General features: G+C 42.5%; 1 protein-coding gene across 1 annotated transcript; it reads right to left on the bottom strand.

Moving 5' to 3' along the window:
* Window positions 1–16,012: 16,012 nt before the first annotated feature.
* Window positions 16,013–53,723, bottom strand: LOC126176114 (cuticle protein 38-like). The gene is made up of 4 exons (XM_049923251.1): window positions 53,684–53,723; window positions 53,147–53,551; window positions 16,559–16,624; window positions 16,013–16,443 (listed from the first exon to the last, which is right to left on the bottom strand). Exons 1-4 carry the CDS (start codon window positions 53,693–53,695, stop codon window positions 16,060–16,062), a joined length of 867 nt encoding a protein of 288 aa, XP_049779208.1. The 5' UTR covers window positions 53,696–53,723; the 3' UTR covers window positions 16,013–16,059.
* Window positions 53,724–72,089: the final 18,366 nt, after the last annotated feature.

Below are 72,089 nucleotides of genomic sequence, written 5' to 3'. Positions count from 1 at the left end.
TGAAAAAATCTGTTCCTTCCTTCAACTTATATCTCGTGTGTACGTTGATTTTGACGCCAGGGCCGAAGGTGTAAATGATATGCATTGAAACAGTACACAAAAAAGTGTGTATACGAACCGCAGAAGGTGTGGATAGTTCCGTACACAGGATTTACACAAAGTTATTTAAAAATACATCAAGCTTCGTAATAAGTCACGAGGTCGCCAGCAAGAACAAATCATGTCGTCTACCCTTTTAGCTGAACAAGGTAGATCTTGATTATTGATACTTCCCTCTCTTCTTCATGGAACTACAATTACTTACAAGGACTAATTTTGGCTGTTCTATTGTATTAATTCATGTGCATTTGATGTATAAAATAAATATATCTTTAAAAAACTCTGACATATGAATTAAGACGTATATAAAGTCTACCATGAAATTACTAAAGTTGAGTGTGAAAATGAGATAGATCCTAATATAAGTTTTATCATTGGTAATAGCTACTTTGTGGAATCTGCCTCTGATAGAATAAAGAAACAGTTTGTGATGTTTAAGGAACGATATTGATATAACAATTTCAGTAAAGTAAAAATATCGTTGCTCAACTACGTAAAAATAGTACTTGAAATGAATTTGTCCTACAACGGAACAACCGACAATGTTTTGGAATTGGAACATACGGTTGCTGCTGCATTGCAACGACTTAGTTTTCTACAAAACGTGAAACGCCTGTAAGACCTTTTGTGCGGTCATTGGATATGCTTACTTCTACACACCTGTGGCGTAAAATATATAAGCTGCAAGAAAAGTCGGTCGCTCGGTAATTTGCCTGAAGGCAAGCGGCAAATAAACTGGAATGAAAACCAGCGCTATACTACACTGCAGTAGCACTATCACGTCGCTTTGTAAGGCGTACTCGACGGAATCCAGCTACTATGTAAAAAGCAGACAGCTCAGCGCAGCACAAAACACAGGCGCGCTACAGGCCAATATGTAGGTTCTCACTCGCGAACATCCTGTTCATAATTTCAAAAGGCTGACTGCGAACATGTGTTTGCATGAAAAATTAGACCACGTTCATGGACTAGTGGTTACCATGACTAGCTAGTAATGCAGAAGTTTCGGGTTTGATAACCGTTGAGCAGTACAGAGTATTCTGTGGTGGGAAGCTCAGTGTCCACTAACCCTCGTTAGGTCCAATAAGACGCCGTTTCATGAAACAAGCAGCGAAATTCACTCGCAAGTCGCAGAAGCAACGTCAAAACAGAAAAGCTTGCAAAAAGCTGGTAGCCACAAGGAAGTTATTAATTTATTAATAATGACATTAAATAAAGGTTTGAAGACAACAGTACTGCTATTTTCGGTTGTTAAGGTTGGGGAATACGAACGCTACGTCCGAAGTGTGGTGTCACCGCCAGACACCACACTTGCTAGGTGGTAGCCTTTAAATCGGCCGCGGTCCGTTATTATACGTCGGACCCGCGTGTCGCCACTATCAGTGATTGCAGACCGAGCGCCGCCACGCGGCAGGTCTAGAGAGACTTCCTAGCACTCGCCCCAGTTGTACAGCCGACTTTGCTAGCGATGGTTCACTGACAAAATACGCTCTCATTTGCCGAGACGATAGTTAGCATAGCCTTCAGCCACGTCATTTGCTACGACCTAGCAAGGCGCCATTACCAGTTACTATTGATGCTGTAAAACATGTACCGTCAAGAGCGATGTTCACCATTCATGGATTAAAGTTAAGTATTCCACAGCTACGTCCTTTTTTGCTAGTCTAATTTTCTTGACCTGTTCCAGACCTCACGCCAGCCTGCGTGAGCTAAAACGCGTGCCTTTCGGCTTCCTCTAATAACGCGGGGTTGGCTCTCCTGCCAATCCACAACACGAAGTACAAAATTTCATAACTACCAGTGTTTTGGTAATAACTACTCTTTAAAATAGCATTTCCTAGAAATAGAAGTGCCAGTAAAGTGTTGTCTAAGTACACTACACTGCGCATTTTCATAAAGTAAATAACAGAGAATCCGTACATATGACAAAACTGATTTTATGCATTTTGGAATCATATACGTATGTGTGAGTCGAAAATATTGTATTTTACGTAATGAACAGCAAGGTAGAACACTAGATATCCTGGAAGACAATGAAATTTACACTAATAGCCGTTCAGCCCCAAATCTAATAATTAATGAACAGATCACTAGCAGTAGACAATGGTTTTTTAGCATTTTTTTGGGAGTTGTTGCTGAATAAATAGAGGATAAAACTGTGAGCAAAAATCTGCATTTCCTTACTTCATTCGGCTAGGTTGTGCTATCCTGTACATTTTATGGTCCATTTAGCAACTTTTACTTCTTGCCACAGGATTAGAGCTCTGTTCCTCTTTTTGTCATATGTTTTGTAAGAACATACATTTTAAACTTATCTTTACCTCATGTCAGCATTAATTTTTATTTGCAACATAAGAAAAAATCTGTATACATTTTATGTCAGACACTGTATTGAAATTGCTACTTGTAATTAACTTCATGCCATATACGGTAGCGTCAAAGCACTTGCGCCAGCAAGCCCTTATAAGCTCTCCTCTGTAGAAATAAAACTCGGTTTTTAAATTTGTATTCTGGCTTAACGACAAGCGCCGGCCCGAAATTTAAGAATACAAGACTAGAGTAGACTATGAGACGACGTCAGCCAATAGTACGCTGACTAGGACCGTACCACGACAAGAGTGGCCTCTAGCAGAAGAGAATATAAGCGCCGCTCCTGCCAGCCTCTGTAGGACAGTAGAAGACGGATGCTAGTATACCCGGTCTAGAAGAGAGCACTAGAAGAACCGTTACTTGTGGTCCATACCCATTACTTGCATGGACATTCTATACAGCGAAAGACATTGAATATTTGCATGTCACCAGTAGCTTGCGACACGACATTGTGAACTATAGTTCAGTATTCTCAAAATATTGTAATAGAAAACATTAATGTGACTTGCTTGAATTGTTGTATAGCTGTCCAAGAAAGCAGCATCCTTTGGGCACCATATAAGAGACGAGTGGGCAGGGCAGTACAATTTGCATTTAAATTTGTTTTCCTCAGGTTGGAATTAACTTTCATTTGTAGCGTAAGAAAAAATTGTATAAATTTTTTTATAGATAATTTTATTACCACTTGCACTTATGTATCGGCCATTTACGGCAGCGTCACCGCACTTCACGCCAATTGGCGTCTGCAAGCTCTCTCAGGTGGTACCATCTGCTAGCCACACCACTCGGCATGCTGGTGATAAAGTCATTTGCTGACTGAAATTGTCCTCGAAGTTATATATTCATTGTGTACTAAATGGTATCTATTTCTTTTTGATTGTCCTTGTTCCTCAATCATGCTTTAGTTGTTGTCCTCTTTTAAGGCACTTTAGTAAATCTGAAAAATTGTAAAAATATTTTTGTTACAACCTTTCCATCAGATCATCTGAAGATGGGCAGAGCCCGAAACGCGTAGTGAATAATAAATGAGCCGTAAAACATACTGTGACTATTAATTTGCGACCAACCAGCTATTGTAAAGCTTTCTCCGTCTTGGTAATTTAGTCATCCCGCGCTTCTGTTAAGACTTTCAGTCAGATCCACCAATACGTATATACGTTCAGCATATCCTCCTAAACCGATTTCAACCAAACTCAGTACACATCTCCCTTTGTGTCAGATGACAATCGCTGTCGGAGGACGATCCACCCATTTATAACAGGTCAGGAGATACATAGTAAACAATGAAATGCGTGAAAACTACCCTCACCACACATGACTATATTTATTACTTCGATGACACCACTTCCATTTTCAATAAATTTCTCGGACACTATCCTCATATGCTCCTGAATATGCCTACCAAATACGTCATTGTATGACATATAGTTCAAGAGATATGACGTCGTAAATACTGAGATGCGTGAAGAAATGCCGAATCCTGCATGGAGTTTTAATTCAGTTATTCTTTACTACTAAGACACTCCTACAGCCGAGTCATCTTAGAGCAATCCCTGACACCTGGCAGCGCTTTTGACAGCTTTTAGCTGCGATGCTCAAACGGCTGTAGGCTAAAACAATAGCCGTCTATACAGCTATGAAGCGGCGTTGGCGTAGAGGTGTTTACAAAATCGCGTTGTAGACACGCGAAGCAGCTGTATTTATACTTTTGCATGGTACGCATATTTCTTTGCTCGACTGTTTGGTAATTTGAAAGGATGCCATGAACTCAGTCCCCTTCGTTTGATTGATGATGATGATAATGGATCCGGGGCTCTGAGTGCCTCTACGACTATTGCTAGGTCCTTCCATTCTGTCGTCTCTCGAGGTTGACCGCTTCCTTCTTGACGCTGTGTTCGACCATGGTTCACCGAGTCCTGCCAACATCGTCGAATAGTGCCGTCGCTCATGATCAAATACCGAGCGATTCGCCGATTACTCCAACCCACCTCTTTGACTTAATTCTTCACGCGTCTGTCTGAGATGCATAGTGACTGTCCAGCTGAGTACACGGAATGAAATTCTCAAAGACTTTATGCCCTGGTATCGACATGTCCTCTGTTTTTCCACTTTCGTCAGCTGGGCAACGAAACTGTGCTGCAGCGTCACACATTCATCCCCCGTCCGCCAAAGTTTACTCTTTGCATTTTCCGTCGATACCTATATGGTTATCAATTTGCGAGCAGTTTGCGTAACTCCTACGTGGTACGTCTTCTCTCTTTCTTTGTGTTAGAGTGTAATTTTCTTTGCTGCAAAATCAGCAATATTAGGAGACACTATGATAGCGCTACAAAGCGTTCTTGTTGGATTTCATGTTTTTGGCCTGAATAAATCCTACTGTGACGAACCTCCATATGGTATCACAAAGAAGCTAGGGATTCTTAACTATTCGTACGAACCGAGATATCGTTGATAGCATAACAACTAGTGCAGAAAGTACTACTTAAAAATTCTAAGAAAGAAAGATGCGCTTTTCAGTCACAGCTCCAGCAATGCATTAACAGAAGGGACGAACGCAATGAATCTGCTCTTAGTGTATGACAGGCAACAGTATCCATCTTTCTTGATGTGTGAAAAGACTTGAACACTCTCGGTTGCGACAGACTGTGCACATTCTCTTTGTTACTGCTCAGGAATAGCCCCAATAGTTTTGTACTTGCCTTCAGCAGAGCGTACTGAATGTGAAACCTAAATACTGTTAGTCCCACTCTATATTTTTGAGATGGCTCTGAGCACTATGGGACTTAATTTCAGAGGTCACCAGTCCCCTAGAATTTGGAACTGCTTAAACCTACCTAGCCAAAGGACATCACACACATCCACGCCCGAGGCAGGATTCGAACCTGCGACCGTAGCGCTCGCGCGGTTCCAGACTGTAGCGCCTAGAACCTGTAGGCCACTCCGGCCGGCATATTTTTGAGATATTCTTCATAATCATGTACTGTAATTTTCATATCTACACAGGAATTTATTTGGCGAGACTTATAAATTTTTTGTCTCCTGCAAACTATTTACGACTGATCTTTTCTCAGCTAAGACATTTTAGAATATTTCAGGATAGGCCAACGACGTGCACTGACAATAAATTTAAAGATATTAAATGAAAATCGACCAAATAAAAGCAATGAAAGTTTTATTGAGAACCAAAGACTTTCTGGTACTGTTACTGAAAACTGTTGATGGCTTTAAGTCCCTCGGCCTACAGCTTAGCGTTTCATTACACTCTGACGATTCATTAAACTAGTCTGATAGCGATTTCGCTGATCGCCCACATCCAGTTCTTCTCCATATATGTTTGATGCACAGGCGATACATCTCTGCGAAATCGGAATATACTTTTCCACTTATAATGATAACTAGACAGAAGAAAAATCATAATATTAATAAGTGATCACGAACATTGAAGTACCGATGTTTAACATTAATTACACATGAATGCCAATGGCACTTACATAATTCGAAAGGCACTTTGACACAGATGTGCACGAATAAAAAAATCATGTGAATGCGTAGCCGCTAAAAGATGTTTTCATATTCATAACTATGATAATATCTTCTCTACCCGCACAAAAATTTTTAATAGCTGAACATCGGAAACTGCAGTATAACCGCCTTCTACCTTCCATACCAATCAGGTGCTATAGAAGAAATGATTCAACAACATAACGTTTCATGAAATCGCATTCCAAGGATGTTCGTTTTACATGGTTCATTTGCAGTAACGCACTTATACCGGGCAGCTACAATGCGGCCACTGCTAGGTCAGTAATGTTGTCAGCCCTGGAAATCAAAATATTTAGTAGCGAAGTTTGTAAATAACGTTGTCTATAAGCGTCGTTATTACACCTACTTTTCCGTAAGAACATTTCTGTGCTCGTTTGACGCCTCAACCAAAAACTCTGAGGTAAGTCCCTAATTATTAATTTCTTAATTTTGAGTAACTACAACTTCCTATTTTTCTTATTATACCGAAACTATAGCTGTTTTAGTCTACATCGAGAAGGAGAACGCTAACGGGTCGGAGGGAAAGATACAGAGCTAGAAAGGCAAAATTCTTGCGAGGAGAAATTAATAGACCGGAACATGGGCAGTGCTACGGAATGGTGTTAATATATTCGCTAGCACTGAGTGAAGCAAGCTGCAAATTAATGTACACCTACCTCAGTACAGCGTTCGCTCACCATCCGTTGCTCTGCATTCGTCGGTACTATGTAGACGATGTTAAAAGCAGCGTTGAAGAAAACAATCGTCCAAACTTAGGATTGCATAGTCCGCTAAACTCAGGTAACTAAATAAACCTGTAAATCTCTAGTAATAACGAGCAAAAGTGGATGCTTCCTTCCTTCATTGAAAATGTCCGCTTCCCGATACCAATGTTTTTGTTGTCTTTTAGTTATGGTGTCAACAAGCCCACATTTACGTCCACAGCACATCTACTACTAGTTCATGCAGCTTATATCACGCGCAAGACAGCCAGAAATGTACCAAGTCCAACCCGAAAATTACGAGATTAATACAGTCCATATTCTGCTACGAAATGAGTTACACGCTCAGTCCTTTTCAGTGGCTTCTTCAAAGGAAGATGCTCGCTAAAAAATGTTCTGTAAATGCATACTGAACACACCACGCAGAATTATTCACCAAGGCCGACAGTTTCACACGCGGTTTTCTCTACAACAAACACTCCAAAATCTCCCAAACTTCACAGAAGTGTCCATAAATGAATCTGCTTGCACGGCGATATAAACCGAACGCGAAACAACAGTCGCTTCTTCATTTTACAAATAACTTTTCCGGACACGTCTAACATGACCTTCTCGTCCGGCAGATAGTCGACGACTCAAAAATAGTTCAAATGGCTCTGAGCACTATGGGACTTAACTTCTGAGGTCATCAGTCCCTAGAATGTAGAACTACTTAAATCTAAGTAACCTACGGACATCACAAACATCCATGTCCGAGGCAGGGTTCTAACCTGCGACCGTAGCGGTCTCGCGGTTCCAGACTGTAGCGCCTAGAACCGCTCGGCCATCCCGGCCGGCTGTCCACGACTCCCTAATGCCGTTGCTTTCAGGGAACTCATTCCAATGCGCCTGAAAAACTTTATCTAATTGGTTGATCAAAACGAACAGCCAGTGAGACCAAGCTTTCAAGATCATATTTGCGCTTAAATTGTTTTACTCCAATCAACATTCGCATATGCATTTACGTCATTTCACGCTGCAAATATTAACAAAATGTTCCACCGAACCAAACCAAACCATAACTAAGAGAAAACTACACTTGAAATGTACTTTAGAACTGATTATCCTCATATTACCTTTCTTGCTGCCTTATTACAAAAGCAAACACTCGTAGACATACGTCATCCGCCAATTAGGTGGATTTACAGTTTGCATGACACCCGGGTGGCGTAACACTTGATAGTTACGTAAGGAATAATACGATATAGAATTGAAATTTGACGTATGTCCCACATACATACTCACACTCACTCTTATTTACTCTCAACCAAACACAAAATGTAGATGTTAACTTTTAAACTGTTATTTTCATTACGAAAGAAAAATTATCGAAAGTTTAAAATTGAAAATGTTTATAAAGTAAATCGGCACACTGACAGTGCTATTACTGTTTTCAGATAACAAAGTAAATACAAACTGTTATTGTTCCTATCTGAATTTACTTTCTTAAGTGTCAGTTAAGTACTTTTCTAAAGGTTTTTTTTTTATACCCGAACTTATTATAGGTAGCGGTATCATATTTCGATACAAAGTTCGTCTGAATAAGAAAAGATCATGTACCAAATTTCGAATAAAACAGCTAATATTTAACGTAGTTATTTAGTTTCTTAGGTGAGGTCATTAAATGATTTTAGTTCGCTCCGCAGTGAGCATTCTCTCGGTCCGCTAACGCATACGGCAGGCCACAAGTCGGCCGCCGCCGAATGCTATGATACTGCAGGCTTCCAAAACAGTTTGCGATAACGTAACAAAACTTACTGCAAAAGTCTGCAGTCGCGTAATAGCTGCAACGCTACAACATTCCTAATTATAGTGTTTTATCTAAGTTTGCATTTAAAATGGCACTGAAGGTACTTCCACAAAATTTTGACAGTTACAATTGCAGTTTGTTTCACATTACAGATTCTGTTACTGTACATGATACAACAGCATTCCCATTTTGGAGTCATAAAGCAAAAGTTAGTTTGTAGGTGTTAATGTAAAATTTATTTTTCAACGCACTTTATCAAAGACGCACTTCAAACAACCTAAGATTCCAAGAAAAATCAAAGTTTTATTTCAGTACCGTTTGTAGCTATAATCAGCATGACGGCCGGTGTGCCCGTGCGGTTCTAGGTGCTTCAGTCTGGAACTGCGTGACCGCTACGGTCGCAGGTTCGAATCCTGCCTCGGGCATGGATGTGTGTGATGTCCTTAGGTTAGTTAGGTTTAAGTAGTTCTAAGTTCTAGGGGACTGATTACCTCAGATGTTAAGTCCCATAGTGCTCAGAGCCATTTCTTATAATCAGCATGGCAAGATGTATGAAACAGGCGAAATACCCTCAGACTTCAAGAAGAATATAATCATTCCAATCCCAAAAAAAGCAGGTGTTGACAGATGTGAAAATTACCGAACAATCAGTTTAATAAGCCACAGCTGCAAAATACTAACACGAATTCCTTACAGACGAATGGAAAAACTAGTAGAAGCTGACCTCGGGGAAGATCAGTTTGGATTCCGTAGAAATACTGGAACACGTGAGGCAATACTGACCTTACGACTTATCTTAGAAGAAAGATTAAGGAAAGGCAAACCTACGTTTCTAGCATTTGTAGACTTAGAGAAAGCGTTTGACAACGTTGACTGGAATACTCTCTTTCAAATTCTAAAGCTGGCAGGGGTAAAATACAGGGAGCGAAAGGCTATTTACAATTTGTACAGAAACCAGATGGCAGTTATAAGAGTCGAGGGACATGAAAGGGAAGCAGTGGTTGGGAAGGGAGTAAGACAGGGTTGTAGCCTCTCCCCGATGTTATTCAATCTGTATATTGAGCAAGCAGTAAAGGAAACAAAAGAAAAAATTGGAGTAGGTATTAAAATCCATGGAGAAGAAATAAAAACTTTGAGGTTCGCCGATGACATTGTAATTCTGTCAGAGACAGCAAAGGACTTGGAAGAGCAGTTGAACGGAATGGATGGTGTCTTGAAGGGAGGATATAAGATGAACATCAACAAAAGCAAAACGAGGATAATGGAATGTAGTCGAATTAAGTCGGGTGATGCTGAGGGTATTAGATTAGGAAATGAGACACTTAAAGTAGTAAAGGAGTTTTGCTATTTGGGGAGCAAAATAACTGATGATGGTCGAAGTAGAGAGGATATAAAATGTAGACTGGCAATGGCAAAGAAAGCGTTTCTGAAGAAGAGAAATTTGTTAACATCGAGTATAGATTTAAGTGTCAGGAAGTCATTTCTGAAAGTATTTGTATGGAGTGTAGCCATGTATGGAAGTGAAACATGGACGGTAAATAGTTTGGACAAGAAGAGAATAGAAGCTTTTGAAATGTGGTGCTACAGAAGAATGCTGAAGATTAGATGGGTAGATCACATAACTAATGAGGAAGTATTGAATAGGATTGGCGAGAAGAGAAGTTTGTGGCACAACTTGACCAGAAGAAGGGATCGGTTGGTAGGACATGTTCTGAGGCATCAAGGGATCACCAATTTAGTATTGGAAGGCAGCGTGGAGGGTAAAAATCGTAGGGGGAGACCAATAGATGAATACACTAAGCAGATTCAGAAAGATGTAGGTTGCAGTAGGTACTGGGAGATGAAGAAGCTTGCACAGGATAGAGTAGCATGGAGAGCTGCATCAAACCAGTCTCAGGACTGAAGACAACAACAACAACATCAACAACATGTACTATGGTCAGTTCCGATGCCAAAGTTTCAGGCATGGTTTTATGTGAAGTGTACCATACACGACATTTTTATCATATGAAATTATAAAGAAATCCAGACATTTAGCTGCTTACAGGCGTTGATAAATATCAATTGCTTTTAGTTATAGATTGAATGAACAATCAAATCAGCGCTACAATAATAATAACAAAAATGTAATGCATGGATCTCCTACTGAATTATTATACGATGATCGTTTTGTTCGCTCTTTCACTGCGATGGAAGAGTCAAAAACAAAAATAGGAAGTTTGTACCGTATTTATACCTCTGGTGCTACAATGACGCAATTCTAACTGATCTAGCCTCTTTTTTTAACACAATTGACGGTGAGCCATGCTTCGAAAGAAACCCTGGTTGAGTCGAAAAAATCTCGGTTTTAGATTCGTCACTGGATCCATTAGCATATCCGTTATTACTTCATAATGGAGATCCTGGGTGGCACATTAATTTGTTCCGTAATGCACCAATTACGTCCACTGCAAGGCACCCTAGGAATGACGTTACTATGTCGCAGTATGCATGCTGTCGTCTTCCATTTAGACCACAGTGTTCAGTTTAAAACCAAGAATCTGCAGAAGAATAAATTACAGTTAATTTCCTAAAAAGTTGGGCTCGATTTACGTTATAATCACAATTCGTCGAATTTTAACCACAGGCTATACTAGTAAATATTATTCCGCTTCTTTCTGACAGAAACGGAAATGATTGTAAAATTAACTCGTTTGTCAAGCAACGTCATCTCAGAGTTCAAAAAAGTTTCAGATGGGTCTGAGCACTATTGGACTTAACTTCTGAGGTCATCAGTCGCCTAACTAACCTAAGGACATCACACACATCCATGCCCGAGGCAGGATCCGAACCTGCGACCGTAGCAGTCGCTCGGTTCCAGACCTTAGCGCCTAGAACCGCACGGCCACTCAGGCCGGCTCTCTCAGTTCAAACTCGAGCTGTCGCGGATATAGACCACCCTCTTAGTTATGAGTTGCCCAACTCCTGGAACAGATGTGCGTTTCTCTATAGTAATGGTATGACTTGCTGCTGAGATAGTGACGTCTACATCTACATCTACATCCATACTCCGCAAGCCATCTTACGGTGTGTGGCGGAGGGTACCCTGAGTACCTCTATCGGTTCTCCCTTCCATTCCAGTCTCGTATTGTTCGTGGAAAGAAGGATTGTCGGTAACCTTCTGTGTGGGCTCTAATCTCTCTGATTTTATCCTCATGGTCTCCTCGCGAGATATACGTAGGAGGGAGCAATCTACTGCTTGACTCCTCGGTAAAGGTATGTTCTCAAAACTTCTACAAAAGTCCATACCGAGCTATTGAGCGTCTCTCCTGCAGAGTCTTCCACTGGAGTTTATCTATCATCTCCGTAACGCTTTCGCGATTACTAAATGATCCTGTAACAAAGCGCGCTGCTCTCCGTTGGATCTTCTCTATCTCTTCTATCACCCCTATCTGGTACGGATCCCACACTGCTGAGCAGTATTCAAGCAGTGGGCGAATAAGCGTACTGTATCCTACTTCCCTTGTTTTCGGATTGCATTTCCTTATGATTCTTCAAATGAATCTCTGGCATCTGCTTTACTGACGATCAACTTTATATGATCATTCCATTTTAAATCACTCCTAATGCGTACTCCGAGATAATTTACGGAATTAACTGCTTCCAGTTGCTGACCTGCTATTTTGTAGCTAAATGATAAGGGATCTTTCTTTCTACGTTTTCGCAGCACATTACACTTGTCCACATTGAGATTCAATTGCCATTCCCTGCACCATCATACCTTGACGTCACAGAGGGCGATAGCTGCGCACGGAAATGCTGGAACTGGAGGGTGAAACGGTCACATGTCCTCGCACATCCAATTCATCGGGTCCAGAATTACGGCACGGAGGGGAGATCAGAGACCGCAGTATCACTACCTCCTTTTGAAATCAGGCGCATAGTCTGGATTCTTTGGAAATGGTACTTTCCTAGAGCTCAATGGAGAAACCTTCAGCACCATAAATAAAAATAAAACTTTAATAAATATTTAGTTATAGACTGAAGGTATTGAAAATCGAGCTTGATTAGTGACAAGCTGTAAAAAGTCAACAGTTTTAGCAAAATAACTCATTCACACCTGTAAAATAAGACGGACAGCTCTGTGACAGACTTGTAATATCATTCAGCGGTCTCCAACAAATTATTCATCTTACTTTACATCGTAAAAATCCGTATGCCAGGTATATCCTACATTTGCAAGGGCAGTAAAATGAACAGGAAACTGAAGGTGAAAGTATGTAAGCTGTTTTTACTTCAAAGGTAGCCGCTGTAACTGTTTACAAAATTATCCCACTTGAGAAGAGGCGGTCAATGTCTTCATGGCAAAATGTTTGTGATTTCCTACGGAACTATGGTCGTATACAGGCCTGCCCCTCTTCCTCGGAAGCAAATCGACAGCAACGAATGTCTTTCTTCAGCGTCCGAAAAAATGGAAATCGGTACTGTAGGTAGGATGCGTAACGTTCTCAGATAACCGTAACGACAGTACACTTTTCTGCCAGGTGTGAAGAGTTTCGCTAGACTCGTGAAGAGTGTTAAAACTCCTATAGTCGCAACAGTGTCGGCTCAAAGCTGAGTGCTTCTGAAACTAAACCCGGCGTCAAGCCCATTAGTTGGCAGCAGAGCCCTAAAGAAGTTAACCGAGTCTTTTAGCAGCCAGTCAGGCATTAAGTTTCTCATTGATGTCCTGTGGATTGCAGACACTGACTCGCCTTGACGTGTTCGTGAACACCCCATCTACTTTTCTTCCACATAAGCTGATCTTTTAACAAGGTAACGTTGAGGATGCTAACAGTTTTACAATGCGGACATTTGGTAGAATATTGGAATAATCGTATACAGTGTTGTGTAGTAGTAGTGGGTTACTGGGTGACGTGACATGAGTCGTTGTAACAAAGTTAGTGCACAAGTAACACAGCAGACAGAAGGTTCACTTCTATTCCTACAAACAACGGAGACTCATTACAAATAGTGTAGCAACAGACAGAGCACAGCTCATCAGTGGTTCAAATGGTTCAAATGGCTCTAAGCACTGTGGGATTTAACATTTGAGGTCATCAGTCCCCGAGACTTAGAACTACATAAACCTAACTAACCTAAGGACATAACACACATCATTGCCCGAGGCAAGAGTCGAAGCACCGATCGTCTTTCGAGGCAAGGACTAGTAAAGCACATATGTCAGAACCAGCCTTTATTTTGGTGGTGATAGTATGTTTTCTTTTTGTTGCATACAAAATAAATTTAATGTTTCTCTTAATATTTTAATTCTTGCGCCATAAAACTGTGATTATCACAAAAAATAACACATTTGTATTCAAAATGTTCGCATTTCATTAAAAATTTCAAGGTCGTTCTTAACTCCACTGACTCTCTTTGGTTTTGAGACATATTTTGGGACGGTCGAATGGTATTGAAAGTGCAATGGCGGCAAGTTTGGGTGTGGAATGGACTGAAGTGTTATGAAGAAAGAGCAGTTCTATTTTCCACATGGGTTATGTTATAATCGCAATTATTTACATTACTATCAGCTTATTTCGGCCGTTAGTAGTGACGCATTAACGCTGGGAGGACGATGAAACATTCGAATAGTGTGGCGAGTTTTCTTTTTTTTGTTCATATGTCACTACGGCAATAGTTATTTCAGGTTTCGAATATTGCTCTCGCTGATCTTTTTACAATAAAGGAGTATTCACTTGAAAATAGCCGAAATCAGTTGGTTAAAATGGCTCTAAGCACTATATGTCTTAACATCTGAGGTCATCAGTCCCCTAGACGTAGAACCTACCTAAGGACATCCACACACACCCATGCCCGAGGCAGGATTCGAACCTGAGACCGTAGCAGCAGCGCGGTTCCGGACTGAAGCACCTAGAACCACTCGACCACAGCGGCCAGTGAAATCAGTTAACAGTAACGTAAATAACCTTGGTTATTTGACAAACAAGTTGGAGAACGGAATTGTCTTGAATAAATTATTGGCTGTGGCACCTGAATTGAATAAACTTATTTTTATGAAGGAAAAACAATAACTGTTAAAAAAGTTTTTCCATCAGAAATACACTGAACCTTGCAGCTATTAGGAGGGAGAGCGTTAACGTACATTACAAAACTCAGCAGCTATCAAAGTTCAGCACACCTAACTGAAGTAGTTAACAAATTTATGCCTTGAGATCCATGAGTCTGAGTCATTATGCCTGTCTGCTTCTAACAGTCACTGCGATAAATTCGCTGTTTTCGTTTATACAGGCTTTTTTGGTAGGCCCTATATCACTTATGTTACGCCGTTCTCCTCGTTACTCACTTGCCGGGCTGGTATAGGACAGCAGTTCTCGAAAAATTAAACTTCTGACTAACAATATAACAATATTATAAGTAGGCTGTTTAGGTTTTTATGTTGGTAACGCCACGTAGCGCTCTGTATGAAAAACACTGACAGTGCTGTGTACAGTCTGAAGCTGGTTGGACTCATTTTTGGAATATTCGCTTGTGTAGTGTTGGGCAATTGGATGTGAACAGCGCGTAGCTTTGTGCAGTTGGAGGTGAGCCGCCAGCAGTGGTGGATGTGCACAGAGAGAGATACCAGAGTTCTGAGAGCACGATATATATATATATATATATATATATATATATATATATATATATATATATATATATATATATATACCTGTACAGCATCCCTGTGATACCTGCAGTGAACATCGCAGCACCATGCATATCTACGATATCGTAAGCTGAAATATATATATTACGACTTTTGAACGCTGTTAAGGTAAATACATTTTTTGTTCTCCATCAAAATCTTTCATTTGCTAACTTCTCCTATCAGTAGTTAGTGCCTTCAGTAGTTAGAACATTTTATTTAGCTGGCAGTATTGACGTTCGCTGTATTGTAGTAGTTCGAGTAACGAAGATTTTTGTGAGGTAAGTGATTCATGAAAGGTATACGTTATTGTTAGTCAGGGCCATTCTTTTGTAGGGATTACAGAAAGTCAGACTGCGTTGCGCTAAAAATATTGTATGTCAGTTTAGTGATGATCAGAATAAGTAAAGAGAGAACTGTCTGAGTACGTTGAGTTTTACTCACCTGTCTTTGTATCAAATAACGTAGAAATTTACGAGCACAGTAATTTATAATTTTTCTAAGGGGACGTTTCAATATTGGAGAAAATTTCCAGTATGACCGTGGACAGCATTGCACTCAACCGTCCTAGGCAACACCTCATTTCCTGCACTTAGCTCCAAAGTGCACATAACGAGCACCTGTACAGCATCCCTGTGATACCTGCACTGAACTTAGCAGCACCATGCATATCCAGGGTATCGTAAGCTGAAATATGGAACGATATTTCACAAAGCTTCCTTTATATTGTAAATAAATGTGTTAGACAAATCAGTGACTGATGTATTCATTGCTTTAAGCAGTGTTGGAAGAATTTACAGAATATAGTGAAATAGGAGAAACGAAAAACAAACTAAAAGTTTGTATTAAATTTTTTTTTTTATTTACAACCATTTTAAAGCAGAAGTTGACATTCAGCCCAGGAGAGCAGCCTTAGCCTGGAGATGGGCGGCGGCGGCAAGAGCACCGGGGGCAGCATAGGCCAGAGGGGCGGGGGCGGCGTAAGCGCGGGCGGCGTAGGCGAGGGCGGCGCCGTTGATGACGGCGTCGCGGGCCTGCGTCTGGGCGACGGCGGTCAGGTGGGCGGCCCTGGTGGCGGCGACGGCAGGGGTGTCCAGCAGGTAGCCGTCGGAGCGCACGGCGACGGGGGCGGGGCCGTAGGCGGCGTAGCCGGCGTGCACGGGGGCGGCCACCACAGCGGGGGCGGCGTACGCGGCGGGGGCGACGACTGCGGCGGGGGCGGCGCCCAGGTAGCCGGGCTTAGCCACGGCGACGGCCAGGATGGCGCTCAGGACGATCTGAAATTCAGAAAATGATGTAAAATGATGATATGTTTTCATGTCAGTCTCATACCATTGAATATCTACTGTCAATTGAAGCAGTAAGTGTTTAGACGGCATGAGTTCTCCGTACCAGGGTGTTCATGGCTGGGATAGTTGCTGCTGCTGCTGCTGCTACTGCTGCTGCTGAAATGTGCCTCTGTTGTGGTCCAGATGGGTTTATATACACCGGTTGTCCAGCAAACGGCCTCGTGCAGTGGCCTTGCTAGAGGTACTGCATTGGGCGTTGTCTCGTTGCTGCCGATTTGTCCCGCCTGCTGTGCTAACTTACCTCAAACTGATTTTTTCAACAGAGATATCACGAGTTGTCTCCTCATTAAAATCTGTGAATTACTTCAAACTTGCCACCTATATCTCGTTCAGTTTTCGAGCTTCACAAGCTGTCTAACATCAAGGCCCACAAGTAGTTCTTATGCTTACCAATCTGTAGTATAGTTATAGTTACTTCAATTATAAACACTAATGTTAATGCATGGCAACATATTATCACCTGAAACTAGATGAACTGGAATGTTCAAAAATTACTCTGAGCAATATGGGACTTAACTTCTGAGGTCATCAGTCCCCTAGAACTTAGAACTACTTTAACCTAAGTAACCTGCCCGAGGGAGGATTCGAACTTGCGACCGTAGCGGTCGCGCGGTTCCAGATTGTAGCGCCTAGAACCGCTCGGCCACCACAGCCGGCAGCTGGAATGTAATAGGTAAAAATATGAGAGTTTTATATTAAGGAGAACTTCTCTGTTGAAAATAGCTAGATGATGCTACGATAGTTCATTAATTAATTAAGAAACTTTGCTGTTGGTGATTTGTAAGGGCTCCGATGCCAAGTTTAGCTGGGGAAAGGTTTTTCCACAAAAAGACAACACGAACTGTACAGTTCCTGTTTCTTTTGTGTCAAAGTACATACACAGCTTGTATACTTCAACGTGTCGTTAGTAGGGATTGAAAGTAATTTTGAAAGTAAGCCGTATGTGGTTCGATGCCGTTGTAGATGCCGGAGGAATAACATTTTAACTTCAATGGAGGGCATTTGTGTTTCCGAAGAAGACTATGGATTACACTCAAAAATGGTTCAAATGGCTCTGAGCACTATGGGACTTAACTTCTGAGGTCATCAGTCCCCTAGAACTTAGAACTACTTAAACCTAACTAACCTAAGGACATCACACACATCCATGCCGGAGGCAGGTTTTGGAACCTGCGACCGTAGCGGTCGCGCGGTTCCAGACTGTAGCGTCTAGAACCGCTCGGCCACTTCGGCCGGCGATTACACTCATTGTTGTGTCTTGTCAATAGCTGTTTGAATCAAAGGAATTTTAGCCGGCCGGTGTGGCCGTGCGGTTAAAGGCGCTTCAGTCTGGAACCGCGTGACCGCTACGGTCGCAGGTTCGAATCCTGCCTCGGGCATGGATGTGTGTGATGTCCTTAGGTTAGTTCGGTTTAATTAGTTCTAAGTTCTAGGCTACTGATGACCTCAGAAGTTAAGTCGCATAGTGCTCAGAACCATTTGAACCATTTTTGAATCAAAGAGTGAAATTATGCTCCTGCTGTCACCTACGGAAATTTTGTAAGAGGTCCTCCTAGAGTGAAATTTCACGACAGCTGCAAATATCTGATAAGTACCCTGAAAATCCGCTTAGTCGTGGTTCGGAAAGCAAAATACGTTGTCTATGCTTTGTGAATTACGATTTATAAATCGTGTTTGAATCCAGTAAGATGCTCAGTCTGTAATTAAGACCTATCACTATTTTTATGAACAGTAGTGGCTGGTAGAAATTTGATGGCAATCACCTTAAGTCTTATTTTATTGCGCCGCTCCCAGATCTTGGTGTATTAACTTTCTCTAGTACTTGTATTACACCGTGATATATTTCCTGGACTCCTGCGCAGTGTTGACAGTTACATTCAGATTGTGTGAAATGTTTATTCGATGAAGTGGAAACTGAGCCGTTACTACGGCAACATTTTGGTTGCTGCGTGTTCAGCAGGGAGAGGGACAGGTAGTCACTTTGGCAGTGCAGCGATGCCTGGATTAGGAACGACCGTGTTCTCGTGACCGGCAGAGGGGACCGTCTTCAGCGATCGAGTACTGCACCTCTGTGGATACATCAGGAGTGTGTTCCAGGTTACAAGTGTTTACCCCACTCGATCCCTCCTGGATATCATGGTCGATTGGACTGTTTGAGGATAATGAGAACAGCAGGACTAAGAAAGAATGGATACTATTGTCCTCATCACATTGGTTTTCAATTAAAGGTATTGTCTGGTATGTTGGTATGATGAAAGAAGTTAAGTCTTGTGTAACTTGTGGTGATTGGTTCCGACGGGAGCTAGCTGTTCCTGTCAACAAGTGTCGAGACTGAGACCTCTTAGCTTGTAACACATTTCCTCTTAGTTATTACCAGCTGGTATTTATCAGAGGTAAGTTGTACACGGGCACCGAACTAAAACTGGTCCGGAAACATTTCATGCACCTTAACATGAAATACTTTTCTGGGTCAGCTTTATTTTCGTCGCCATTTATTACTTCGTTAAATTTTTTATACTGTTTAGTATACTTTGAGTGCTGTTTTGAAGTTTTAGCTCATCCTTAGGATATGTTAAGTTCTACGATTCTGCTTGAATTTGAATGTTTTCCAAACGTTCCAAACAATTTTCTGGTTCATGTCAAAGGCGGGCAAGGGTTGTGCCTGGAGAGAACTACCTGTAGCCTTTTCTGGAGAGAAGGAAAGCGACAATTAGTGACACGAAGTTAGTAGTAGTGTGAAATTCCTGTATGCATCATTTGACCCACGAAAAGGGTCTGAGTAATATCAGCAGACCATTGTGCAGATCTGCAAGCATCCCAATGAAATAAGACTTGAAGTGATTGCCATCAAATTTCAAACAATCACTACGGTTCTCAAAAATAGCACAAGAGTTAAACGTTACGTCAGAGACTGAGGCACACAGTGAGTCCAAATGGCAGATACCTCACAGAAAAATAGATAACCTACTTTTCATTCTGAGACATGAGGAAGCGAATTTTTCAGTGCGCTTATCATGTTTGTGTAACTGTCACGACACTCTAAAAAGTGTCAATTGTAGAGTCTGTGACCTACTCCTATATCTTTGTGACGCAGGCGTAGAATTTCACAGACTACACTCCTTCCTTGAGAGAACTGTAGAAGAGACCCAACATTCAACGTCCTCCACCCTCTCCTCAGTAAACGTATTACGAACACGATTAGAATTTTTAAAGTTTTGAAAGACTGGTAACACTAATGATACATGTATCCAATTGAGTCTGTCCAATGAAAGAAAATTCAAGTTACAACAAACACTTTGTGATGCTTTTTAAATTTTGTTAATAATTTTTTTTTACATTTTCAAATTAGAAAATACGATGCTAGCACCACCACTGCACTGATGATTTATGTCGGTCCAACATGAGCTTAACTTTCATAATATTCTCTTTGTGGCTTCGATAGCGACGGCGAGTTTAACGTATTTAAGTTGCAGTATTGTAGCGGCTAGTTGCCGTGCATAGCATTCATTTGGTCAAGCTAGTTTCATCGCTGTGATATTATCGGTAAAATTACTAACAGATGTCAGTGAACATCTTCTTGTTTTCGATTAGAGATAGTGAAATATGTATTGGAATCATTTATGAAAAAAAATGCGTCATTCACTGCTAGTCGCTTTACATGCATCCACCAAACACGCCACTTCTATTCGTGCTTGGGATCATCAGTGGTCTAAAATATAAATGAAACTTGGAATAAAATGGTAGCACCGGCTGCACTTTTATTTGATCGGTGGTTCTGTGTTCTCTCATGACGCCTACATCTACCACTGGATAATGAACTCGGGGGCCGAAACTGGTTGTGGTTTTCAAAATGCAAAGTAGTGCTATTGGTGCTGGCATTTGATTCAAAATCAGTACTGCAGTTGTGGATCTGTCTCACCATACTCCATATGTTGGACAGAAAAATAAAAGAAAATTATTTCATTATACATATTCTGACAGGAAATATGTTGCAGCTAATTTTAATTACTTAACTATTTACATGTATGTGGTTGTATTTTCTTTGTCTTTTTAGTTTTTATGTCCTTGTCATGTGTACATGTGCTCATCTACATGTACTAGTCCACAAAGCACAGGTTGATAATTGTGTTACAATGCCTTCCATAACGCTTGAGAACTGAATAAATAAAAAATACTTAGAGGTATTTGACGGTATTACTTTCGCTCTAACTCAAGGAAAAATTTTGTAGTAAAAATTTGCACATTTTCGTGTAAATGTTTTCAGCTGAATGACCTTACATGTTCTTGGTAATTTCGTTGTATTATAAATAAGGAATGTATGTTTCCCGTATTAGTTTTATCGTTGTGAATATTTTGTGAATAATACTATCTAGATCGCTTAATAAATTTTTTTATTTACTTATAAATAAATTTTTAAAAGAAATTAAAAGATGTAGGTGGTTTTATCCACCAAAAGTAAAAAATTCGTTGCATTACGGAAATATTATAGGAAATAAGAAGACTCCTCCTCTTGCTTCCACAACCACCTGGTTCAAAGTATCACGCTCTCTCGAATCTTTTCCAGAACCTCAATCGCTGTCAAAAGATACCGCAGTTTCCTATGACACACTGATAAAACGTAGTAGCATACGGAACGACAGCTACGAAGTTTAGTCTTTTTGATATCCCATATATAAAATTACGCAGTTTTACGGAACTACCAACTTACAAGACTGGCCGTTTCTTAATATGCATCGTAACAGTAGGCAAACTTCGTTTCCATCTCGAAGAATAAAAATAAATTACTTTGGCGTTTGGTGCTTCTTATGGAATGAAGCACAGTGTTAAAAACACCAATGCCAAGTTTACTTTTGCCTAACATAAAGAATTTAGGCCGGCCGCGGTGGTCTAGTGGTTCTAGGCGCGCAGTCCGGAACCACGGGACTGCTACGGTCGCAGGTTCGAATCCTGCCTCGGGCATGGATGTGTGTGATGTCTTTAGGTTAGTTAGGTTTAAGTAATTCTAAGTTCTAGGGGACTGATGACCACAGAAGTTAAGTCCCATAGTGCTCAGAGCCATTTGAACCATTTGAAAGAATTTAGGTAGTCCGACGTAACTGGTCAAATTTCATGCCTGGAGCTTACCTCACAGCGGAATCAATTTACTGGAGCCTTATAGTCTCATTCTATCTTTTTCTTATACTCAAGAGACCAGAAAATTTCGTTTCCATTCGTTGTATACATTTGTTACAGCACGCAGTTTTCACAGAATTTTCATGACAAGTAGATCTTACAGAAATTATATCTCTGAGCTAGATCAGGACATAGATTAATGCTGGATAGCGTACCGTTTACTGCCCTCAGAGTACAATCTACATATGACTGTCTACCTGTCTCAGACTTCAAAATTCTTCCTTTGTTGTTCTTAATCTACTATATTATATATAGACTTTACCTATTTAGTCCAAGAAACGTACAACTGTTAGTGAAAGTAACAGAGACGTTAAGTATTTCCTTAGTATGAAAAATAGGCGATCATCACTAAAATGTTTTACAACGAGTGATCTATATCCACAAATAAAATATCTCCTTCGCCATCCAGAGTGTAATTACGTATCCAAATTGCTTACGTAGCAATGATAGGGGAATTTACATATTATAACAACAAATAGTATCCAGAGCTGAAGGAATCAACACCAACGTATGCAACATGTTAAGTCGTTACCATGCAGTTAGAAAGTGATTCTGGCCCCAACGTTTTGCGTGTTGCTGCTCCGTTCATGTTTAGAGGTCAGCGATCATCGATCGACGGTGCGGTACCGCTCTGAAGATACTCATGGTAGTTCTAGGGTAAACGTCGTGGGTGGAGCATACAGGGCGTTTCCGTATGAGCATGCAAAAGTTTAAGAGGTCATAGAGGATGGTCCATTGAACAATCTGAATTAGGGAATGTGGGGTTGGAGAAGCCAGCTTAAGGAGATAATAGGAATAAAATTACATTACTGTGTACTTTTGTAATTACGTGAGTTACAGTAAATACCACCATTGATACAATGAATGTACCATTTGTAGTGTATCTTCAAAGTATGTTGAAACTCAGGGTCATCAACGGCAATTCAAGCATGACATCGGCGAACAGGATTGTGGTCCACTCTGACCAAATTCCGTGGTGTGTTCCGAATCGCATCGTAGCAGCTACAATTCTGGCATCTAATTCCGTCTCCGTATCCGCTGAGGTCTCACACACAACTGAACTTAGATATCCTCATAGGACATAATAAAAGGGATTCAGGCCAGGTGACCTCGCAGTACACGGAATTCGACCTCCACTTCCACTTAAGCGGCCAGGAAACACAGCATTGAGATGCTGGCGGACATCCACACTGAAGTTAGCTGCTGCACCGTCATGTTGTATCGGCATCCTCTCACGAACACACAGGGGTACGGTTTCCAATAACTTACACTACTGGCCATTAAAATTGCTACACCACGAAGATGACGTGCTACAGACGCGACATTTAACCGACAGGAAGACGATGCTGTGATATACAAATGATTAGCTGTTCAGAGCATTCACACAAGGTCGGCGCCGGTGGCGACACCTACAACGTGCTGACGTGAGGAAAGTTTCCAGCCGATTTCTCATACACATACAGCAGTTGACCGGCGTTGCCTGATGAAACGTTGTTGTGATGCCTCGTGTAAGGAGGAGAAGTGCGTACCGTCACGTTTCCGACTTCGATAAACGTCGGATTCTAGCCTATCGCGATTGCGGTTTGTAGTATCGCGACATGCTGCTCGCGTTGGTCGAGATCCAATGACCGTTAGCAGAATATCGGATCGGTGGGTTCAGGAGGGTTATACGGAACGCCGTGCTGGATCCCAAAGGCCTCGTATCACTAGCTGTCGAGATGACAGGCATCTTATCCGCATGGCTGTAACGGATCGTGCAGCCACGTCTCGATCCCTGAGTCAACAGGTGGGGACGTTTCCAAGGCAACAACCCTCTGCACGAACAGTTCGACGATGTTTGCAGCAGCATGGACTATCAGCTCGGAGACCATGGCTGGGGTTACCCTTGACGCTGCTTCACAGACAGGAGCGCCTGCGATGGCGTACTCAACGACGTACCTGGGTGGACGAATAGCAAAACGTCATTTTTTCGGATGAATCCAGGTTCTGTTTACAGCATCATGATGGTCGCATCCGTGTTTGGCGACATCGCGGTGAACGCATATTGGAAGCGTGTATTCGTCATCGCCATACTGGCGTATCACCTGGCGTGATGGTATGACGTGCCATTGATTACACGTCCCGGTCACCTCTTATTCGCATTTCCGGCACTCTCAACAGTGGACGCTACATTTCCGATGTGTTAAGACTCGTGGCTCTACCCTTCATTCGATCCCTGTCAAACCCTACATTTCAGCAAGGTAATGCACGACCACGTGTTGCAGGTCATGTACGGGCCTTTATTGGTACAGAAAATGTTCGACTGCTGCCCTGAGCAGCACCTTCTCCTGATCTCTCACCAATTGAAAACGTCTGGTCAATGGTGGCCGAGCAACTGGCTCGTCACAATACGCCAGTCACTGCTCTTGATGAACTGTGGTATCGTGTTGAAGCTGCAGCTGCATGGGCAGCTGTAACTGTACACACCATCTAAGCTCTGTTTGACTGAATGCCCAGGCGTATCAAGGCCGTTATTACGGCCGGAGGTGGTTGTTCTGGATACTGATTTCTCAGGATCTATGCACCCTAATTACGTGAAAATGTAATCACATGTCAGATCTTCTATTATATATTTGTCCAGTGAATACCCGTTTATCAACTGCATTTCTCAAGTACAAGTGGCCATTCAGAACGCCTGATAGAAGCCATGGCACGATGAGATCGTCGCCTACAATGCCAGCACAGATATTCGCTGCAAAACGTACTTGATGGTGTGACTGCGTTACACCTTAAGGGTTTACCTCATCTCACATGTGGCTATTTTTGCTGTCCAAAATACCATCAGATTCAAATGAGGCGTCTTCAATAAAAAGCATGATTTTGAGGAAATCTGGTTGATCGAACCATTGTTAGAGCAACGACTGATACAACGCTACCCTGGGTGCAAAGTCAGTCACAAGCATTGCATGCCCTCGTTGTAGATGATATGGGTGTAATTGTTGCTCGTGGAGTACTCGCCACACGTTAGTACGTGCAGAGCCCATTTCACATGCAATACAACGAGAGTTATAGTGGGGTCCACTACAACCGGTTCCAGCATCTACTCTTCAAAATCTGGTGTGTGAGTGGTCCCCATGTTACCAGGTCCCTCGTTTCTTCTTTCCAATGAACCAGTCTCCTGCATTCGTCAATCGACACTCGTCATGACAGATGATGCCTGTTAGGAAACCGTTCCCTATACGGCCTTTGAGCACCCAGAGCATTGCACCGTACTTCCCAATACACAAGGTCTATGTCAGTGAGTTCTGCTAAACTGTAACGGTACTGCTCCGTTGTATTATACGATACGTCTCTGAATAGCACTGAGTGATGAATGGCATGTTCTCGCTGGCTCTGAACACTATGAGACATCAGGGATCATCAGTCATCTAGAACTTAGAACTACTTAAACCCAACTAACCTAGGGATATCACACACTTCCATGCCCCAGACAGGATTCTAACCTGCGACATAGCGGTCGCGCGGTGCCAGACTGAAGCGCCGAGAACCGCTAGGCCACAGCGGCCGGCATGGCATGTTCTGCCATGGGACAGTGTAAATGCGATACAACAGAGCTAGCTTATGGACATGTAAAGTAAACAACACTCGCATCATGACTTCCTGATAATCGGGGTCGTCCGCCCAGTTTCCTTGCAGGAAACAAGGACTGTGCATGTAAATAAATAATACGCTACAAGTAAACTTGTACGCACGTCAGTTGTAAATAAGCTGGAAAACCGTAATGCTATTCAAAGGGGTATACAAATTTACTTTCATATCTCCTTTAGCTGGCTTTTCCGACCCCAGGAACCCTACTTCAAATTGTTCGGTGGAGCATTCCCTGTGTCCTGTTACATTTTTGCACGCCCTTACGGAACACGCTGTATAACTGCTATCACAAGCAGACGCCTCTGAATCGCAACAGAGTGAGTCCGGACAGGCCGACAGCGCCGGCCGCGGTGGTCTTGCGGTTCTAGGCGCGCAGTCCGGAACCGCGCGACTGCTACAGTCGCAGGTTCGAGTCCTGCCTCGGGCATGGATGTGTGTGATGTCCTTAGGTTAGTTAGGTTTAAGTAGTTCTAAGTTCTAGGGGACTGATAACCACAGCTGTTAAGTCCCATAGTGCTCAGAGCCATTTGAACCATTTGAACCAGGCCGACAGCAGACTGAAATTCCCGACGTCATGTCCTCGTAGTGAGCACGGCGGATGCAGCCGGCCCGCCACAGCAATAATCTGCGCGGTGGGTACCGCTAACGGCTTCCCTCGACCCTGGACGACGCAGAATCGGCTGTCTGTGCCGCGGTTGCCTGCCCACCGGTCTGGAGACCTTGCTCGGTCCCGGAACGCGGACCAGATGACGTATTCAGGAACTCCACATCACTGCCCACTTCCATGTCAGTAGCAGTTGCTGTCCTTATCTCCACATAACGCTACAGGAACATTCTCCCCGGTGCATTCCTTTCACACCTCAGACACATATGACAGTAACGTATAGAGAGGAGAGTTTCCTGCGTTTTTCCAGGGTTATTCAAGCCGAATATTGTGACGGTTCGTTCATCAGGGACAAAGATTTCTTCTCCATTCTGGTCCGGAGACTGTATAGCTTCACCGTCATCGAGATATACTGAAGCGCCAAAGAATGTAGTACAGGCATGAGTATTCAGATACAGAGATTTGTAAACAGGCAGAATATGGAGCTACGATGGGCAGCGTCTGTACAAGGTGGTCCATTGACCGTGACCGGACCAAATATCTCGCGAAATAAGCGTCAAACGAAAAAACTACAAAGAACGAAACTTGTCTAGCTTGAAGGGGGAAGCCTACACGAATATGTAATAAAATATGGGGATTCTTACTTTAAAACCTCTGTTGATATCCGTTTGACCTATGGCAGCGCCATCTAGCGGTCCAACCATAGTGCCATCTGGTTTCCCCCTTCAAGCTAGACGAGATTCGTTCTTTGCAGTTTTTTATGCTTATTTGGTGAGATATTTGGCCTGGTCACTATCAATGGACCACCCTGTATAAGACAACAAATGCAGGACGCAGTTATTATGTCGGTTACTGCTGCTTCAGATGCAGATTATCAACATTTAACTAGTTTGTACGTGGTCTTATAGTCAGCGCACGAGCGATGGGACACAGCAAATGGTCCAAATGCCTCTGAGCACTATGGGACTTAACATCTGTGGTCATCAGTCCCCTAGAACTTAGAACGACTTAAACCTAACTAACCTAAGGACATCACACACATCCATGCCCGACGCAGGATTCGAACCTGCGACCGTAGCAGTCGCGCGGTTCCGGACTGAGCGCCTAGAACCGCTAGACCACCACGGCCGGCGGGACACAGCATCTCCCAGGTAGCGATGAAGTGGGGATTTTCCCGTACGGCCATTTCACGGGTGTACTGTGAACATCAGGATTCCGATAAATGTCAAATCTCCAAGATCGCAACGGCCGGAAATAGATCCTGCAAGAATGGGTTCAACGACGACTGAAGAGAATCGTTCAACGTTACGAAAGTGCATCCCTTTCGCAAATTGGTGCTGATTTCAATTCTTGGCCATCAACAACTGTCAGCGTGCGAACCATTCAACGAAACATCATCGATATGGGCTTTCGGAGCCGAACGCCCTCTCGTGTACCCTTGATGACTGCACGACACAAAGCTTTACGCCTCGCCTTGGCCCGTCAACACCGACGTAGGACTGTTGATGAACGGAAAGGTGTTGCTTGGTCGGACGAAACTCGTTTCAAATTGTATCGAGTGGATGGATGTGTACAGGTACGGAGACAACCTCATGAATCCACGGACCCAGCATGTCAGCAGAGGACTGTTCAAGCTATTAGAGGCTCTGTAATGGTGTGAGGCCTGTGCAGTTGGAGTGATATGGGACCCCTGATACAGCTAGATACGACTCTGACAGGTGACATGTATGTAAGCATCCTGTCTCATCATCTGCATCGATTCATGTCCGTTGTGCATTCCGACAGACTTGAGGAATTCCAGCAGGACAATGCGACACTCCACATGTCCAGAATTCCTACAAAGTTGCACCAGGAACATTCGTATGAATTTAAGCACTTCTGCTGACCACCAAACTTCCCAGACATGAACATTATTGAAGATGTCTGGGGTGTCTTGCAAAGCACTGTTCAGAAGAGATCTCCACTCCCTTGTACTCTTACGGATTTATGGACAGCCCTGCAGGATTTATGTTGTCAGTTCCATCCAGCACTACTTCGGACATTAGCCGAGTCCATGCCACGTCTTGTTACGTCAGTTCTGCGTGCTCGAGTGAGCCCTACACTATAGTAGGCAGGTGTACAAGTTTCTTTGGATCTTCAGTGTATTAATGGTGCACACTTCTCTCTTTCTTCCCTGTATGGACACTATCATTTAGCTAACGTTGCAAATAATGGCCTGACTGCCTCATATGTCTGATCTTCATTGAACATATGCAGGGTGTTTCATAATTTCTATTGTTGACGTGTACAGTTTGTAGACGGAACACAGAATTACTAGTTTGTTTTTATATGAAACCCATGTCCAATAATGTACTGTTTGGATGTCAATGATCACTTTCAAATGTTCCACTTCATGGTATAGTACGTAATGACAGAATTCCATAACGCATACATCGAAAATGTTTTCGAAATCGCCTGAGCCCCTCACCTACGAATTTCGTCAAATAGCGGTTGCGACAGGCTAGGAGGATTGACTGTGGCGCCCCACGGACGTACGAGGGTTTTTTTTTGAAGGTGCACATAGAACCAATGGTTGACTTGTACAAAGAAAAGTGAGATCACCACGTTGAACAGTTCCTGTAAAGCATACACGATAGAGCTCGCTGTCTCCGCTGTGAGCATACAGAGAAGCGTGCAATTTAAAAGTGATCCAGAATTCAAACCTATTTAATATGCAAGCGGGACATCTCCGGACATGCGTTTCTTACTAAAATTGTATTCATTAAGCCCCATCTACAACCCTTAGAAGCACGTAACGGAAATTGTGAAGCATTCTGTATAAGCAGCAGGTGAGCTTTCACACTTCCATGATGAGATGTCTGCCCTTCTGATACTTTCTGCCTTATCACTTGCGATGTACGAAGATTTGTTGAGAAAAGTACGGAACTCACATTGAAAGTACTTATTGCTTACCCAATATTTCCAGTGTAAAGTCAACTCTCAGAATGAGTTCAAATTTGTGGGCACACAGCACGAAATAAGATACATCAGGGGACATAATATCTTAAAATTCTGGTAATCACAAGGAAAACAGAGTGTAAAATGTACACATACAAAACAAATAATCAGTAGCGATTAGTCATACGATGTAACTCGGGAGTGAAATGCAAATATTAGTCCACGGGGAAAATTTCACTATCAACTGAAAATAAGTAAATCGATTCTCATTTTCGAATGTCAGTGTCCGATTTCGTATTCACTAGAATCATTCTTACGAAAGGAACAAAGCCTAATAATTACACCATCACCGTTAAGACCTGGTGTGGCTTGAGTTCAGAGAAATAGTATCGGCAGCAATTGAGAGATTTATACCAAATAAATTAACAAACGACGGAGCTGATCCTCCTTGGTACACAAAACGGCTTACAACACTATTGCAGAAACAACAAAAAATACACCCAAATTTAAACAGACGCAAAATCCCCAAGATTGGCGATCTCTTACAGAAGCTCGAAATTTAGTTCGGACTTCAATGCGAGATGCTCATAACAGTTTCCACAACCAAACTTTGTATCGAAAACCTGGCAGAAAATCCAAAGACATTCTGGTCGTATGTGAAGCATGTTAGCGGCAAGAAACACCCAATACATTATCTGCGCGATAACAATGGAGATACTACCGTAGACAATGCTGCCAGACTAGGGTTACTAAACACAGCCTTCCGAAATGCCTTGACAAAAGAAGACGAAGTATATATTCCAGAATTGGAATCTAGAACAGCTGCCAACATGAGTAACGTAGTAGTAAATATCCTCGGAGTAGTGAAGCAACTTCCTCTGGTCCAGACTATATACCAATTAGGTTCCTTTCGGAGTATACTGATGCATTGGCTCCATACTTAACAATCATATACAACTGTTCGCTCGACGAAAGATTCGCACCCAAAGACTGGAAAGTTGCACAGGTCACACCAGTATTCAAGAAAGGTAGTAGGAGTAATCCACTAAACTACAGGCCCATATCGTTAACGTAGATATGCAGCAGGATTTTGGAACATATATTTTGTTCGAGCATTATGAATTGCTTCGAAGAAAACGATCTATTGACACACAGTCAACATGGGCTTATAAAACATCGTTCCTGTGAAACACAACTAGACCTTTTTAATCACATGAAGTGTTGAGAGCTATTGAAAAGGGATTTCAGATCGATTCCGATTTTATGGATTTCCGGAAGGCATTTGACGCTCTTCCAACACAAGCGGCTCGTAGTGAAATTGCGTGCTTATGGAACATCGTCTCAGTTATGTCACTGGATCTGTGATTTCCTGTCAGAGAGGTCACAGTTCTTAGTAATTAACGGAAAGTCATCAAGTAAAAGAGAAGTGATATCTGGCGTTCCGCAAGGTAGTGTTATAGACCCTTTGCTGTTCATTATCTACATAAACGATTTGGGAGACAACCTGAAAAGGCGTTGTTTGCAGATGACGCTGTCGTTTATAGACTAATAAAGTCATGAGAAGACCAAAACAAACTGCAAAACGATTTAGATAAGATATCTAAAGGTTACGAAAATTTGATGTATGGGACAAACTGCTTATTGGCTTCTGTCTCGGGTTCTTCGACCGACGTTCATCTAATGATTTTTCTGACGTTTCGCCAGCACGAGTGGCTGGCATTGTCAAAGCTTCACCCTCCATTGCCGGTGGTGAACTGGAGGCGAGCTCGCCGCCGCAGCCTATATGTACCTGGCGCGCCAACGTCCGAGGGCTTCTCCGCGGTCATTTCCGGTGCGGTTCTCTTCTTGCTACCTGCGACGGTCGTTCGCTGCAGTACGGGAAGCCAGGATCCGTTTACCTTAAGGCTTTCCTCTTTCTTGTTGAAACTGTTCGCGTGTTTTTGTATTTTTACAGCTTCTCTGAACAAGCGCGTGTGATAGTGCTTCTCTACAGCTAGAACTTCCGTGTCGGCGAATTTTATTACGTGGTCGGTCCCATTCAGTGCGTGCTCTGCCACGGCCGATTTTTCCACCTGCCCCAACCTGCAATGTCGCTTGTGCTCTTTGATCCTGGTGTTAATTGATCGTCCAGTCATTCCGACATAAACTTTTCCGCATGTGCATGGTATACGGTATATTCCCGACATTGCAAGTGGGTCTCTTTTCTCCTTCGCCGATCTAAGACACTCTTTGATCTTCCTTGTCGGTTTGAAAATCGTCTTTACGCCATGTTTCCGCAATGTACGGCCGATTCTGTCCGTCACTCTGGGAATATATGGCAGAAAGGCCGTACCCGACATTTCTTTTTCTGGTTCCTTACTTCGCCGAGTTTTGGGCTCTGTTACACTTCTAATGTAATTTGTGGAGTACCCATTGCTCCTCAGAACAGTTTCCAGGTGTTGCATTTCTCGTTTGAGGTGTTGCGGCTCACATATTCGTCCTGCTCTCGTTACGAGCGTACTAATCATGCCTCTTTTGTGGCTCGGGTGGTGGTTTGACAGTTTGTGCAGGTATCGGTCCGTGTGTGTCGGTTTTCGATACACGCTGTGACCCAGGTTTTCGCCTTCCCTTGTGATGTGCTGGTCACAATAGGCTGCGGCCGCGAGCTCGCCTCCAGTTCACCACCGGCAATGGAGGATGAAGCTTTGACAGTGCCAGCCACTCGTGCTGGCGAAACGTCGGAAAAATCATTAGATGAACGTCGGCCGAAGAACCCGAGACAGAAGCCAATAGGCAGTTTGTCAACAAGTGGCCACGAAAGCCTTAACAATTTTGTATTGATGTATGGGACTTGGCCTCTTTCAGTAGGAAATAATATTGGTCACTTGCTTGGTTCGCAATATGGTAGTGACAATGCCACATAAGCGTTACGTGGAAATTCAAAAGCTCTATTTTTCGTATGTAAGCAATTGCAGCACCGATAGCACTGTGTGAAAATTACGGTAGATTCCCAACTTCCACTGGGTTCGCAGGTGATTCACCAATAATTCTCATCTTAATATTCTTAAGAAAGACCTGGAACTCCTCTGTCGACCGTGTAAATACACAGAAATTACTTTTCAGAGTGTCTTAAGGGACGTCGACGAAGTAGCGCTATTAGCCCTAAAACAGCAATGGTTACTACTGATTACATTTTACTTGCCCAGAGTCTACCCAGTAATTGTAGTTAGGAGGGACTCATGGTCGATCGTTAAACAAAGTCTATTTGTTCCATGGGAATATATCCAGTCATAAGGAAGTTAGCTTTCTCTACTCCATATTATGTAGTCACGTAGATAGTTTATTTTTGTCTTAGGTATTTTCTTGGGAAGTGCTATAGAATTGTCAAATATTTCCCAACATGAACAAACGTTTATTTTTTCATTTATTGACGCGTTTCTCTTCCATTTTAAATTCAGCAAGCACGCCGTTGCCTTTCGAGGAGCATAAGCTTGTAACGATTGTCGCCTGTTTGAATGCGACGTCCGCTCGTTGACTCTTCTAAATGCAATGTAAGTCAAGATGGAGACAACCTTCGAAAGCTATTGCCTGTTACCTAATTTCCCCAGCAGCAGTTATAAAGTAACGTTCAGAATTTGAGTCGATTTGTAACACATTACGTTACTCTTAACTAGGATTTACAAACAAGTAACTATTAATTATGTGTCATTTAAATGCCTGTTCAATAAAACAGTGGACAAAACAACGCATCCTTACTATTAATGCTTTGTTTCTGAAGAATGAAGACCGTCACCATTTACTGCGCCCCAAAATCATCATTCTTCAACAAATTACGTCTTTCGAATTTGTAGCTCTCATCAATTTTCTGCTACATTAATTTCTTCTGTCCATCTCTAATAGTTTTACGTAATACATTAATTAGGAGGAAACGCTAACATGATGTAGAGGCCATTGGAGTTATCATCATCTTCCTTCTTAAGAACAACAAGAGAAATCGTCTAGAATATCCTAATATACTGGATACTTGTGCCATTCATTTCTTCGAGTGTTCATATGGCCACAAAAGGGAGTATTACGGGTGGTATAAGTTCCGTATACATCCGTTATTTGTCTGATTCTGTATTATTTTTAGCGGTGCACCTAAAAATTTAAGAACGTAAATTGTTGCAGACAGAAGTTATCGATGTAAGTTACTCTGTCACATAGACATGTTTAGTGCTGCAAAGCGTGAGACCTATTATTCTAAATGGAAGTGAATCTTATATTATTGTAGAGATTGAAAACACTGAATCAGTTGTAAATTTCCTTATTTTCACGCGGCCGGTTTCGGACGGTTATAAGCCCATCCTCAGGTGTCGTCGCTGTGCTGTGGTCCCCGAGCGCCGCATGTACCTGGCGCGGTGTGCTGCATATGAGCGCAGAACAGGGAGTTGGTCTAACGAAGTCTTTTTTTTTTCTTGTCATAAGTCAGTCAGTTATGCAATGTGTAAGATGCTGTTCGGTTATGAAACTCATTAACACGTCTGTAAACTGGAGAGAAAAACGTACGTCTGGAAAGAGGAATGTTCACGTGACACGATATTTCTGAGGTGAGAGTTTGCGACTCCTCGCTTCAAATACAACATTATGCCAGTTTCATGTAAACAGAAAACGTTATTACGTTGATGTGCGTCTACGTAGCAGTCTCCTTACATCTGATACACCTATGCCCGTTGACGAACACCGAAATGTAACCCTGAGACGGTCAGTAGTCGATTCCAGAGAATGGCGGGCGAGGAGTACCGAAGCTTTAAGGAGGAAAAGACAGACCAGACCGGTGAGGGACAGTTGTGGCACGGACATATGAATGTCGTGGCGTACACACTGAGCGGCTTGCTGTGCTTCTCCCGAATTCTGCTTTAAGGTAGGCGGTAGGTGGTGTGGTGCTGAAGTGTACTTTAATAGTTGTGGCAGACAGCAGTGGAGACCGAGCAATGTCGTGTACGAGCTTACATGTCCATGCGGCCCTCGGCTTGAGCCGGCCGCTGTGACAGAACTGTTCTAGGCGTTTCAGTCTGGAACCGCGCTGCTGCTACGATCGCTGGTTCGAATCCTGCCTCGGGCATGGATGTGTGTGATGTCCTTAGGTTAGTTAGGTTTAAGTAGTTCTAAGTTCTAGGGGACTGATGACCTCAGATGTTAAGTCCCATAGTGCTTAGAGCCATTTCAACCATTTTGAGCTCGGCTTGAAGTACGTTCCACGTTACAGTGGGTTGAGTCGGGCACTGGCTGGTGTCATTGTGTGGTTCTCAAAAGTGGAATACGGTGGATGCCAAGCGCTTTTAGTTGGTAGCATACTGGTAAGGAGTTATGGCTGATGGGAAGTTATTGTGTGGCTGATCAAACAGACACTTAACTTCAGCGTAATATGGGTGGGCATCTGCAACTATGTAAAACATATTAAATTACTCGTGATTTAATTATTTTAGTGGGTCTCAGGCTGTTCCTAACGGCAACGATTTCTATTAGTTTTATGTGAATTTTGTATGTAATCTCTACCACCTGATGGCTGACAGCATTTGAAAGACAATGGTTTTATTATTGTATGTTCTGTTAAGGTTGTTTTAAAGCTGTTATCTGATTTAGATTTTTTGAGCTCTCTTAAGCGGTGTCCAGCTTAATGAAACAGATTCTTACTTAATTACTTTAATTTTCTATCTTTGTCCCATTATCACAGTAACCGCCCGCAAATTGCTTTGCTGTTAACCGGATACTGCAAAAGTTTCGTTTAATTTTAGAAGCGCCATAAGCTGACACCGTGTATATTTTATTTAAAATTAGTTTTTTGAAGTTTTTATTATCGCTGAAAACATTCTTTAATAATAATTGCTGTAATTCTGTGTGACATTATCAAGCTGAGGGCGGGTCGTGGGCTTCTAATAAGATTGTATTTACTGTTATATGAACGCTCGTTTCTTGCTTTAGAAGCTACTAGTGACATCCTGTAACCAGGAGGTCCTTGATACTGCAGGCGGCCGCTATTGTCATAATATGGGGCTGGGGGCGTGTTGTACCCGTTTTGTAACAATTTTGTAATTAATAGTGTCTTTAGTTGCAGCTATTTACTTATTGCAGAGTAATAAAGTGTTGTGAACATGAAATCTGTTACCTATGGGTGATGTTCATAGCACTCCCGAGTTTGAATGTAACTTTGTCCATTCTCTTGTGTTTATGATTGCTCTTGGGCTGTATTTTACTTGCTTGAAGTTCAATGTTAAATGTACACAACTTAGTCTAAAGAAAGCTTAACATTTTTATATTCTACCTTGTTGCTGTAAAGGAAAAGACTGTTCAGTCTTAAATACTACTCAAGGATTAGGTCTCTTCCGACTGGGCTACTCGGCTTACAAGGCAGTAAGACGAGTGAACCATGATCGTGGGACATGTTACTACCATGTCGCCAACCCCTCTGACCGTTAATGGCTGTAGATGAATTCTGATGACACCGCCCCTTCTTTATTCAGGCAGCTTTTCATTTGGCCTCATGCGACTGAGTAGATCCCGTTCAAGCTCTCCTTAGAAAAAATCTGGGGACCTATTGAGAATCGAATTCGAGCCGCTCCACACCGAAGGCACCAACGCAAACCATTTATTTTTCAAATTTTTTTCAGACTGAAACCGTGCGACACACCGAAAGTCGAACTCGGTTTCTTTACCTTTCGCAGGCAAGTGCTCTATCCACTTGTTTTCATCTCATAAATAGAAGAAGAGTCAAACGAGGAATCGAACTATATCTGCATGATGGTTTGATGTCCCAACAGTCTATAGTCCCCACGCTCCCCCAAAGGCCCCCTCATAAGAGCTGCATTCACCACGTTTCTTACGACTCAAAAACAGAAAAGGAAACAACTCAAGTTAAACAATATCTCAAATAACTTACCAAAAGGGAAAAAAAATCTCCGCTGGTGATTAAGTGTAAGAAACGCCTCGTAGAATTGGAGAAGGTAACCGTTTCGTCATTTTTTTTCAGACTGAAACCGTGCGACGCACCGAAAGTCGAACTCGGTTTCTTTACCTTTCGCAGGCAGGTGCTCTATCCACTTGTTTTCATCTCCAAAATAGAAGAAGAGTCAAACGAGAAATCGAACTATATCTCCATGATGGTTTGATGTCCCCCCGCTCCCCCAAAGGCCCCCTCATAAGAGCTGCATTCACCACGTTTCTTACGACTCAAAAACAGGAAAGGAAACAACTCAAGTTAAACAATATCTCAAATAACTTACGAAAAAGGGAAAAAAAAATCTCGGCTGGTGATTAAGTGTAAGAAACGCCTAGTAGAATTGGAGAAGGTAACCGTTTCGTCATGGTCAATGTATGCCTTTTCAACACGTACCACATTAGCTTCTCATACCCAGGACGTTCCAGCTGCGCAGAGGATCTCGTAACCAATTCCTCCGGAAATGATAAAAGTATTGTTGGTATTTCGGATTGCGCACAATTTGCGTATGTCCTTCATATTGGTGGTTTCAGAAGCCCAGCACGTTCTTGTGGATGTCGTGAAGCAAATAATGCACCCATTAGACTAAGGTGGCATTCCACCGAAACTTCCTTTGCCAAACGTTGTCTTACGACAAATGTCAGACAAATTTACTTACCGATCCTCTTGATAACACCACGTGTACTACTTCTGAGGTCGTCTTGGCCACCTTTTATGAGAGTCGCAGTATCGATAATTCAACCGATCAATTCGTCTCTTACGTTTACTTTTCCCTTGTTGACTTTGCCTTTAAACTATCCCCCCAGGCGAAAATCTAAAGGGCTATGGCTGAGGGACTTTGTTGGTCAAGAAACGTAACCATTTCTGGTCGTATATCTTGCACGGAATGTTTGGTTTAGATGGTGTGTCGCCAGACGCTCAGACTGTACAGGGACTCGTCATGCTGCAAACATATGTAAGGGCTGCTGGTGGCATGAAAATTAGTGTCCATTCCAGACACTCATGGATGAGACAGGAACTAATACTGAGAGTAAAAATCCAAAATCCGAAATGCTTAAATCTGTTTCCAAATGCTCCTTTACAAAGTAAAACCCAGAAGCACTGCTCCAATTTAATTCTTGCTCAACTGGAAACATGAATGAAATAGATATTATTGTCAGTGGCTTTGAGAAACAGTTGAAATCTTTAAAACTGAACACAGCCTCAGGGCATAACGAAATCTCTGTAAGACTATATGCTCAATTCGCGGCTGAGTTGGCCCGTCTGTTAACTACACACTGAAGTCACGCAAGTCATGGGATATCTCCTAATATCGTATCCGATCTCCTTTTACCCGGCATACTGCAGCCAATCGAAGTGGCGTGCGCTAAACAAGTCGTTGGAAGTCCCTTCCTTCTATAGCCGTCATGAATTGCGAAAATTTTCCCGGTACAGGAGTTTGTACACGAACTGACTTCTCGATTATGTTCCATAAATGATCAATGGGTGACCAAATCATTCCCCTGAATTTCCCAGAACATTCTTTAAACCAAATGAGAACAACTGTAACCGAGTGACATGGCTAGTTGTCACCCATAAAAATTCCATCGTTGTTTGGCGTCATGACGCCAATGAATTGATGCAAATGATCTCCAAGTAGTCGAACTTAACCGTATTCAATGATCGGTTCAGTCCGTCCGAGAGCCCATTTCATGTAAACGCAGCCCACACTATTATGGAGTCACCGCCAGCTTGCACAGTGCGTTATTGAAAACTTGCATCCACACCCGAAATCCTACCATCATCTCTTACCAACTGAAATTGGGTCTCATCTGCCCAGGCCACGATTTTCCAGTAGTCTAGGGTCAGGCCGAAATGGTCACTAGCACAGGAGAGGGGCTGCAGGCAATGCCGTGCAGCTAGCAAAGGCTCAAAAATTTTAGAAAAGTTAAGAATGACTGTGCTGGTACACCTCTTACGTTATTTGATTTTCAAACAGCTGAGCAAAACTGAACGTACTCAGACATTTCTCTCTTACCTTATTCTGATCAACACTAAACTGACACACAATATTTCGTTTTAGTGCAAAGCAATCTGACTTTCAATAATCCTTACAAGAGAATGACCCTGACTAACAATAACATATACCTTACATGAATGACTTACCTCACAAAAATTTCCGTTACTCGAACTGCTGCAATACAGCAAGCGCCAATACTGCCAGCTAAATAAAAGATTCTAGCTACTGAAGGGACCAACTACTGGCGTAGTTAGCAAATCAAAGATTTTGATGGAGAACAAACAATGTATTTACCTTAATAGTGTTCAAAAGTCATAATATATATATCAGTTCATGACATCCAGTCTCACGATTTTTGTTCTTCTGACGGACACACGTCCAGATTGTCCGCTCTCAAAACTCTCCCGTCTCTCTCCCCACATCCACCACTGCTGGCGTCTCACCTCCAACTGCGCAACGCTACGCGCTGTTCACATCCAGCTGCCCTTCACTACAATAGCGAGTATTCCAACAATGCTAACCTGCCACAGACTGCACACAGCACAGTCATTGATTTTCATACAGAGCGCTACGTGGCGTTACCAACATAAAAACCTAAACAGCCTACTTACAAGGCACTCGCGGCGGTAGTCTGCCGCCACAACACATTACATCTACATCTACATCTACATCTATACTCCGCGAGCCACCTTACGGTGTGTGGCGGAGGGTACTTATTGTACCACTATCTGATCCCCCCTTCCCTGTTCCATTCACGAATTGTGCGTGGGAAGAACGACTGCTTGTAAGTCTCCGTATTTGCTCTAATTTCTCGGATCTTTTCGTTGTGATCATTACGCGAGATATATGTGGGCGGTAGTAATATGTTGCCCATCTCTTCCCGGAATGTGCTCTCTCGTAATTTCGATAATAAACCTCTCCGTATTGCGTAACGCCTTTCTTGAAGTGTCCGCCACTGGAGCTTGTTCAGCATGTCCGTAACGCTCTCGCGCTGACTAAATGTCCCCATGACGAATCGCGCTGCTTTTCGCTGGATCATGTCTATCTCTTCTATTAATCCAACCTGGTAAGGGTCCCATACTCAAGAATCGGACGAACAAGCGTTTTGTAAGCTACTTCTTTCGTCGATGAGTCACATTTTCTTAGAATTCTTCCTATGAATCTCAACCTGGCGCCTGCTTTTCCCACTATTTGTTTTATGTGATCATTCCACTTCAGATCGCTCCGGATAGTAACTCCTAAGTATTTTACGGTCGTTACCGCTTCCAATGATTTACCACCTATGGCATAATCGTACTGGAATGGATTTCTGCCCCTATGTATGCGCATTATATTACATTTATCTACGTTTAGGGAAAGCTGCCAGCTGTCGCACCATGCATTAATCCTCTGCAGGTCTTCCTGGAGTACGTACGAGTCTTCTGATGTTGCTACTTTCTTGTAGACAACCGTGTCATCTGCAAATAGCCTCACGGAGCTACCGATGTTGTCAACTAAGTCATTTATGTATATTGTAAACAATAAAGGTCCTATCACGCTTCTTTGCGGTACTCCCGAAATTACCTCTACATCTGCAGATTTTGAACCGTTAAGAATGACATGTTGTGTTCTTTCTTCTAGGAAATCCTGAATCCAATCACAAACCTGGTCCGATATTCCGTAAGCTCGTATTTTTGTCACTAAACGTAAGTGCGGAACCGTATCAAATGCCTTCCTGAAGTCCAGGAATACGGCATCAATCTGCTCGCCAGTGTCTACGGCACTGTGAATTTCTTGGGCAAATAGGGCGAGCTGAGTTTCACATGATCTCTGTTTGCGGAATCCATGTTGGTTATGATGAAGGAGATTTGTATTATCTAAGAACGTCATAATACGAGAACACAAAACATGTTCCATTATTCTACAACAGATTGACGTAAGCGAAATAGGCCTATAATTATTCGCATCTGATTTATGACCCTTCTTGAAAATGGGAACGACCTGCGCTTTCTTCCAGTCGCTAGGTACTTTACGTTCTTCCAGCGATCTACGATAAATTGCTGATAGAAAGGGGGCAAGTTCTTTAGCATAATCACTGTAGAATCTTAAGGGTATCTCGTCTGGTCCGGATGCTTTTCCGCTACTAAGTGATAGCAGTTGTTTTTCAATTCCGATATCGTTTATTTCAATATTTTCCATTTTGGCGTCCGTGCGACGGCTGAAGTCAGGGACCGTGTTACGATTTTCCGCAGTGAAACAGTTTCGGAACACTGAATTCAGTATTTCTGCCTTTCTTCGGTCGTCCTCTGTTTCGGTGCCATCGTGGTCAACGAGTGACTGAATAGGGGATTTAGATCCGCTTACCGATTTTACATATGACCAAAACTTTTTAGGGTTCTTGTTTAGATTGTTTGCCAATGTTTTATGTTCGAATTCGTTGAATGCTTCTCTCATTGCTCTCTTTACGCTCTTTTTCGCTTCGTTCAGCTTTTCCTTATCAGCTATGATTAGACTACTCTTAAACCTATGATGAAGCTTTCTTTGTTTCCGTAGTACCTTTCGTACATGATTGTTATACCACGGTGGATCTTTCCCCTCGCTTTGGACCTTAGTCGGTACGAACTTATCTAAGGCGTACTGGACGATGTTTCTGAATTTTTTCCATTTTTGTTCCACATCCTCTTCCTCAGAAATGAACGTTTGATGGTGGTCACTCAGATATTCTGCGATTTGTGCCCTATCACTCTTGTTAAGCAAATATATTTTCCTTCCTTTCTTGGCATTTCTTATTACACTTGTAGTCATTGATGCAACCACTGACTTATGATCACTGATACCCTCTTCTACATTCACGGAGTCGAAAAGTTCCGGTCTATTTGTTGCTATGAGGTCTAAAACGTTAGCTTCACAAGTTGGTTCTCTAACCATCTGCTCGAAGTAATTCTCGGACAAGGCAGTCAGGATAATGTCACAAGAGTCTCTGTCCCTGGCTCCAGTTCTGATTGTGTGACTATCCCATTCTATACCTGGTAGATTGAAGTCTCCCCCTATTACAATAGTATGATCACGAAACTTCTTCACGACGTTCTGCAGGTTCTCTCTGAGGCGCTCAACTACTACGGTTGCTGATACAGGTGGTCTATAGAAGCATCCGACTATCATATCTGACCCACCTTTGATACTTAGCTTAACCCAGATTATTTCACATTCGCATTCGCTAATAACTTCACTGGATATTATTGAATTCTTTACTGCTATAAATACTCCTCCACCATTGGCGTTTATCCTATCCTTGCGGTATATATTCCATTCTGTGTCTAGGATTTCGTTACTGTTCACTTGCGGTTTTAACCAACTTTCCGTTCCTAATACTATATGCGCACTATTTCCTTCAATAAGAGATACTAATTCAGGAACCTTGCCCTGGATACTCCTGCAGTTTACCAATATTACGTTAACTTTTCCTGTTTTTGGTCTCTGAGGACGGACGTTCTTTATCAACGATGATAATGTCCTCTCTGGTAAGCCGTCAGGTATTTTATCGTTTCGCCCAAGGGGGGGTCCCTCTAACCTAAAAAACCCCCGTGTGCACGCCTCACGTACTCTGCTACCCTAGTAGCTGCTTCCGGTGTGTAGTGCACGCCTGACCTGTCTAGGGGGGCCCTACAGTTCTCCACCCAATAACGGAGGTCGATGAATTTGCAACCATTATAGTCGCAGAGTCGTCTGAGCCTCTGGTTTAGACCCTCCACACGGCTCCAAACCAGAGGACCGCGATCGACTCTGGGCACTATGCTGCAGATATTAAGCTCAGCTTGCACTCCGCGTGCGATGCTGGTTGTCTTCACCAAATCAGCCAGCCGCCGGAAGGAACCAAGGATGGCCTCAGAACCCAAGCGGCAGGCGTCATTCGTTCCGACATGTGCTACTATCTGCAGCCGGTCACACCCAGTGCGTTCAATAGCTGCCGGAAGGGCCTCCTCCACATTACGGACGAGACCCCCCGGCAAGCACACCGAGTGCACACTGGCATTCTTCCCCGACCTACCCGCTATTTTCCTGAGGGGCTCCATAACCCGCCTTACGTTGGAGCTCCCTATAACTAATAGGCCCGCCCTCTGTGACTGTCGGGACCTTGCCGGAGAATCGGCCACTGGCCCAACAGGCGAGGCATCCTGTGGTGGCTCGGAAACGATGTCATCACCACTAGGAAGCATCCCGTACCTGTTGGAAAGGGGTAAGGCAGCTGCCACGCGGCCAGATCCCACCTTCGCCTTTCGGCCAGGCACGCGCGAGCCCACCACTGTCCGCCGTTCACCCTGGAGTGATGGCTGACCGGTAAGATGCTCACTGCCGGAAGACGCAGCGACATCAGGGGTTCCATGTGATTCCAAGGCCACCGAAGTAGGCATAGGTCTCACCACAGTTGCCCCAACGCCACTACGAGCCGACGCCTGCGCCTCGAGCTCGATGAGCCTAACAGACAAAGCCTCCACCTGCCCCCGAAGAGTGGCCAATTCTCCTTGCGTCCGCTCACAACAACCACAGTCCCTACACATGACTATGTTTACCCTACCCTATACGGTGACAAATTCCCAAGATAATCTTCTGATGAGCTACTCTGATAATCAAGAAACACTCACTGAAATACGAGACGTGAAAACTACGCTAGGTTTTCCCAGAAAAACTATTTAAAAGCTAAGCGCTGCAAATAAGTACAAAAACGCTTTATACAAACAGTACTCGCTGCTGCTGGTGCTCTCGCTCTGGCTGTCACAAGACAACTGCTGATTCAAGTGACTAACCACGAATTTCGCCCCACTGTCCTAACGAATGCGTTGGTCGTACGCTCTCCATTGATTTCTGCTGTTATTTCACTTAGTGTTACTTGTCTGTTTGCACTGACATCTCTACGCAAACTCTGCTGTTGCCGGTCATTAATAGAAAGCGGTCGGCGACTGCGCTGTGCTTGGTGAGAAGTAATGCGCGAAATTTTGTATTCTTGGCGCTCTCTTGACACAGTGTATCTCAGAATATGTTGAATTCCTTAACGATTTTCAAAATGGAATATCCTATGCGTCTAGCTCCAGCTACCATTCGGCGTTCAGAGTCTGTTAATTCCCGTCGTGCGGCCACAATCACGCAGGAAACATTTTCACATGAATAATCTGAGTACAAAACACAGCTCAACCAATGCACTGACATTTCATACCTCGCGTACGCGATATTACCACCATCTGGAAGAGGTCGTTTTAGCCCGGTTAAGAATTGGACACTGCCGGTTCAGCCATCGCCATCTGCTGACGGCTGCGCCGACGCCGTTCTGCCCATGTGGGCACTTGCTGACGGTTAGACACATTTTAATGTCCTGCCCAGATCTTAACACACTGCGCCTAGATCTTAACCTGCCAAATACTTTCGATGCCATTTTAGCGGATGACCCACGAGCAGCTGCTCGTGTTCTTCGTTTTATCAATTTGACAAACCTCGCTAAGGACATTTGATGATGCTGTTTTTTAATCCTATGCCTGTCAGTCTGTCTTTTATCGTGTTTTCCCTTTTAGTTGTTGTTGTCAACTTGTGCCTCGCGGTGCATTCTTAGAGTAGTCAGGGCGCTAATGACCATTGAAGTTGTGCGCCCTAAAGCCACAAAAAAAAAAAAAAATTACCACCATCTGTATATGTGCACATCGTCACCTCTATGTGAACTTTTTTTTTTTTTTTTTTTTTTTTTGGTCATCAGTCTACTGACTGGTTTGATGCGGCCCGCCACGAATTCCTTTCCTCTGCTAACCTCTTCATCTCAGAGTAGCACTTGCAACCTACGTCCTCAATTATTTGCTTGACGTATTCCAATCTCTGTCTTCCTCTACAGTTTTTGCCCTCTACAGCTCCCTCTACTACCATGGAAGTCATTCCCTCATGTCTTAGCAGATGTCCTACCATCTTGTCCCTTCTCCTTATCAGTGTTTTCCACATATTCCTTTCCTCTCCGATTCTGCGTAGAACCTCCTCATTCCTTACCTTATCAGTCCACCTAATTTTCAACATTCGCCTATAGCACCACATCTCAAATGCTTCGATTCTCTTCTGTTCCGGTTTTCCCACAGTCCATGTTTCACTATCATACAATGCTGTACTCCAGACGTACATCCTCAGAAATTTCTTCCTCGAATTAAGGCCGATATTTGATATTAGTAGACTTCTCTTGGCCAGAAATGCCAATTTTGCCATAGAGAGTCTGCTTTTGATGTCCTCCTTGCCCCGTCCGTCATTGGTTATTTTACTGCCTAGGTAGCAGAATTCCTTAACTTCATTGACTTCGTGATCATCAATCCTGATGTTAAGTTTCTCGCTGTTCTCATTTCTACTACTTCTCATTACCTTCGTCTTTCTCCGATTTACTCTCAAACCATACTGCGTATTCATTAGACTGTTCATTCCGTTCAGCAGATCATTTAATTCTTCTTCACTTTCACTCAGGATAGCAATGTCATCAGCGAATCGTATCATTTATATCCTTTCACCCCGTATTTTAATTCCACTCCTGAACCTTTCTTTTATTTCCATCATTGCTTTCTCGATGTACAGATTGAAGAGTAGGGGCGAAAGGCTACAGCCTTGTCTTACACCCTTCTTAATACGAGCACTTCGTTCTTGATCGTCCACTCTTATTATTCCCTCTTGGTTGTTGTACATATTGTATATGACCCGTCTCTCCCTATAGCTTACCCCTACTTTTTTCAGAATCTCGAACAGCTTGCACCATTTTATATTGTCGAACGCTTTTTCCAGGTCGACAAATCCTATGAAAGTGTCTTGATTTTTCTTTAGCCTTGCTTCCATTATTAGCCGTAACGTCAGAATTGCCTCTCTCATCCCTTTACTTTTCCTAAAGCCAAACTGATCGTCATCTAGCGCATTCTCTATTTTCTTTTCCATTCTTCTGTATATTATTCTTGTAAGCAGCTTCGATGCATGAGCTGTTAAGCTGATTGTGCGATAATTCTCCCACTTGTCAGCTCTTGCCGTCTTCGGAATTGTGTGGATGATGCTTTTCCGAAAGTCAGATGGTATATCGCCAGACTCATATATTCTACACACCAACGTGAATAGTCGTTTTGTTGCCACTTCCCCAAATGATATTAGGAATTCTGATGGAATGTTATCTATCCCTTCTGCCTTATTTGACCGTAAGTCCTCCAAGCTCTTTTAAATTCCGATTCTAATACTGGATCCCCTATCTCTTCTAAATCGACTCCTGTTTCTTCTTCTATCACATCAGACAAATCTTCACCCTCATAGAGGCTTTCAATGTATTCTCTCCACCAATCTGCTCTATCCTCTGCATTTAACAGTGGAATTCCCGTTGCACTCTTAATGTTACCACCGTTGCTTTTAATGTCACCAAAGTTGTTTTGACTTTCCTGTATGCTGAGTCTGTCCTTCCGACAATCATATCTTTTTCGATGTCTTCACATTTTTCCTGCAGCCATTTCGTCTTAGCTTCCCTGCACTTCCTTTTTATTTCATTCCTCAGCGACTTGTATTTCTGTATTCCTGATTTTCCCGGAACATGTTTGTACTTCCTCCTTTCATCCATCAACTGAAGTATTTCTTCTGTTACCCATGGTTTCTTCGCAGCTACCTTCTTTGTACCTATGTTTTCCTTCCCAACTTCTGTGATGGCCCTTTTTAGAGATGTCCATTCCTCTTCAACTGTACTGCCTACTGCGCTATTCCTTATTGCTGTATCTATAGCGTTAGAGAACTTCAAACGTATCTCGTCATTTCTTAGTACTTCCGTATCCCATTTCTTTGCGTATTGATTCTTCCTGACTAATGTCTTGAATTTCAGCCTACTCTTCGTCACTACTATATTGTGATCTGAGTCTATATCTGCTCCTGGGTACGCCTTACAATCCAGTACCTGATTTCGGAATCTCTGTCTGACCATGATGTAATCTAATTGAAATCTTCCCGTATCTCCTGGCCTTTTCCTAGTATACCTTCTCCTCTTGTGATTCTTGAACAGGGTATTCGCTATTACTAGCTGAAACTTGTTACAGAACTCAATTAGTCTTTCTCCTCTTTCATTCCTTGTCCCAAGCCCATATTCTCCTGTAACCTTTTCTTCTACTCCTTCCCCTACAACTGCATTCCAGTCGCCCATGACTATTAGATTTTCGTCCCCTTTTACATATAGCTATCGTGGACCAAACTTGGTCCAGTATCTGGAAGATGGCACAGGCCACACATATCTACATGAACGGTAGCAGAAGTGATCCACAGAACTTCTGTCCAAGATCCTTGACATCCATTTGTTTTAGAATCTTAGAACATATTCTGAGCTCAAACATAATGATGTATCTCGAACAGAACATCTTCCAAATCAACCAGCATTGATTTCGTAATCATAGCTCATATGAAACCCAAGGCACACATGTTTCACATGACACACTGCAAGCCCTGAATCAAGGCAGTCAGGCAGATGCAGTATTTATTGATTTCCGAAAACCAGGTATTTTAGTGCCCTGTCCACGCTTATTGTCAAAAGTATGATCACATGGGGTATGAGACTAAATAGGTGATTGGACTCAGGTTTTCTTGGTAGGAAGGACGTGGCATGTTATCATTAGTGGAGCCTTCGTTATATGTACAGAGCGTTTGGAAATTCTGGTGCCGGCAGTGGTGGCCGAGCGGTTCTAGGCGCTACAATCTGGAACCACGCGACCGCTACGGTCGCAGGTTCGAATCCTGCCTCGGGCATGGATGTGTGTGATGCCCTTAGGTTAGTTCGGTTTAAGTAGTTCTAAGTTCTAGGGGACTGATGACCTCGAAAGTCAAGTCCCATAGTGCTCAGAGCCATTTGAACCATTCTTGAAATTCGGGTTACAAATTTCTAGAAATTATAGATGATGATGATGATGTTTGGTTTGTGGGGCGCTCAACTGCACGGTTATCAGCGCCCGTACAAATTCCCAACCATTGCTCAGTCCAATCTCGCCACTTTCATGAATGATGATGAAATGATGGGGACAACACAAACACCCAGTCATCTCGAGGCAGGTGAAAACCTTCGACTTAGAAATTGTAGAGGGGAATGAGTACGTAATAGTCTGAATAGGCACATACGTCCGGAAATATACCGTTTCCGTTCTACGGTGGTTGCTGTTCAGTGGTTTAACTCATCCATTTTTGTTTGAGGAATGGAATTAGGCTTGACGCGGTACAGTTACCAGGTAACAACTACAAAGAGAACATAAGGAAACATCGGTTTATTACTTAAGCACATTTGTTTGTATCAACACTTAAACATTATGCGTTTACAGTATTCCAAAACAAAACAAAAACCCTGCATACTGTACATACAGAACAATACTGATGCATTACAACAACGGCTCGTTGTGGTGACCACTCACGTCGTTACTGACATTGTATGTACGAAGCATGTTCTGGTTGACACTCTCCATCCCACGTGGTGTCTCTTCAGTTTATAATGCAGTGGCCAGAGCTAGATCCAGCAGATCTTTCTCTGCCTGTAGAGGACTCTTGTAAATTAAACTATGACTGATAAGCCGCTTGAAGTAGTCCATAAATTCACCGATTGCTGCTGGACCACCTCGGCCTGTCCACCTTTCAACATATCGTCTGTTGAGATGTCTCAGAATTGCACGTGAGAAGTGAAGTGGTGCACCATCATGCTGAAACCACATATCTTGATGGACATTCAGTGGCACAGCTTCCGCGAACGAGTCCAGTACGTTTTGTAGTAAGATCTGGCATGCAGGACTACTTAACTTGAGTGGAAGGAGTATGGTCCAATCACATGACCGTCCAGAATACCTCCCCGGATGTTAATATCAAACCATTGCTGAAATCCCTAAACAAGCGTGGCAAGGGGGTTTCGCTCTGCTCAGACGATGACAGGACAGACAACCACGTGCAATAGGCAACACGTTGTGAAAAATCGGCTGAACCTACAACATGAACCCCTTGTAAGTGGACCGGAGGTAATTGTTGCTGACGCAGAACGTTGCAGACGATTCTGTCACCAAGACCCACTGCACGGACAATAGCTCGAGTACTCGTAGACAGGCTCTCTTCAACGTGGTGCAGTACACCTTCTTCAAACCTGAGTGTACGGCGTTGCCGTGGAGTACCACGGTCCTGCCTCCTCACGATGGAGGTATCCGTTGCAAGGAGCTGCTGCGTAACTTGGGCTAAAAGTTTGTTCAAAAATGGTTCAAATGGCTTTGAGCACTATGGGACTTAACATATGAGGTCATCAGTCCCCTAGAACTTAGAACCACTTAAACCTAACTAACCTAAGGACATCACACACATCCACGCCCAAGGCAGGATTCGAAACTGCGACCGTAGCGGTCTCGCGGTTCCAGACTGAAGTGCCTAGGACTGCATGGCCACACCGGCCAGCTAAAAGTTTGTACAATGACGTTCTACGTCGTGGAAAACGTTCATGATACAGCCGACAAGCAGCTCTTCCGCACCTCCAGCTTCACCATAAACACACATCAAAACAAGTTTTGCGTCACCCCAGTTCCCATAGCTCCTAAAGATAGACGTTCACTGTGGTTATTGTTTCACAGATACAGTCCCTTTAACTGTTCACAGATGTCAGTATACCCGCCCAGAGATGTAAACAACCATGCATTAGACGGAGGGACCCGACAGCCGATGTTCCAGTCATTCCACCAGGAATGAGGTACGCAGCTCGTGTTGTCTGTACTTCCACAGTGCCTAAACGGTCAATACCGCAGTTCGATAGCGTCTGCATTATTACTTCGTGCCAGGAAGGTCTCTCGACAAGGGAAGTGTCCAGGCGTCTCGGAATGAACCAAAGCGATGTTGTTCAGAAATGGAGGTGATACACAGACACAGAAACTGTCGATCACTTGTCTTGCTCAGGTCGCCCAAGGGCTACTACTGCATTGGATGATGGCTACCTACGGATTATGGCTCGGAGGAACCCTGACAGCAACGCCACCATATTGAATAATGCTTTTCCTGCAGCCGCAGGGCGTCGTGATACGACTAAAACTGTGCGCAACAGGCTGCATAATGCGCAACTTCACTACCGACGTCATGACGAGGTCCATATGTGCAACCACGACACCACGCAGCGCGGTACAGATGGGCCCAACAGCGTGCCGAATGGACCGCTCAGGACTGGCATCATATTCTCTTCGATGAATATCACATATGCCTTCAACCAGACAATTCACGGAGACGTGTTTGGAGGCAACCCGGTCAGGTTGAACACCTTAGACACATTGTCCAGCGAGGGCAGCAAGGTGAAGGTTCCCTGCTGTTTTGGGGTGGCATTATGTGGAGCCAACGTATGCCGCTGGTGGTCATGGTTCAAAATGGTTCAAATGGCTCTGAACACTATGGGACATAACATCTGAGGTCATCAGTCCCCTAGAACTTAGAAGTACTTAAACGTAACTAACCTAAGGAGATCACACACATTCATGCCCGAGGCAGGATTCGAACCTGCGACAGTAGAGGTCACGCGGTTGCAGACTGAAACGCCTAGAACCACTCAGCCACACCGGCCGGCGGTGGTCATGGAAGGCGCCGTAACAGCTGTACGATACGTAATGCCAGCCTCCGACCGATAGTGCAACCATATCGGCAGCATAGTGGCGGGGCATTCGTCTTCATTGATGACAATCCGCACGCCCATCGTGCACATCCTGTGAATGACTTCCTTCAGAACAACGACATCACTCGACTAGAGAGGCCAACATGTTCTCCAGTCATCAACCCTATCGAACATGCCTGGGATCGACTGAAAAGGGCTGTTTATGGACGAAGGGACCCACCTGCCTGTCTGAGGGATCTACGTCGAACCGCCGTTCAAGAGTGGGACGATCTGGACCAACAGTGCCTTGATGAACTTGTTGATAGTATGCCACGACGAATACAGGCATGCATCAATGCAAGAGGACATGCTACTGGGTATTAGAGGTACCGGTGTGTACGTCAATCTGGACCACCACCTGCGAAGGTCTCGCTGTATGGTGGTACAACATGCAATGTGTGGTTTTCCTGAGCAGTAAAAAAGACGGAAATGATGTTTATGTTGATCTCTATTCCAATTTTCTGTACAGGTTCCGGAACTCCCGGAACCGAGGTGATGCAAACCTTTATTTATTTGTGTACAAGGAGCATGTCTGTGTGTTCCGAAAACGTCTACCAAAACATGTTTACTGTAAGGGAGACGCACGGGCACTGAACAGTTTCGCAGCAAGGCAGGCGTTACGTGACATCAGGTGACCGTCTGACGCAGTTCACGTCATCTTATCTGCCCTATTGCATACAAGGACTAGTAACTCACACTTCTCTCTTTACCTAAGCAAATGTAGACGCGTTATACATCTGAATCGAAACCGTCGTAGAAGGAAAACGATACGTTGCCGGACATCTGTTCATATTCAAAATATTATGTACTCACTCCCCTCTAGCAACACTAGAAATTTGGCACTGGAATTTCGGAACACCTTGTATGAGTAACTTTGAGTGTACCCCTGGGAAGTGTGTAGGGTTCCTTGCTGTTGATGTTTATTAATGATCTTACGGACTATGTTAACAGCAACCTCAGAGTTTTCGCAGATGATGCACTTGTTTACAGAGAAGTACAGTCTGAAAAAAGGTGTAAAAATAGTCAGCTGCAATGATCGTCAGCTTGCTTTAAATGTCCAAAAGTGTAATATTGTGCACATCAAAAAACGAGAAAACATAGTATCCTGTCAATATAAATGTAATGAGTCACGGTTGGAATCTGTAAACAAACACAAATACCTGGGTCGAACAGTTAATAGAGACATGAACTAAACGATCACATGGGCTAAGTCGTGGGTAAGAAAGGTAGCGGAATTCGGTTTATTGGTAGAATAGTAAGGAAGTGCAGTCAATCTACATAGGAGACGGCCTAAAAATCGCACGCGCAACCCATCCTAGAGTATTGCCCGAATGGGTGGGAACCGTGCCTAATAGGACTTGCAGGGGATATTTAATGTATGGATAGAGAGACAGCCCGAATGGTCATCGGTTTGTTTGATCCGTGGGAAAATGCTGCTGAGATGCAGAAAGAACTGTACTGGCACACTTCTGAAGATGGACGGAATCTATCCCGAGAGAGTCTACTGACTTCAAGAACCACAGTTAAATGATGACTCTTAGAATATACTACAACCACTTACATATCGCTCCCATAGGGATGATGAGGATATAGCACGTACAGCAGCCTTTAAATACTCATTTTTACGGTGCTCCATACGTGAATGGAACGGGAAAAAATTCCTGTGTGAATAATAGGGGCTACACTTAGGTAACGTCTCCCTCATTCTTGTATGTGGAACACCCACATGGATAGAAATTCTGCGTGTGCTTGTTGAAGGACTACTACCAACTTACTGATGTCTGCCACTACATCCACATCCCATTCGTATACACGTTCGGATGAGATATGCTTGCTGGGCACTGAACCAGTCTCACGCAGTTTAATGAGAACACTACTAAACACTATCGAACCTGGTACTTGGCAAGAATCCATCGTATTTTCTACAAGCAGCAGGAGTGTTTCCATAACAAAACCCATCACAAATACTATATCTATATTCTCACTATTTGTAAGCAGGTGTTGCATGCTTAATCCATACAACAGAATTATCCAAAAATTCACAGCCAGAATCACATTTGAAAAATTCGATTGTAGAGGGTGTAAGAAGTATAAGTGAAGATATTTTTATATGTGGTACCATAATATGGACACACATGAGTGCGTTGGTCGTTTTCTCTCTGTATCTTACAATACCACAAAAATGTCACCAAGTTTACGACCTGATGTTTTCTGCATGGACGTAACTGCACCACAAATTGGACTATGTGTATCGATATATAATAAGCATTTTGAGTCCACACGTTCACATTCAACATCTGACCTGTCACTTAGGGGAAAATAAATATTAATGGGTGGCTCTTGCCACACATGATTGGAGCTTCTAAGCAACTTAAAACACACGACGTTTAATAGCTATAGCTGCAAACGACGTAAATACTAACGTATTGTTGTTCAATACACCGTCCTCAGCTACCAATAGAAATATCTGCAATTACAGCCGTTACACATTATATAAACTCAGGCACAACAACAAAACTTGAACTTCAAAACAAATATGACAGTTGATATGTAAACCCATAACAGCTGGAGCAGAAACTACCAAAATGGAAAGTTATCTCTGTAACCAGCTTAACCATGTAACCAATAAAAATATGACACATGGCAAGTAAGCTGTTTGCTATGTAAGTAGGCTGCTTAGGTTTTTATGTTGGTAACGCCACGTAGCGCTGTGTATGAAAATCACTGACTCTGCTGTGTGCAGTCTGTGGCTGGTTTGCATTGTTGGAATATTTGTTGTTGTACTGTTGGGCAGTTGGATATGAACAGCACGTAGTGTTGCGCAGTTGGAGGTGAGCCGCCAGCAGTGGTGAATGTGGGGAGAGAGATGGCAGAATTTTGAGAGCGGACTATCTGGACGTTTGTCCACCAGAAAGAGTAAATTTGTAATATTGGATGTCATGAACTGATATATATATATATATATATATATGATGACATTTGAAAACTATTAAGGTAAACACAGTGTTTGTTCTCTATCAAAACTTTTCATTTTGCTAACTATGCCTATCAGTAGTTAGTGCCTTCAGTAGTTAGAATCTTTTATTCAGCTGGCAGTATTGGCGCACGCTGTATTGCAGTACTTTGATTAACGAAGGTTTTTGTGAGGAAAGTGATTCATGAAAGGTATAGGTTATTGTTAGTCAGGGCCATTCTTTTGTAGGGATTATTGAAAGTCAGATTTCGTTGCGCTAAAAGCAGTATTGTGTGTCAGTTTAGTGGTGATCAGAATAAGTAAAGAGAGAGATGTCTGAGTACGTTCAGTTTTGCTCAGCTATTTGAAAATCAAATAACGTAGAGGTTTTCCAGCACTGTCATTTATAAAAAATTTTCTACGGGGACGTTACAACATCTTATGTGAAAAATATTTACTAGTCCGCCTGAAGCGCCCTGCATTTGGAGGATTGTTTCGCGCGAAATTGTTACGTTTCATGAAACACGTACGCTGGAGGAATAGTTACGTAACTGTTCACTGTTGTAACATTCACGGAGAAATAACTTAGTGAGTATAAGTTCTTTGTGTGAATCAAGAAAAGGTAAATAAAAATTTATTTTAAATATTTTATTATTTTTAGGTAAAGTTTCATACAGGGACTAAACAGGTACTGGCACAGAGCTTAGTGCAAGGACATTTCAGCCCAGCAGAGCAGCCTTAGCGTGGAGGTGGGCGGCGGCGGCGAGAGCACCAGGGGCGGCGTAGGCGGCGGGGGCGGCATAGGCGACATGAGCGGGGGCGGCGTACGCCACAGCGGGGGCGGCGTAAGCGCGGGCAGCGTAGGCGAGGGCGGCGCCGTTGATGACGGCGTCACGGGCCTGCGTCTGGGCGACGGCGGTCAGGTGGGCGGCCCTGGTGGCGGCGACGGCAGGGGTGTCCAGCAGGTAGCCGTCGGAGCGCACGGCCACGGGGGCGGGGCCGTAGGCGGCGTAACCAGCGTGCACGGGGGCGGCAACGACAGCGGGGGCGGCGTACGCGGCGGGGGCGACGACTGCGGCGGGGGCGGTGCCAAGGTAGCCGGGCTTAGCCACGGCGACGGCCAGGATGGCACTCAGGACTATCTGGAATTCAACGAGTATCGAAAAATTACAATTCGGTTAACATCGCATCACATAAACCGTATACAGACAAGTTCCTAGTTTGTTATAGTAATCAAGTGCAGTGAAGCACAGTAAGTCAGGAGTTGCACATACCAGGGTGTTCATAGCTGGAAGAGTTGCTGCTGCTGCTGCTGCTGAAATGTGCCTCTGCAGTGCACCTCGCGGGTTTATATACACAGCCAGACCGGCATGCGTCACCTGACGTGAAAGTAGCGGCCTTGCCTAAAGCCGTATGATGGGCGTTGTCTGGTGACCGCCAGATCTGCTCGGTTTCCCTCACTGACTTAAATATTGTGGTAAGGACAAACGCGCTTAACCAATTCATCTGCAAGGTGTATCTGGGAATCTGGGTAGCCTGTAGCATAGACAGTTATTTCGTATTTTTAAAACATGATGTTTTTCCAATTCATTATTTCTTTGCTTTTGTAGATTTGGTGGCCCTAGGAGCTCTTGCCATATATAAAATTGGTCCTAAACGCCTTCCTTTATATGTGAATGGCATAACTTGTCCACATCGAAATGATAATGGCTATAAATGAGATTGTGCTATTAGTACTTTACATTAGAGCCCATGAAATCGTAAATACACAACTTGTTTTGAACAGAAAGACAAAACTCAAAAGGTGAAAAAGGATAGAGAAGTAATAAAAATTAGGTAAAAGGATTCTTCGATTTCACTGCAGATTATGAGTTATTACAGATAACGATCTACTAGTGCGTACAAGGAAAGATTTCGTTTTCTAATCGGCATATAAGACCTGCTGGTGAAATGGCACAGCAGGCGTTGTGTGTAACCTCAGATTAAATTTGACGCTGAGATGGAGGGATACGTTCTTCGATTTGTTAAGTGAGCAGAAGAAAGACGACATCATTAGATACCCAAGCGAAAACACTTTTTATCCGCTTGTTTAGGAACAAAAGTATGGGAATTGTTTCTGCTGCATCGTCAAAAGATGCTTTCTGAAAACTGAAGACGCTATCTACCAGCATTTCTCTTACAAACCTGCGCAGCGGTGACTTGTATGTTAGGATGCATTTTCGAGAGGTATTCATTGAGAACGGTGGTCCCGGAAGCTCCAAAGATTCAGAAACTTACGTCTTGTTGAGACAAAGTATTGTTAGATGTGAAGAAGACACGTTGTTGAATGCTGAATGGGAATTGCCTCACTTTTGATACTTAAAGGCAATGAAACGTGCTTAGTATGCCGTCGCAGAATTATAGGTGGAAATGCCTTACTGGGACGTCTTTGCAACTCCAACCAGAAAGACGTGATGACGCGCTTGTCTTCTCCTGAGCAGCAGTTGGTTGGTTGGTTGGTTGGTTGTTTGGGGAAGGAGATCAGACAGCGTGGTCATCGGTCTCATCGAGTTAGGGAAGGAAGTCGGCCGTGCCCTTTCAGAGCAACCATCCCGGCATTTGCCTGGAGTGATTTAGGGAAATCACAGAAAACCTAAGTCAGGATGGCCGGACGCGGGATTGAACCGTCGTCCTCCCGAATGCGAGTCCAGTGTCTAACCACTGCGCCACCTCGCTCGGTGAGTAGCAGTGAATGATGGTCGAACTGAGGACAGTCATTATGCCAAGAACTGAGCTAACAGTAGGTAGAGTGGTAACAAAACCTTCTGTGTTTAACAGTATGCATTATTTGAATTCATTAAGTGCCTTGATGCAAGGGGAGCATCAATTGGTAATATATGGTGGGCGAGATTGATGCCATCAAATAAACGCCGCTTCGCATGATTCAGGGCAGTCATTTGTGTATCAGAAATGGCTGAAACATTTCACCATGATTTCACAAAAAAAAATCCTAGACATGCACGACTGAAGAAGGAATTCGACTTATTTGTCACATCGTTCTAGCTTTTGACTGCTAATGTACCTCATTACTGCCAGCTTGAGCTGAAAGACGTACAGTGTAGCACACACCTCAGTGACCTGCTTTTCCAATTGAGGTATTTACATGACTTTTGTAAAACGTCACCCCAAGTGCAAAATCCTCGATTGCGCAGACGAGCTGCTAAGGTTATATCAATGTTTGGTTGAACATATGCGCGTGAACTTTTTTTCTCCTTTGTGAAACTGACGACATACCGTCAACATTGAGATGTAACAGGTGTTAGTTTGCATAACTTCATGTATTGACTCTGTCATTAACCATAGTTCTGAAAACATTACATATTGTAAAATAGGAATGTGTATAAATTTATAAACATTACAACTTAAAGTTAAATGCCTGTATGTAAAGCTTTTTGTAGTTTGACTCTCCATATTAACACTATCTAATGTACTTCCTTAATGAAGAAATAAAATTTGTAGATTTGGCAGAAAAATAAAACACGTATGATAAAATCTCGTTTATAAATGTGTGCTTCCATTTTCACATCTAGAAGCAGTTGTACTGCGTTGCAAACTAGTCTTCCTAAGTCGCCCGAGTGTGCAGCCTTTGCCATACATCAGCCTCACTTACGCACCTGCTCGGAAAAGCGCAGTGGTGGGGGAAGCCTGAGTGCTGAGAAGATTCGGCTGCGCTCAAGGACCGGCTCTACAAAAACGCAGTTGTCTCTCTAGTGCACAACTTGTGGCTCACGTGGGCCACCTCACACTACTATACCGCTCAGCCAGGCGTTCGCTGTGCTTTCCACTAGCACACAAACCAAAAACCATGGGCCGACTGTGCACAGCTCTTCCCACTACACGTCTTATAATTGGGCCACCCGGTAGGCGTCCCAAGTTTTGGAGTGAATCACTTGTGGGATCCGGAAACTTCACAAACCAAAGTAAAGATTGGGACATTCCAAAGTGTTTTCCTCTTGAGAAAACTCCTGTATTAAATTTTTTTTTGTTTCCTTTATGGCAACTTCTTGCTTAAATATTGATAGGTAATCATACTAACAGGCTCTTTCAATATATTTCTCTCTTTCATGTGTGAAATTATCTCTGTTTTGCGTTTTTCATCACTGCATATTATCGTATTGTGGCGTTTCTAATGGAAAAATATTTATTTTTCGATGTGGTGAGTTATTATTATACATTTCCCTTGATCACGTTCTTTATATTGACTGGACTAGAGGTCAAAGCCGATGTGTAGAATTTTATTTGTTGTTGCTGTTGTGGTCTTCAGTCCTGAGAGTGGTTTGATGCAGCTCTCCATGCTCTCCTGTGCAAGCTTCTTCATCTCCCAGTACCTACTGCTGCCTACATCCTTCTGAATCTGCTAAGTGTTTCCATCTCTTGGTCTCCATCTACGATTTATACCCTCCACGCTGCCCTCCAATGCTAAATTTGTGATCCCATGACGCCTCAGAACATGTCCTACCAACCGGTCCCTTCTTCTCGTCAAGTTGTGCCACAAACTCCTCTTCTCCCCAATTCTATTCAATACCTCCTCATTAGTTATGTGATCTACCCAGCTAATCTTCAGCATTCTTCTGTAGCACCACATTTCGAAAGCTTGTATTCTCTTCTTGTCTAAACTATTTATCGACCATGTTTCCCTTCCATACATGGCTACACTCCATACAAATACTTTCAGAAACGACTTCCTGAAACTTAAATCTGTACTCGACGTTAACAAATTTCTCTTCTTCAGAAACGCTTTCCTTTCCATTGCCAGTCTACATTTTATATCCTCTCTACTTCGACGTTCATCAGTTATTTTGCTCCCCAAATAGCAAAACTCCTTTTACTTTAAGTGTCTCACTCCCTAATCTAATTCCCTCATCATTACCCGAGTTGACTCGACTACATTCCATTATCCTCGTTTTCCTTTTGTTAATGTTCATCTTATATCCTCCTTTAAAGACACTGTCCATTCCGTTCAAATGCTCTTCCAAGTCCTTTGCTGTTTCTGATAAAATTACAATGTCATCGGCGAACCTCAAAGTTTTCATTTCTTCTCCATGGATTTTAATACCTACTACTTTTCTTTTGTTTGCTTTACTGCTTGTTCAATATACAGATTGAATAACATTGGGGAGAGGCTACAATCCTGTCTAACTCCCTTCCCAACCAATGCTTCCCTTTCATGCCTCTCGACTCTTATAACTGCCATCTGGTTTCCGTACAAATTGTAAATAGCCTTTCGCTCCCGGTATTTTACCCCTGCCACGTTTACAATTTGAAAGAGAGTATTCCAGTCAACATAGTCAAAAGCTTTCTCTAAGTCTACAAATGCTAGAAACGTAGGTTAGCCTTTCCTTAATCTTTCTTCTAAGATAAGTCTTATGGTCAGTATTGCCTCACGTGTTCCAATATTTCTACAGAGTCCAAACTGATCTTCCCCGAGGTCGGCTTTTTCCAGTTTTTCCATTCGTCTGTAAAGAATTCGTGTTAATATTTGTCAGCTGTGACTTATAAAACTGATAGTTCGGTAATTTTCACATCTGTCAACACCTGCTTTCTTTGGGATTGGAATTATTACATTCTTCTTGAAATCTGAGGGTATTTCGCCTGCCTCATAGATCTTGCTCACCAGATGGTAGAGTTTTGTCAGGACTGGCTCCCCCAAGGCCGTCAGTAGTTCTAATGGAATCTTGTCTACTCCCGGGGCCTTGTTTCGACTCAGATCTTTCAGTGCTCTGTCAAACTCTTCACGCAGTATCGTATCTCCCATTTCATTTTCATCTACATTCTCTTCCATTTCCATAATATTGGCCTCAAGTACATCGCCCTTGTACAGACCCTCTATATACGCCTTCCACCTTTCTGCTTTCCCTTCTTTGCTTAGAACTGAGTTTCCATCTGAGCTCTTGATATTCATACAAGTGGTTCTCCTTTCTCCAAAGGTCTCTATAATTTTCCTAGTGAGATAAGCCTCCACATCCATACATTTGTCCTCTAGCCATCCGTGCTTAGCCATTTTGCACTTCATGTCGATCTCATTTTTGAGACGTTTGTATTCCTTTTTTCCTGCTTCATTTACTGCATTTTTATATTTTCTCCTTTCATCAAATAAATTCAATATTTCTTCTGTTACCCAAGGATTTCTACAGGCCCTCGTCTTTTTACCTACTTGCCCCTCTGCTGCTTTCACTACTTCATGCCTCAGAGCTACCCATTATTCTTCTATTGTATTTCTTTCCCCAATTCCTGTCAATTGTTCCGTTATGCTCGCCCTGAAACTCTGTACAACCTCTGGTTCTTTCAGTTTATCCAGGCCCCATCTCATTCAATTCCCACCTTTTTGCAGTTTCTTCAGTTTTAATCTACAGTTCATAACCAATAGATTGTGGTCAGAGTCAACATCTGCCCCTGGAAATGTCTTACAATTTAAAACCAGGTTCCTAAATCTCTGTCTTACCATTATATAGTCTATCTGATACCTTTTAGTATCTCCGGGATTCTTCCACGTATACAGCCTTCTTTTATGAATCTTGAACCACGTGTTAGCTAAGATTAAGTTATGCTCTGTGCAAAATTCTACCAGGCAGCTTCCTCTTTCATTTCTTATCCCCAATCCATATTCACCTACTACGTTTCGTTCTCCTCCATTTCCTACTCTCGAATTTCAGTCACCCATAACTATTAAATTTTCGTCCCCCTTCACTACCTGTATAATTTCGTTTATCTCATCATACATTTCATTAATTTCTTTATCATCTGCAGAGCTAGTTGGCATATAAACTTGTACTACTGTAGTAGGCGTGGGCTTCATGTCTATCTTGGCCACAATAATGCGTTCACTATGCTGTTTGTAGTAGCTTACTCCCACTACTATTTTTTATTCATTATTAAACGTAGTCCTGGATTATCCCTATTTGATTTTGTATTTATAACCCTGTATTCACCTGACGAAAACTCTTCTTCCTCCTGCCACCGAACTTCACTAATTCCCACTATATGTAACTTTAACCTATCCATTTCCCTTTTTAAAGTTTCTAACCTACCTGCTCGATTAACGGATCTGACATTCCACGCTCCGATCCGTAGAACACCAGTTTTGTTTCTCCTGATAACGACGTCCTCCTGAGTAGTCCCCACCCGGAGATCCGAATGGGGGACTATTTTACCTCCGGGATATTTTACCCAAGAGGACGCCATCATCATTTAACCATACAGTAAAGCTGCATGCCCTTGGGAAAAATTATGGTTGTAGTTTCCCCTTGCTTTCAGCCGTTCGCAGTACCAGCACAGCAAGGCCGTTTTGGTTAGTGTTACAGGGCCAGATCAGTCAATCATCCAGACTGTTGCCCCTGCAGCTACTGAAAAGGCTGCTGCCCCTCTTCAGGAACCACACGTTTGTCTGGCCTCTCAACAGATACCCCTCTTTTGTGGTTGCACCTACAGTACGGCCATCTGTATCGCTGAGGCACGCAAGCCTCCCCACCAACGGCAAGGTCCATGGAATTTTATTTATGATGATATAATTTGGTATCTTATTAAACCATAGGTAAATATGAAAGCTGCAAAATTGTTTGTTGTCAAAAATCTGAGATTACGTTATTATCAGATTCCACGAGAAGCAATTCACAACCACAATACTATAAGAAAAAATATTTTTCAACGTACTATCAACCCCTGTTTAGAACTGAAAATAATATTTTATGCTGTGGTGGAGTAGTGGGCAATAGGCTGCTGGTATATATCAGATATTCGAAATCAAATTCTGCACTGTTCTTACGTTTACATTAAACAGATCATGTCTTATTCAATAGACAGACATCAGACAGTGGTCTGTACATTCGTGATTACTTTATTAGAAGTAATATAGAAAAGCAGCGGTTCAGTAATGTGGGACAGGTTTCTGTCGTTTATCCAAAGCAGCTCTTTCCTTCCTAATATACATACAGATAAAGTAATATGGAATAGATTTTGTAATTTTGCCTCTTTTCATAGCTGACAACAAGGTCATCAGTGGAGGTTGGTATTATACTGAGGACAGCAATATGCACATACACAGATGGCAGTAGTGTTGAGCATACACACGGTATAACAGGGCAGTGCACTGGTGAATCTGTCTGTGACCTCTTCCCCTTCCCCCCACCTCCTCCTTTTCCTCCAACATCTCTGCATCATTTACACTGTTTGCAGGCTTCATTCCCCCCATCCCCTACTTTCCTCCTTCCTCCCCACCCCCCGCCCGTTGCCACACGTCAATCGCTGTATCCCTCCCTCTCTTGACCTCCACACCCTCCATCTCATTTATCATGTCTGTTTCCTGCACCTCCTCCTCCCAGATGTTGAACTTCGCCGTGAATGTAATCTTCCTTCCAACTGTAACCTGGCCTAGTTTCCTCCCCCCCCCCCCTCCCAGGACACTTTTTCCTCTCCCCTCCTTCTCCCAGAGCGGATTTTCCTACTACCCACCTTCAGTACCTGCACCCTCTCCTCGGCTGTTTTCCTCTCCCATCCCTTCCTCCCTGCCCTCCTTCGGCACGCTGCTCCACCTCATCCCCCTTTCTCTCCCCCCTTCTCGCCACCTTTTCTCCTTTCCCTTGTCCCCTGCCCCACCCCCCCGCCCACCAGCAGATCATCCCAGGTTTTTATTCATTATATAGTGTGCTGCATTAGTGTTGTGTTCAGTGCCGTTAAACAAAGTAATGTAGTAATATGGTTTTCATTGTGTGCTCGACCTGAATATAGTCCATGATTGTTCGGGCTCGACCTGATTATAGTCCATGATTGTTCGTGTTCTTTTTATACTGTGGTCGCCTTTTATGTTGTTTTTGACTTGAGTGTTTTTTTTTAAGTACACTTCAAACAACCAGCTGTGTTCTTTTAACTTTATGTCGACTTTTAACTGTCCCCGAGTGTGTGTCCCCATATTAGTGTGTACTTTAACTCCTGTTGTCTCCATTTCCAGTGTTACTCAGGTGATTCATATGAATAGGTTACTATCGTGATTCTGGTCGCATGAGTGGAATTAACAGACTTTGTATGCGGAATGTTAGTTGAAGTTAGACGCACGGGGCATTCCACTTGGATATCATTAGGGAATTGAATATTCCTTGATTACAGTCTCAGGAGTGTGCCAAGAGCACCAAATTTCAGGCATTACCTGTCACCATGGACTGCGCAGTAGCTGATGGCCTTCACTTACCGACCAAGGACAGCAGTGTTTGCGTACACGTGTGTGTGCAATCAGACAAGCAGTACTGCATCAAATAACGTACTGAAACGTCCCCTTACAACAATTATACACGACTGTGCTGATAAACCTCTTACACTATTTGCTTTTCAAACAGCAGAGCAAAACTGAACGTACTCAAACATTCACTAAAGTGACACACAATATTTTTAGCGCAACGCAATCTGACTTTCAATAATCGCTACAAAACAATGGCCCTGACTAACTTTAACCTATACCTTTCAGAAATCACTTACCTCACAAAAATCTTCGTTACTCGAACTACTGCAATACAGCGCTCGCCACTACTGCCAGCTAAATAAAAGATTCAAACTACGGAAGGCACTAACTACTGATAGGGATAGTTAGCAAATGAAAGATATTAATAGAGAACAAACAATGTATTTACCTTAATAGTCATAATATATATAGCAGTTCATGACAAATTACAAAACTCCGCCATCTCTCTCCCCACATCCACCACTGCTGGCGGCTCACCTCCAACTGCGCAACGCTATGCGCTGTTCACATCCAGCTGCCGCTGCCCAACACTACAATGGCAGACAACAATGCAAACTAGCCACAGACTGCACACAGCACAGCCAGTGATTTTCATACAGAGAGCGCTACATGGCGGTGGCGTTACCAATATAAGAACCTAAACAGCCTACTTACATAAAGAAAACATAAACAGCCTACTTACATAGCCCCCATGCTCCCCCAAAAAAATTTTACAAAATATTTTTGGGCAGTGGCCAATAATGATTTGAAAAAATTTTTCATAATTACAATAACAAAGATATCAAATGCACACACTTATTTATACAATGCTGGTCAAAAGCTAAAATTTTCTCACAGTCCATAAAGACAGTCCAGATTGTTCATCACAGTAAAATTTCAGTGTTTTTTTTTTTCTAAGTCTGAGCAGTAAAAGACAATGCACACAGAAGTAGTGGATTTCAAAGACTGCGCTGACTCTTGACATGCTGACAGGTAATGGGCCACAACAGAGCAAACCCACAGCAGAGTCATTCGACGTTTTGAAGAATATTGGTAGGTAGGTCATCACAGAGTAGACCCACTGTAGTCCTGGTAGAGATTGTGGTATTGGTGGGCCACCAGAGGTGCAGACCCACTGCAATCCTTGTAGAAATAATGGTATTGGTGAGTCAGCAAAGTTGTAGATCCACTGTAGTCCTTGTAGAAATAATGGTATTGGTGGGCCATCAAAGATGCAGACCCACTGTAGTCCTTGTGGAGACGGCCAGCAGCCATCTGTTGCGACTGTGCAGGTGCACATTCACCATCGAAGAGTCTTGCGGAGATTATAGCAAGTCCATAAACCACCACTTCTTCACTCACAAAAAAATTTGTTTGAAATGTCTTTAGAACCAGCAATGCTGTTATCCAGTCCCTTGCTGAATTATTAACACACGTGCAAACACTAACAGTCCCAACTTCTCACATATTGTCCATATACTATGACCAACAGAAACGTGTGCAGTGAAATGTAACTTACAAGTTACTTAATTAGATGAACTGGTGTCAATTACAATTTTATAACATAAGAATACAATTACAAAGGTACAAAATACATCATTAAAAACATAACAATACAGATAACATTTGTAGTAATACAGGCTTTACAAAAGAATAGAAATATACATATACATCAGTGTTACAGGAATTATGACATAAGTAAATACATAAACGATCAGAATAACTTGCGAAACATCAACTTCACACATGAGCATTAAAACAAAACAGAATAAATAATGTCTAAGCATCTTTACAAATTAAATAACAGAGTATTAGAAAATGTCTACAACATAGCTCTCATCAGCTAAACACATAATGACAGGAAAAACACAAATACACAAGGGTACACAACATATAGAAGGATGACACAAAAGGAAAGGACAGAGTTTGTTTTACTGCAGTATTTTGCATGGAGATCTCCCTTCGTTCATCATTATTCCCAAAAAGTCCTATCTAAGCCTGCTTTCTGTATTCTGTTCACATCCGCTGTCAAAATAGTTTTTCTCCACTGTACAGTATCCTTTTCTTTTTGCCCAAACCATTTTCATATAGCTTCTCAATACATTTCTTCCAAGTCATCATAGTTAGTTTCTTATATAGTCTACCCCTCTTAAGCTAACTTAAATCTACTGAGCTCAGATGCTAAACTAAGGGACGAGGCAATGCAGCAGCATATAACAAATTAACACAAACAGCAATGCAAAAAAAATGGAAAATTGTGAAGCAAGCTACAGTAAATCTAAATTACCAAGCAATGCAACATTACAACTAATATGAGCCAATGTGCAGCAACAAGAAAAATAAGTCAGCAGTAAAACTAGCTTAACAGAGTAATACAATTTAAAATTCAGTAGCACTATGCCTGGCAAACAGCAGCAGCAACTTATATCTAAACATGACAAAGCACAAGCAAAAAAAATATTACACTAAAATGGCCATGTCTAATACCTATGTCACATCTTAACACTAGAGTGATGCATCACGAGAACTTACACTAGCAGATAAGTTACCAAATCGTAAAGAAATTATTTATGCAATTCCTGTGAAGGGAAATGTCTATTTATGTGCCCTCGTTTTCTTGGAAGTAGATCATAAATTTCTTATTGACTGGATCTGTAGACATAAAATAACTATATTAGTACAAATATTAAATTTTATTTTAACCAATGCTGCAGTGCAGCTAGAAACTAGATATTAAAGAAAATGAGCAAATATGTACAAAGGACGGCATGAAACATCATTCATTAGCCATATGGCATTTCACAATGCAGTAAAAATTCCCTCAATTCTAGAGAAAGACGCTTGTCATAATCAGGTGTGCAAGTGTACGAATATTTCCCATCAATTCATAAGCATTTCAGTAATTAGCACAAAGTACAAGTAATCACATGTTTTCAGGTAATGAGCATCTAATATTTGCGATGCTTTCTACAAAGGAATGTCAATAGCAAGGTTAATGGATGTAATGAGGGTGTCGCATTCGCAATATTTTCTCTAAAGGAACGTCAATGGCGAGGATAAAGGCCTGCCTTTTTTTTTTTTTTTTCTACCTGTGCTTCCGGAAAGGCACACCCTAATGGCTTGTTCTCCAGGTGTTTGACACAGCTGTGTGCCGACGACGCACGTGCAGGTGGTCACTTAACTTTCTCACGGAAATATTTACGACAGCAGTTTCCGCTACAGTGACAGTCTCATATAAAAATATTTCACAGGTCAAGAATTTGCGTTGCAAATGTGTAGAAACAAAATCTTACAGCATAATACACATCGTCGTCGTAAAAATATCATAACATCTCAGTCAATTCTCAAAATCGTCGTAGCTTCCTCCAATAATTTCAAAACCTAAAAAAATTCTCTGCTCATGTCAAAAGTGTCATCTGCCTCAAACGTACTTTAAAAATCGTGATCCCAAACCAAATATATCATTAAAAGCTCTCATAATATCACAATGGGTCCGAAAAAATATGAACAGTTTACAAAGTACATACAAAATACAATTTCGTAAGTGTGAAGTTATCCAACGGTGTAATCACGTAAACATCTGTCACTGACGTAATAAAAAAGTTTGTCTCTCTCAGTTAAATGATCAGATAGCTGTGTAATTTGTGTTAGAGAAATATGGTACCGATGTGTAAAGTTGTATAAGCAAATACCATATTAGCTAGGGCTCCTTGTGCTTGCCAAACACATGGTACACAAAGTAAGCGTGTACCCCCCTGAGGATTATTGTAATTATACCCTCAGGTGTTACAGATTACAGCAATGGAATGAAATGTATCACGGAAAACTTTCTTTGTAATTCAAAAATCTTTAAAAATAAATGTTTTAAGTACAAAATTAATCACTCAAATACGTGTCCTGTAGCGCTAAATGTGCGTCTTGCTGTAAGATCATCTCTGTGGAAGTCTCGTAGTTATTGTCCTCCGAAAGCTAAGTTCTGCAGAAGTCAATGTACTTACCTCATGATAAACAAAAGTGAAATGCTTTGGGTATAGATTTCTTAGTTATTACGCTTATTGTTGTGATGAAGAAATTACTGTGCTGTAACGTATTGTTGTGCTACGGAAAAGGCTGTCTCATTGTAGCTATACCACAAAAGTTGCTATTAAATATGTTTTACTTTCCAGAAGAATTCAGAAAAACCGTGCAGATATGAAACAGAAACATCACGAAAGCAATAATATAAATTGAGTCACTCATTAGTAGCATCGTGGTATAATCGTGTAGCTGTCAAAGAAACCAAATACTAAGTCATCTTTAATCTCACAGAAAGTACTTCAAATAAAGAATGTCTTTTCAAGTAAACCAAAATGTTGCATTAAAATCTCATTAGCAGTACCAGATATGTTCTAAGTATGTGAGCCTTGTAGTCGTTATGTAATCGTGCAACTAACAAGCATGAATGTACACACACAATAACACTGTGTCGTCTTTTCACAATAACAATGCAGTCGTAATTTCTGTTTAAATAAGTTCTCTTGGTTCTTGACTGAATATTTAACTTTAAACATTGTTGCATGGTAACAGTTTCTAAAGCATACTAGAAATGTGAAGTGAAACGTTTTATGGCAAAGATAAAGTTGAAAAGCAGATTATCTTTCAATAAACGGTTTTACATGTGAAATGTGGTGTAAACCTTTGCTCTTCTCAGTACGCAGAGTTTCAACTTGAATGCAATTATCATGCGGTATTCGTCCGTAAGGAATACTGGAATTTTGCTCACGGTTAGCGTCAATGTTATTTTTCCCTGAGCCAGCGGGCGCAAGTGGCTGCCTGCGGTGCGAGTCATTGTCTGTTTCTTTGTTGCCGCGCGTTGTTATTGGGATTTGGAGACCTAACTTCTACAAATTCACCGTGACGAGAATCCCGCCAGTTCTGATGCAGTTCAGGTCTGTCGTTACGATCATATCGTCTGTCGTCTTGTCGGTACATTCCATAGTTTCTTTCCTGTCGGTCATGTGGTGGAGAATTTCTCCCTGAATCGTAACTGCGTGCTGGACCATTGCGTCTGAAGTTATTCTGTCTCCCTTGATAATAATTTTTTTGGTTCCCATATTGTCTGTTTCTAAGGTAATCTCTGTCATATTCATTACTACGAAAATGCGATCTTTCTCTGTAACTATTATTACTCTGCCAGTGGTTGTCATATGGGTGGTGTTTGTTTTGATCACGATTTGCGTTGTAAGAATAGCCTTGTCGTGTCCAGTTATTGTTTCTGTCGTCACGGAATTGTGACGTATGTGACCTGTAGTGATTGTTTTCCTGATTTCGAATCCGGCGACTGTCTGTGTCAATTTCTAATTCTTGTAAGAGTCCCTGAAAAGTTTCAATGTCGTCTTTGCAACGTCCTGCTAAAATAATATGTCGTAAATGTTCAGGCAGTTTGATTAAGCAAATGCGGATGAGTTCTGAGGGGCTGTATGGGTTTGACAGGTAATGATTCTTGTGCAACGTGTCTTCAAAATATTTCACAAGACTGGAAAATTCAGATTGTTCGAAATGTTTCATCATTATGATGCCATGTTTTACTTGGTCTTGTGTGGCTTGAGACCAATATGCTGAGAGGAAGGCATGGTAAAATTCTCCTTCACTGTGAAAATCGTGAATGACCGACCGCATTCTTACAGCTGGTTCATTCTCCAAGTAGCCACACATAAATTCTAACCTGTCCTCCAATGGCCAGTTGGGAGGGAAACAATGAGAGAATTGATGGAGCCACGCTTGTGGAGGAATGTCGTTGGCCGAATTCTTAAACGTTTTGAATTTACGTGTAGTAATGAACAGCTTATAGTCAAAATCATCGTGTCGGCGAGTAGCATGTCGGTCATTGTTACGTCGTGTCGGCGGTTCCATCTCAAAATTCGGTGCCCATTGCCAATTTCTTTCATAACTTCCGAAATGCCCTGTGTTATTATTTTGTGGCTGTTCCGTATTTCTATGTCCCTCTTCCCGTATTGGAGCGCGAGTGTCCTCTGAAATACGTAATTCTTGTATTACCTGTGTCAGCTGATCTTGTACTTCCCGGATTTCTCTTTGGTGTTGCGTATTAATTTGATTTTGATTTTGTTTGAATTTTCTTATTTGTTCATACTCTTCTGTGTCAGTGAAGGCTACGGGTCTTGTGTCATTCAGATCATCATCTACCTTCGTAGATAAGTTAGTGACCTGATCCGAAAGTTCTGCTACTTTCTCCGATAGTGTACTTATTTCCTCCATGTGTCTTTCTGAACCAATTTTCAGGGTAACTACTGTGTCCTTTAAATTTTCCTGAGTTTTTGCAAGTTGCGTAACCGAATCGGTAGATGCAACTGAGTCAATTTTAGCTTGCAAGGTCTCATGATTTTCATGAACAATAGTTTGCAGTTCTTTTATGGCTGCTTCGTGATTCTGTAATGCATTTTCATGACGCGAAAAAATAGGTTGGAAATGCTCACAAATTTGTGTTTTTACGTCATTACAGACCTTTTGACATTTCGATTCGATGTTATGTAACTCAGTGGTTAAATCTTCACGTGTTTGTTCAAGTGTGGTGTCTAACTTTTGAAGATTTTGTTCCATTGTGTCTAACTTCTGAAGCTTTTGCTGTGTTTGTCTCTGATTTTGTTCCATTGTGTCTAACTTTTGAAGATTTTGTTCCATTGTGTCTAACTTTTGAAGCTTTTGCTGTGTTTGTCTCTGATTTTGTTCCATTGTGTCTAACTTTTGAAGAATTTGTCCCATTTGTTGCATTAATTGTAATAGCAATGCATTAGTGTCTGGAATCTGTTCCTCTACGCTTTTCGGCAGTGCATTTGCACCAGCAACATTCACATTTTGACAAGCAGAAAATGTGTCTTGACTTATTTGAGAAAACGGTGAGGACCCAAAACCCAAGTCTACAGTATTTGCAATATTGTGTTCTGTCATTTCGGATTCCTGAGGCGAGCTGTTGCCGACCGATCGATCGATAATGCTTCCCTGTTCACTACCTGTTTGACTGTCTACACCATTATTTGACGCCCGCTCCATTTCCCAATGCACAATTACCAAATTACTACTTCGAATGTCTGTTAATTCACTACCCAGTGGTGCTGATAAGCTACGCTCATCATCACTATTATTTCTCAGTTTACTTTGGAGCCTAGTGTTACGTTTTTCACACGCCATTATTGTGACAATATTTCACACGATAACACAGAAAAACACAATTTGAAGAGCAAAAATAAGAGAACACATTAACATTGCACTGAAAATAATATCTAGTTAATTGCAGCTGCGAAATACTTGGTGCAAATCTACATGCATGCCACAACTGTTTTACTGTGCAACAATGAAAAACCACAACTACCAAGGAAATTCTCTCTATAATTACGCGCTAGCAATAAACAAAAGCTACACTAATTACACAAACTACAAGAAAAAATCAGAAGATTCCAGTGAGGTGTCCTAGGCTGAGGGTCGACATATGAAACGTCCCCTTAGAACAATTTATACAGGACTGTGCTTAACCTGACACACAATATTATTTAGCGCAACGCAATCTGACTTTCAAAAATCCCTACAAAAGAATGGCCCTGAGTAGCATTAAACTATACCTTTCAGAAATCACTTACCTCACAAAAATCTTCGTTACTCGAACTACTGCAATACAGCGAGCGCCACTACTGCCAGCTAAATAAAAGATTCAAACTACGGAAGGCACTAACTACTGATAGGGATAGTTAGCAAATGAAAGATATTAATAGAGAACAAACAATGTATTTACCTTAATGGTCATAATATATATAGCAGTTCATGACAAATTACAAAACTCCGCCATCTCTCTCCCCACATCCACCACTGCTGGCGGCTCACCTCCAACTGCGCAACGCTACGCGCTGTTCACATCCAGCTGCCGCTGCCCAACACTACAATGGCAGACAACAATGCAAACTAGCCACAGACTGCACACAGCACAGCCAGTGATTTTCATACAGAGAGCGCTACATGGCGGCGGCGTTACCAATATAAGAACCTAAACAGCCTACTTACATAAAGAAAACATAAAAAGCCTACTTACAGTACTACGAAGTGTCTGTTAGGACAGAGCGGCGGAATCTGGCGTTAATGGGCTATGCCACCAGACGACCGACGCAAGTGCCTTTGCCAACAGCTCGTCACCTGCAGCATGTCTACTGGGCCCTATCGTTTGGACCCTAGACGACTGGGAAAGTGTGGCCTGGTCTGATGAGTTACAATTTCAGTTTGGTAAGAACTGATGGTAGGGTTCGTATGTGGCACAGACACCACAAAGCCACCGACACAGGTTGTCAACGAGGCACTGTGCAAGCTGTTGGCGTCGTAATAGTGTGCGCTGTATCTACATGGAATAGACTGGATCCCCTTGTCCAACTGATACCTGGAGAGCATTTGAAGCCCTTTCTATAACAACGTCTACATCTACATGGATACTCTGCAAATCACGTTTAAGTGCCTGGCAGAGGGTTCATTGAATCACCTTTACAATTCTCTATTTTTCCAATCTCGTACAGTGTGCAGAGAGAACGAACACCTATATCGTTCCGTACGAGCTCTGATTTGCCTTATTTTATCGTCGTGATCGTTCCTCCCTATGTAGGTCGGTGTCAACAAAATATTTTCGCATTCAGAGGAGAAAGTTGCTAATTGGAATTTCGTGAGAAGATTCCGTCTCAACGGAAAACGCCTTTCTTTTAATGATGTCAATCCCAAATCCTGTATCATTTCTGTGACACTCTCTCCCATATTTCGCGATAATACAAAACGTGCTGGCCTTCTTAGAACTTTTTCGATGTCCTCCGCCAGTCTTATCTGGTAAAGATCCCACACCACGCAGCAGTATTCAGAAAGAGGACGGACAAGCGTAGTGTAGGCAGTAGTCTTTGGTTAGCCTTCCCCACAATATTTTCTGCATGTTCCTTCCAAATTAAGTTGTTCGCAATTGTAATTCCTAGGTATTTGGTTGAATTTATGGCCTTTATATGAGACTGATTTATCGTGTAACCAAAATTTAATGGATTTCTTTTAGCACTCATGTGGATGACGTGACGCGTTTCGTTATTTAGGGTCAACTGCCAATTTTCGCACCATTCATATGTCTTCTGTAAATCGTTTTGCAGTTTGTTTTGATCTTCTAATGAGTTTATTAGTCGATAAACGACAGCGTCATTTGCAAACAACCGAAGACGGCTGCTCAGATTGTCTCCCAAATCGTTTATATAGATAAGGAATAGCAAGGGGCCTATAACACTACCTTAGGGAACGCCAGAAATTACTTCTGTTTTACTCAATCACTTTCCGTCAGTTACTACGAACTGTGACCTCTCTGATAGAAAATCACAAGTCCAGTCACATAACTGAGACGATATTCCATAAGCACGCAATTTCACTATAAGCCGCCTACGGAATCGATCTGAAATCCCTTGTCAATAGCACTCAATACTTCATGTAGAGCTAGTTGTGTTTCAGAACTATGTTTCCTAAATCCATGTTGACTGTATGTCAATAGACCGTTTCCTTCGAGGTAATTCATAATGTTTGAACACAATATGCGTTCCATAATCCTGCTGCATGTCGACGTTAATGATATGGGCCTGTAATTAAGATTTCATCTCCGCAATCAGCGATAGAATTTTAGCGGATGATAACGCACCATGTCGCAGGGCCTCAGTTGTTGGCGATTGGCTTGCTGAACGTTCTGGACAATTTGAACGAATTATTTGTCCGCCCAGATGCCCCCGACATCAATCCCATCGATCATTTATGGAATACAGCAACATATCAGTTTGTGCACAAAATTCGGCACAGGCAACACCTTCCCAACTATGAACGACTGTACAGGTATCACGGCTCACTGTTTCTGCAGGGGACTTCTAACGACTTGTTGAGTTCATGCCACGTCGGGCTGTTGCACTACGCCGGGAAAAAAGAAGTCCGACACGATATTAGAAGGTATCCCGTGACTTTTGTCTCCTCACTGTGCATATAAATAAGGTCGATGTATTTCTGCCAGTGAGAGCAGAATGCCTCTATTCGTAAAAGTTAATGTTATTATATTTCACAGACAGCCTGCAATGGCTGCTTCTTCCTTGTAATATACGTATTTCAGCATTGCACGGGATATACAGGGTGATTCAAAAAGAATACCACAACTTTAAAAAAGTGTATTTAATGAAAGAAACATAATATAACCTTCTGTTATACATCATTACAAAGAGTATTTAAAAAGGTTTTTTTTCACTCAAAAACAAGTTCGGAGATGTTCAATATGGCCCCCTCCAGACACTCGAGCAATATCAACCCGATACTCCAACTCGTTCCACACTCTCTGTAGCATATCAGGCATAACAGTTTGGATAGCTGCTGTTATTTCTCGTTTCAAATCATCAATGGTGGCT

This window comes from Schistocerca cancellata, chromosome 3 (genome assembly GCF_023864275.1).
Source record: "Schistocerca cancellata isolate TAMUIC-IGC-003103 chromosome 3, iqSchCanc2.1, whole genome shotgun sequence".
NCBI classification, from domain to species: domain Eukaryota; kingdom Metazoa; phylum Arthropoda; class Insecta; order Orthoptera; family Acrididae; genus Schistocerca; species Schistocerca cancellata.
Note: the sequence above shows the minus strand (reverse complement) of the source record. Positions and strands in the feature narration are given on the sequence as shown.

Excerpts from the sequence above, each read along its gene's own strand:
- LOC126176114 (XM_049923251.1), bottom strand. Across the intron at positions 16,625-53,146 it reads CCGCCCACCTCCACGCTAAG|AGGCACATTTCAGCAGCAGC; the intron begins GCTGCTCTGCTG and ends GGACCACAACAG. Across the intron at positions 16,444-16,558 it reads TCCCAGCCATGAACACCCTG|ATCGTCCTGAGCGCCATCCT; the intron begins GTACGGAGAACT and ends TCTGAATTTCAG.